Consider the following 72,089-nt stretch of genomic DNA (forward strand, 5'->3'; position numbering starts at 1 on the left):
TCTCTTTGTTATCGGAGGATATTTCCTTTGGCCCTATAGTCTTCAAAGGGATCCGAAATATCTGTTCTCAGATTTCACAGAAATAAGGCTATCAAAGAGATCTACGAAACACAGATGTACCTCTGTGAGATGAATTAACAGAACACTAAGCAATTTCTCAGAAAGCTTCTTTCCAGATTTCATCTGAGGATATTTCCTTTTTCACCATAGCCCTCTATGGGCTTCTAAATATCACTTTGCCAATTCCACAAGAACTGTCTTAGCGAAAAGCTTCTTGAGGGGAAAGCTGTAACTCTGTGAGATGATTTCATAGAACACAAAGAAGTTTCTCAGAAAGATTCTTTCTCTTTGTTATCGGAGGATATTTCCTTTGGCCCTATAGTCTTCAAAGGGATCCGAAATAGTTGTTCTCAGATTCCACAGAAATAAGGTTAGCAAAGAGATCCACGAAATACAGATGTAACTCTGTGAGTGGAAGTCACACATCACAGAGCAGCCTTTCAGAAAGCTTCTTTCCAGATTTCATCTGAGGATATTTCCTTTTTCACCGTAGCCCTCTAGGGGCTTCCAAATATCACTTTGCCAGTTCCCCAAGAACTGTCTTAGCGAAAGGCTTCTAGAGGGTCAAGCTGTAACTCTGTGAGATGATTTCATAGAACACAAAGAAGTTTCTCAGAAAGCTTCTTTCTCTTTGTTATCGGAGGATATTTCCTTTAGCCCTGCAGTCTTAAAGGGATCCGAAATATCTGTTCTCAGATTCCACCGAAATAAGGTTAGCAAAGAGATCTACGAAACACAGATGTAACACTGTGAGATGAATTAACAGAACATTAAGCTGTTTCTCAGAAAGCTTCTTTCCAGATTTCATCTGAGGATATTTCCTTTTTCACCGTAGCCCTCTATGGGCTTCCAAATGTCACTTTGCCAATTCCACAAGAACTGTCTTAGCGAAAGGCTTCTTGAGGGGAAAGCTGTAACTCTGTGAGATGATTTCAAAGAACACAAAGAAGTTTCTCAGAAAGCTTCTTTCTCTTTGTTATCGCAGGATATTTCCTTTGGCCCTATAGTCTTCAAAGGGATCCGAAATATCTGTTCTCAGATTCCACAGAAATAAGGCTAGCAAAGAGATCTACGAAATACTGGTGTAACTCTGTGAGATGAATTCACAGAACACTAAGCAGTTTCTCTGAAAGCTTCTTTCCAGATTTCATCTGAGGATATTTCTTTTTCACCATAGCCCTCTAAGGGCTTCCAAATATCACTTTGCCAATTCCACAATAACTGTCTTAGCGAAAGGCTTCTTGAGGGGAAAGCTGTAACTCTGTGAGATGATTTCACAGAACGCGAAGAAGTTTCTCAGAAAGCTTCTTTCTGTTTGTTATCGGAGGATATTTCCTTTGGCACTATAGTCTTCAAAGGGTTCCGAAATAGTTGTTCTCAGATTCCACAGAAATAAGGTTAGCAAAGAGATCCACGAAATACAGATGTAACTCTGTGAGTGGAAGTCACACATCACAGAGCAGTCTTTTATAAAGCTTCTTTCCAGATTTCATCTGAGGATATTTCCTTTTTCACCGTAGCCCTCTATGGGCTTCCAAATATCACTTTGCCAGTTCCCCAAGAACTGTCTTAGCGAAAGGCTTCTAGAGGGGAAAGCTGTAACTCTGTGAGATGATTTCATAGAACACAAAGAAGTTTCTCAGAAAGCTTCTTTCTCTTTGTTATCGGAGGATATTTCCTTTAGCCCTGCAGTCTTAAAGGGATCCGAAATATCTGTTCTCAGATTCCACCGAAATAAGGTTAGCAAAGAGATCTACGAAACACAGATGTAACACTGTGAGATGAATTAACAGAACATTAAGCTGTTTCTCAGAAAGCTTCTTTCCAGATTTCATCTGAGGATATTTCCTTTTTCACCATAGCCCTCTAAGGGCTTCCAAATATCACTTTGCCAATTCCACAATAACTGTCTTAGCGAAAGGCTTCTTGAGGGGAAAGCTGTAACTCTGTGAGTTGATTTCACAGAACACAAAGAAGTTTCTCAGAAAGCTTCTTTCTGTTTGTTATCGGAGGATATTTCCTTTGGCACTATAGTCTTCAAAGGGATCCGAAATGTCTGTTCTCAGATTCCACAGAAATAAGGCTAGCAAAGAGATCTGCAAAACACAGATGTAACTCTGTGAGATGAATTAACAGAATACTAAGCAGTTTCTCAGAAAGCTTCTTTCCAGATTTCATCTGAAGATATTTCCTTTTTCACCATAACCCTCTATGGGCTTCCAAATATTACTTTGCCAATTCCACAAGAACTGTCTTAGCGAAAGGCTTCTTGAAGGCAAAGCTGTAACTCTGTGAGATGATTTCACAGAACACAAAGAAGTTTCTCAGAAAGCTTCTTTCTCTTTGTTATCGGAGGATATTTCCTTTGGCCCTATAGTCTTCAAAAGGATCCGAAATATCTGTTCTCAGATTCCACAGAAAGAAGGCTAGCAAAGAGATCTACGAAACACAGAAGTAACTCTGTGACATGAATTAACAGAACACTAAGCAGTTTCTCAGAAAGCTTCTTTCCAGATTTCATCTCAGGATATTTCCTTTTTCACCATAGCCCTCTATGGGCTTCCAATATATCACTTTGCGATTTCCTCAAGAACTGTCTTAGCGAAAGGCTTCTTGAGGGGAAAGCTGTAACTCTGTGAGATGATTTCACAGAACACAAAGAAGTTTCTCAGAAAGCTTCTTTCTCTTTGTTATCGGAGGATATTTCCTTTGGCCCTATAGTCTTCAAAGGGATCCGAAATATCTGTTCTCAGATTCCACAGAAAAAAGGCTAGCAAAGAGATGTACGAAACATAGATGTAACGCTGTGAGATGAATTAACAGAACACTAAGCAGTTTCTCAGAAAGCTTCTTTCCAGATTTCATCTGAGGATATTTCCTTTTTCACCGTAGCCCTCTATGGGCTTCCAAATGTCACTTTGCCAATTCCACAAGAACTGTCTTAGCGAAAGGCTTCTTGAGGGGAAAGCTGTAACTCTGTGAGATGATTTCACAGAACACAAAGAAGTTTCTCAGAAAGCTTCTTTCTCTTTTTTATTGGAGGATATTTCCTTTAGCCCTGTAGTCTTCAAAGGGATCCGAAATATCTGTTCTCAGATTCCACGGAAATAAGGTTAGCAAAGAGACCTACGAAACACAGATGTAACTCTGTGAGATGAATTCACAGAACACTAAGCAGTTTCTCAGAAAACTTCTTTCCAGATTTAATCTGAGGATATTTCCTTTTTCACCATAGCCCTCTATGGGCTTCCAAATGTCACTGTGCCAAATCCACAAGAACTGTCTTAGTGAAAGGCTTCTTGAGGGGTAAGCTGTAACTCTGTGAGATGATTTCACAGAACACAAAGAAGTTTCTCAGAAAGCTTCTTTCTCTTTGTTATCGGAGGATATTTCCTTTGGCCCTATAGTCTTCAAAGGGATCCGAAATAGTTGTTCTCAGATTCCACAAAAATAAGGCTAGCAAAGAGATCCACGAAATACAGATGTAACTCTGTGAGTGGAAGTCACACATCACAGAGCAGTTTCTCAGAAAGCTTCTTTCCAGATTTCATGTGAGGATATTTCCCTTTTCACCATAGCCCTCTATGGGCTTCCAAATATCACTTTGCCAATTCCACAAGAACAGTCTTAGCGATAGGCTTCTTGAGGGGATAGCTGTAAATCTGTGAGATGATTTCACAGAACACAAAGAAGTTTCTCAGAAATCTTCTTTCTCTTTGTTATCGGAGGATATTTCCCTTGGCCATATAATATTCAAAGGGATCCGACATATCTGTTCTCAGATTCCACAGAAATAAGGCTAGCAAAGAGATCGGCGAAACACAGATGTAACTCTGTGAGATGAATTAACAGAATACTAAGCAGTTTCTCAGAAAGCTTCTTTCCAGATTTCATCTGAGGATATTTCCTTTTTCAGCATAACCCTCTATGGGCTTCCAAATATTTCTTTGCCAATTCCACAAGAACTGTCTTAGCGAAAGGCTTCTTGAAGGCAAAGCTGTAACTCTGTGAGATGATTTCACAGAACACAAAGAAGTTTCTCAGAAAGCTTCTTTCTCTTTGTTATCGGAGGATAATTCCTTTGGCCCTATAGTCTTCAAAGGGATCCGAAATAACTGTTCTCTGATTCCACAGAAAAAAGGCTAGCAAAGAGATCTACGAAACACAGATGTAACTCTGTGACATGAATTAACAGACACTAAGCAGTTTCTCAGAAAGCTTCTTTCCAGATTTCATCTCAGGATATTTCCTTTTTCACCATAGCCCTCTATGGGCTTCCAATATATCACTTTGCGATTTCCTCAAGAACTGTCTTAGCGAAAGGCTTCTTGAGGGGAAAGCTGTAACTCTGTGAGATGATTTCACAGAACACAAAGAAGTTTCTCAGAAAGCTTCTTTCTCTTTGTTATCGGAGGATATTTCCTTTGGCCCTGTCGTCTTCAAAGGGATCCGAAATATTTGTTCTCAGATTCCACAGAAATAATGCTAGCAAAGGGATCTACGAAACACAGATGTAACTCTGTGAGATGAATTCAAAGAACACTAAGCAGTTTCTCTGAAAGCTTCTTTCCTGATTTTATCTGAGGATATTTCCTTTTTCATCAAAGCCCTCTATGGGCTTCCAAATATCACTTTGCAAATTCCAAAAGAACTGTCTTAGCGAAAGGCTTCTTCAGCGGAAAGCTGTAACTCTGTGAGATGATTTCACAGAACACAAAGTAGTTTCTCAGAAAGCTTCTTTCTCTTTGTTATCGGAGGATATTTCCTTTGGCCCTATAGTCTTCAAAGGGATCCGAAATATCTGTTCTCAGATTCCACAGAAATAATGCTAGCAAAGAGATCTACGAAACAAAGATGTAACTCTGTGATATGAATTCACAGAACACTAAGAAGTTTCTCAGAAAGCTTCTTTCCAGATTTCATCTGAGGATATTTCCTTTTTCACCATAGCCCTCAATGGGCTTCCAAATATCACGTTGCCAATTCCAAAAGAACTGTCTTAGTGAAAGGCTTCTTGAGGGGAAAGCTGTAACTCTGTGAGATGATTTCACTGAACACAAAGAAGTTTCTCAGAAAGCTTCTTTCTCTTTGTTATCGGAGGATATTTCCTTTGGCCCTATAGTCTTCAAAGGGATCCGAAATATCTGTTCTCAGATTCCACAGAAATAAGGCTAGCAAAGAGATCCACGAAATACCGATGTAACTCTGTGAGATAAATTAACAGAACACTAAGCAGTTTCTCAGAAAGCTTCTTTCCAGATTTCATCTGAAGATATTTCCTTTGTCACCATAGACCTCTACGGGCTTCCAAATATCACTTTTCCAATTCCACAAGAACTGTCTTAGCGAAAGGCTTCTTGAGGGGAAAGCTGTAACTCTGTGAGATGATTTCACACAACACAAAGAAGTTTCTCAGAAAGCTTCTTTTTCTTTGTTATCGGAGGATATTTCCTTTGGCCCTATAGTCTTCAAAGGGATCCGAAATATCTGTTCTCAGATTCCACAGAAATAAGGCTAGCAAAGAGATCCACGAAATACAGATGTAACTCTGTGAGTGGAAGTCACACATTACAGGTCAGTTTCTCAGAAAGCTTCTTTCCAGATTTCATCTGAGGATATTTCCTTTTTCACCATAGCCCTCTATGGACTTCCAAATATCTCTTTGCCAATTCCACAAGAACTGTCTTAGCGTAAGGCTTCTTGAGGGGAAAGCTGTAACTCTGTGAGATGATTTCACAGAACACAAAGAAGTTTCTCAGAAATCTTCTTTCTCTTTGTTATCGGAGGATATTTCCTTTGGCCCTATAGTCTTCAAAGGGATCCGAAATATCTGTTCTCAGATTCCACAGAAATAAGGCTACCAAAGAGATCTACGAAACACAGATGTAACTCTGTGAGATGAATTAACAGAACACTAAGCAGTTTCTCAGAAACCTTCTTTCCAGATTTCATCTGAGGATATTTCCTTTTCACCATAGCCCTCTATGGGCTTCCAAATATCACTTTGCCAATTCCACTAGAACTGTCTTAGCGAAAGGCTGCTTGAGGAGAAAGCTGTAACTCTGTGAGATGATTTCACAGAACACAAAGAAGTTTCTCAGAAAGCTTCTTTCTCTTTGTTATCGGAGGATATTTCCTTTGGCCCTATAGTCTTCAAAGGGATCCGAAATAGTTGTTCTCAGATTCCACAGAAATAAGGTTGGCAAAGAGATCCACGAAATACAGATGTAACTCTGTGAGTGGAAGTCACACATCACAGAGCAGTCTTTCAGAAAGCTTCTTTCCAGATTTCATCTGAGGATATTTCCTTTTTCACCGTAGCCCTCTATGGGCTTCCAAATATCACTTTGCCAGTTCCCCAAGAACTGTCTTAGCGAAAGGCTTCTAGAGGGGAAAGCTGTAACTCTGTGAGATGATTTCACAGAACACAAAGAAATTTCTCAGAATGCTTCTTTCTCTTTGTTATCGGAGGATATTTCCTTTAGCCCTGCAGTCTTCAAAGGGATCCGAAATATCTGTTCTCAGATTCCACCGAAATAATGTTAGCAAAGAGATCTACGAAACACAGATGTAACACTGTGAGATGAATTCACAGAACACTAAGCAGTTTCTCAGAAAGCTTCTTTCAAGATTTCATCTGAGGATATTTCCTTTTTCACCGTAGACCTCTATGGGCTTCCAAATATCACTTTGCCAATTCCACAAGAACTGTCTTAGCGAAAGGCTTCTTGAGGGGAAAGCTGTAACTCTGTGAGATGATTTCACAGAACACAAAGAAGTTTCTCAGAAAGCTTCTTTCTCTTTGTTATCGCAGGATATTTCCTTTGGCCCTATAGTCTTAAAAGGGATCCGAAATATCTGTTCTCAGATTCCACAGAAATAAGGCTAGCAAAGAGATCTACGAAATACAGATGTAAGTCCGTGAGATGAATTCACAGAACACTAAGCAGTTTCTCAGAAAGCTTCTTTCAAGATTTCATCTGAGGATATTTCCTTTTTCACCATAGCCCACTATGGGCTTCCAAATATCACTTTGCCAATTCCACAAGAACTGTCTTAGGGAAAGGCTTCTTGAGGGGAAAGCTGTAACTCTGTGAGATGATTTCACAGAACACAAAGAAGTTTCTCAGAAAGCTTCTTTCTCTTTGTTATCGGAGGATATTTCCTTTGGCCCTATAGTCTTCAAAGGGATCCGAAATATCTGTTCTCAGATTCCACAGAAAGAAGGCTAGCAAAGAGATCCACGAAACACAGATGTATATCTGTGAGATGAATTAACAGAACACTATGCAGTTTCTCAGAAAGCTTCTTTCCAGATTTCATCTGAGGATATTTCCTTTTTCACCATAGCCCTCTATGGGCTTCCAAATATCACTTTGCCAACTCCACAAGAACTGTCTTAGTGAAAGGCTTCTAGAGGGTTAAGCTGTAACTCTGTGAGATGATTTCACAGAACACAAAGAAGTTTCTCAGAAAGCTTCTTTCTCTTTGTTATCGGAGGATATTTCCTTTGGCCCTATTGTCTTCAAAGGGATCCGAAATATCTGTTCTCAGATTCCACAGAAATAAGGCTAGCAAAGAGATCCACGAAATACAGATGTAACTCTGTGAGTGGAAGTCACACATCACAGAGCAGTTTCTCAGAAAGCTTCTTTCCAGATTTCATGTGAGGATATTTCCCTTTTCACCATAGCCCTCTATGGGCTTCCAAATATCACTTTGCCAATTCCACAAGAACTGTCTTAGCGATAGGCTTCTTGAGGGGATAGCTGTAAATCTGTGAGATGATTTCACAGAACACAAAGAAGTTTCTCAGAAATCTTCTTTCTCTTTGTTTTCGGAGGATATTTCCTTTGGCCATATAGTCTTCAAAGGGATCCGAAATATCTGTTCTCAGATTACACAGAAATAAGGCTAGCAAAGAGATCTACGAAACACAGATGTAACTCTGTGAGATGAATTAACGGAACACTAGGCAGTTTCTCAGAAAGATTCTTTCAAGATTTCATCGGAGGATATTTCCTTTTTCACCATAGACCTCTTTGGGCTTCCAAATATCACTTTGCCTATTCCACAAGAACTGTCTTAGCGAAAGGCTTCTTGAGCGGAAAGCTGTAACTCTGTGAGATGATTTCAGAGAACACAAAGAAGTTTCTCAGAAAGCTTCTTTCTCTTTGTTATCGGAGGATATTCCCTTTGGCCCTATAGTCTTCAAAGGGATCCGAAATATCTGTTTTCAGATTCCACAGAAATAAGGCTAGCAAAGAGATCTACGAAACACAGATGTAACTCTGTGAGATGAATTCACAGAACACTAAGCAGTTTCTCAGAAAGCTTCTTTCTAGATTTCATCTGAGGATATTTCCTTTTTCACCCTAGCCCTCTATGGGCTTCCAAATATCACTTTGCCAAATCCACAAGAACTGTCTTAGTGAAAGGCTTCATGAGGGGTAAGCTGTAACTCTGTGAGATGATTTCACAGAACACAAAGAAGTTTCTCAGAAAGCTTCTTTCTCTTTGTTATCGGAGGATATTTCCTTTGGCCCTATTGTCTTCAAAGGGATCCGAATTATCTGTTCTCAGATTCCACAGAAATAAGGCTAGCAAAGAGATCCACGAAATACAGATGTAACTCTGTGAGTTTACGTCACACATCACAGAGCAGTTTCTCAGAAAACTTCTTTCCTGATTTCATCTGAGGATATTTCCTTTTTCACCATAGCCCTCTATGGGCTTCCAAATATCACTTTGCCTGTTCCCCAAGAACTGTCTTAGCGAAAGGCTTCTAGAGGGGAAAGCTGTAACTCTGGGAGATGATTTCACAGAACACAAAGAAGTTTCTCAGAAAGCTTCTTTCTCTTTGTTATCGGAGGATATTTCCTTTGGCCCTATAGTCTTCAAAGGGATCCGAAATATCTTTTCTCAGATTCCACAGAAATAAGGCTAGCAAAGAGATCCACGAAACACAGATGTAACTCTGTGAGATGAATTAACAGAACACTAAGCAGTTTCTCAGAAAGCTTCTTTCCAGACTTCATCTGAGGATATTTCCTTTTTCACCATAGACCTCTATGGGCTTCCAAATATCACTTTGCCAAATCCACAAGAACTGTCTTAGTGAAAGGCTTCTTGAGGGGAAAGCTGTAACTCTGTGAGATGATTGCACAGAACACAAAGGAGTTTCTCAGAAAGCTTCTTTCTCTTTGTTATCGGAGGATATTTCCTTTGGCCTTATAGTCTTCTAAGGGATCCGAAATATCTGTTCTCAGATTACACAGAAATAAAGCTAGCAAAGGGATCTACGAAACACAGATGTAACTCTGTGAGATGAATTCACAGAACACTAAGCAGTTTCTCAGAAAGCTTCTTTCAAGATTTCATCTGAAGATATTTCCTTTTTCACCATAGCCCTCTATGGTCTTCCAAATATCACTTTGCCAATTCTACAAGAACTGTCTTAGCGAAAGGCTTCCTGAGGGGAAAGCTGTAACTCTGTGATATGATTTCACAGAACACAGAGAAGTTTCTCAGAAAGCTTCTTTCTCTTCGTTATCGGAGGATATTTCCTTTGGCCGTATAGTCTTCAAAGGGATCCGAAATATCTGTTCTCAGATTCCACAGAAATAAGGCTAGCAAAGCGATCCAAGAAATACACATATATCTCTGTGAGTGGAAGTCGCACATCACAGAGCAGTATCTCAGAAAGCTTCTTTCCAGAAGACATCTGAGGATATTTCCTTTTTCACCATAGCCCTCTATGGGCTACCAAATATCACTTTGCCAATTCCACAAGAACTGTCTTAGCGAAAGGCTTCTTGAGGGGAATGCTGTAACTCTGTGAGATGATTTCACAGAACACAAAGAAGTTTCTCAGAAAGCTTCTTTCTCTTTGTTATCGGAAGATATTTCCTTTGGCCCTATACTCTTCAAAGGGATCCGAAATAACTGTTCTCAGATTCCACAGAAATAAGGCTAGCAAAGAGATCCACGAAATACAGATATATCTCTGTGAGTGGAAGTCGCACATCACAGAGCAGTTTCTCAGAAAGCTTCTTTCCAGAATTCATCTGAGGATATTTCCTTTTTCACCATAGCCCTCTATGGGCTACCAAATATCACTTTGCCAATTCCACAATAACTCTCTTAGCGAAAGGCTTCTTGAGGGGAAAGCTGTAACTCTGTGAGATGATTTCACAGAACACAGAGAAGTTTCTCAGAAAGCTTCTTTCTCTTTGTTATCGGAGGATATTTCCTTTGGCCCTATAGTCTTCAAAGGATCCGAAATTTCTGTTCTCAGATTCCACAGAAAGAAGGCTAGCAAAGAGATCCACGAAATATAGATGTAACTCTGTGAGTGGAAGTCACACATCACAGAGCAGTTTCTCAGAAAGCTTCTTTCCAGATTTCATGTGAGGATATTTCCTTTTTCACCATAGCCCTCTATGGGCTTCCAAATATCACTTTGCCAAATCCACAAGAACTGTCTTAGTGAAAGGATTCTTGAGGGTTAAGCTGTAACTCTGTGAGATGATTTCACAGAACACAAAGAAGTTTCTCAGAAAGCTTCTTTCTCTTTGTTATCGGAGGATATTTCCTTTGGCCCTATTGTCTTCAAAGGGATCCGAAATATCTGTTCTCAGATTCCACAGAAATAAGGCTAGCAAAGAGATCCACGAAATATAGATGTAACTCTGTGAGTGGAAGTCACACATCACAGAGCAGTTTCTCAGAAAGCTTCTTTCCAGATTTCATGTGAGGATATTTCCCTTTTCACCATAGCCCTCTATGGGCTTCCAAATATCACTTTGCCAATTCCACAAGAACTGTCTTAGCGATAGGCTTCTTGAGGGGATAGCTGTAAATCTGTGAGATGATTTCACACAACACAAAGAAGTTTCTCAGAAATCTTCTTTCTCTTTGTTATCGGAGGATATTTCCTTTGGCCATATAGTCTTCAAAGGGATCCGAAATATCTGTTCTCAGATTACACAGAAATAAGGCTAGCAAAGAGATCTACGAAACACAGATGTAACTCTGTGAGATGAATTAACAGAACACTAGGCAGTTTCTCAGAAAGATTCTTTCAAGATTTCATCGGAGGATATTTCCTTTTTCACCATAGACCTCTTTGGGCTTCCAAATATCACTTTGCCTATTCCACAAGAACTGTCTTAGCGAAAGGCTTCTTGAGGGGAAAGCTGTAACTCTTTGAGATGATTTCACAGAACACAAGGAAGTTTCTCAGAAAGCTTCTTTCTCTTTGTTATCGGAGGATATTCCCTTTGGCCCTATAGTCTTCAAAGGGATCCGAAATATCTGTTTTCAGATTCTACAGAAATAAGGCTAGCAAAGAGATCTACGAAACACAGATGTAACTCTGTGAGATGAATTCACAGAACACTAAGCAGTTTCTCAGAAAGCTTCTTTCTAGATTTCATCTGAGGATATTTCCTTTTTCACCCTAGCCCTCTATGGGCTTCCAAATATCACTTTGCCAAATCCACAAGAACTGTCTTAGTGAAAGGCTTCATGAGGGGTAAGCTGTAACTCTGTGAGATGATTTCACAGAACACAAAGAAGTTTCTCAGAAAGCTTCTTTCTCTTTGTTATCTGAGGATATTTCCTTTGGCCCTATAGTCTTCAAAGGGATCCGAAATATCTGTTCTCAGATTCCAGAGAAATAAGGCTAGCAAAGGGATCCACGAAATACAGATGTAACGCTGTGACATGAATTAACAGAACACTAAGCAGTTTCTCAGAAATCTTCTTTCCAGATTTCATCTGAGGATATTTCCTTTTTCACCATAGCCCTCTAAGGACTTCCAAATATCTCTTTGCCAATTCCACAAGAACTGTCTTAGCAAAAGGCTTCTTGAGGGGAAAGCTGTAACTCTGTGAGATGATTTCACAGAACACAAAGAAGTTTCTCAGAAAGCTTCTTTCTCTTTGTTATCGGAGGATATTTCCTTTGGCCCTATAGTCTTCAAAGGGATCCGAAATAGATGTTCTCAGATTCCACAGGAATAAGGTTAGCAAAGAGATCCATGAAATACAGATGTAACTCTGTGAGTGGAAGTCACACATCACAGAGCAGTTTCTCAGAAAGCTTCTTTCCAGATTTCATCTGAGGATATTTCCTTTTTCACCGTAGCCCTCTATGGGCTTGCAAATATCACTTTGCCAGTTCCCCAAGAACTGTCATAGCGAAAGGCTTCTAGAGGGGAAAGCTGTAACTCTGTTAGATGATTTCACAGAACACAAAGAAGTTTCTCAGAAATCTTCTTTCTCTTTGTTATCCGAGGATATTTCCTTTAGCCCTGTAGTCTTCAAAGGGATCCGAAATATCTGTTCTCAGATTCCACCGAAATAAGGTTAGCAAAGAGATCTACGAAACACAGATGTAACTCTGTGAGATGAATTCACAGAACACTAAGCAGTTTCTCAGAAAGCTTCTTTCAAGATTTCATCTGAGGATATTTCCTTTTTCACCATAGCCCACTATGGGCTTCCAAATATCACTTTGCCAATTCCACAAGAACTGTCTTAGCGAAAGGCTTCTTGAGGGGAAAGCTGTAACTCTGTGAGATGATTTCACAGAACACAAAGAAGTTTCTCAGAAAGCTTCTTTCTCTTTGTTATCGGAGGATATTTCCTTTGGCCCTATAGTCTTCAAAGGGATCCGAAATATCTGTTCTCAGATTCCACAGAAAGAAGGCTAGCAAAGAGATCCACGAAACACAGATGTATATCTGTGAGATGAATTAACAGAACACTATGCAGTTTCTCAGAAAGCTTCTTTCCAGATTTCATCTCAGGATATTTCCTTTTTCACCATAGCCCTCTATGGGCTTCCAAATATCACTTTGCCAACTCCACAAGAACTGTCTTAGTGAAAGGCTTCTAGAGGGTTAAGCTGTAACTCTGTGAGATGATTTCACAGAACACAAAGAAGATTCTCAGAAAGCTTCTTTCTCTTTGTTATCGGAGGATATTTCCTTTGGCCCTATTGTCTTCAAAGGGATCCGAAATATCTGTTCTCAGATTCCACAGAAATAAGGCTAGCAAAGAGATCCACGAAATACAGATGTAACTCTGTGAGTGGAAGTCACACATCACAGAGCAGTTTCTCAGAAAACTTCTTTCCCGATTTCATCTGAGGATATTTCCTTTTTCACCATAGCCCTCTATGGTCTTCCAAATATCACTTTGCCAATTCTACAAGAACTGTCTTAGCGAAAGGCTTCTTGAGGGGAAAGCTGTAACTCTGTGAGATGATTTCACAGAACACAGAGAAGTTTCTCAGAAAGCTTCTTTCTCTTCGTTATCGGAGGATATTTCCTTTGGCCGTATAGTCTTCAAAGGGATCCGAAATATCTGTTCTCAGATTCCACAGAAATAAGGCTAGCAAAGCGATCCAAGAAATACACATATATCTCTGTGAGTGGAAGTCGCACATCACAGAGCAGTTTCTCAGAAAGCTTCTTTCCAGAAGACATCTGAGGATATTTCCTTTTTCACCATAGCCCTCTATGGGCTACCAAATATCACTTTGCCAATTCCACAAGAACTGTCTTAGCGAAAGGATTCTTGAGGGGAATGCTGTAACTCTGTGAGATGATTTCACAGAACACAAAGAAGTTTCTCAGAAAGCTTCTTTCTCTTTGTTATCGGAAGATATTTCCTTTGGCCCTATACTCTTCAAAGGGATCCGAAATAACTGTTCTCAGATTCCACAGAAATAAGGCTAGCAAAGAGATCCACGAAATACAGATATATCTCTGTGAGTGGAAGTCGCACATCACAGAGCAGTTTCTCAGAAAGCTTCTTTCCAGAATTCATCTGAGGATATTTCCTTTTTCACCATAGCCCTCTATGGGCTACCAAATATCACTTTGCCAATTCCACAATAACTCTCTTAGCGAAAGGCTTCTTGAGGGGAAAGCTGTAACTCTGTGAGATGATTTCACAGAACACAAAGAAGTTTCTCAGAAAGCTTCTTTCTCTTTGTTATCGGAGGATATTCCCTTTGGCCCTATAGTCTTCAAAGGTATCCGAAATATCTGTTTTCAGATTCCACAGAAATAAGGCTAGCAAAGAGATCTACGAAACACAGATGTAACTCTGTGAGATGAATTCACAGAACACTAAGCAGTTTCTCAGAAAGCTTCTTTCTAGATTTCATCTGAGGATATTTCCTTTTTCACCCTAGCCCTCTATGTGCTTCCAAATATCACTTTGCCAAATCCACAAGAACTGTCTTAGTGAAAGGCTTCATGAGGGGTAAGCTGTAACTCTGTGAGATGATTTCACAGAACACAAAGAAGTTTCTCAGAAAGCTTCTTTCTCTTTGTTATCGGAGGATATTTCCTTTGGCCCTATTGTCTTCAAAGGGATCCGAAATATCTGTTCTCAGATTCCAGAGAAATAAGGCTAGCAAAGGGATCCACGAAATACAGATGTAACGCTGTGACATGAATTAACAGAACACTAAGCAGTTTCTCAGAAAGCTTCTTTCCAGATTTCATCTGAGGATATTTCCTTTTTCACCATAGCCCTCTAAGGACTTCCAAATATCTCTTTGCCAATTCCACAAGAACTGTCTTAGCGAAAGGCTTCTTTAGGGGAAAGCTGTAACTCTGTGAGATGATTTCACAGAACACAAAGAAGTTTCTCAGAAAGCTTCTTTCTCTTTGTTATCGGAGGATATTACCTTTGGCCCTATAGTCTTCAAAGGGATCCGAAATATCTGTTCTCAGATTCCACAGAAATAAGGCTAGCAAAGAGATCCAAGAAATACAGATGTAACTCTGTGAGTGAAAGTCACACATCACAGAGCACTTTCTCAGAAAGCTTCTTTCCAGATTTCATGTGAGGATATTTCCTTTTTCACCATAGCCCTCTATGGGCTTCCAAATATCACCTTGCCAATTCCAGAAAAAATATCTTAGCGATAGGCTTCTTGAGGGGATAGCTGTAACTCTGTGAGATGATTACACAGAACACAAAGAAGTTTCTCAGAAAGCTTCTTTCTCTTTGTTATCGGAGGATATTTCCTTTGGCCCTATAGTCTTCAAAGGGATCCGAAATAGCTGTTCTCAGATTCCACAGAAGTAAGGTTAGCAAAGAGATCCACGAAATACAGATGTAACTCTGTGAGTGGAAGTCACACATCACAGAGCAGTTTCTCAGAAAACTTCTTTCCAGATTTCATCAGAGGATAATTCCTTTTTCACCATAGCCCTCTATGGGCTTCCAAATATCACTTTGCCTGTTCCCCAAGAACTGTCTTAGCGAAAGGCTTCTAGAGGGGAAAGCTGTAACTCTGGGAGATGATTTCACAGAACACAAAGAAGTTTCTCAGAAAGCTTCTTTCTCTTTGTTATCGGAGGATATTTCCTTTGGCCCTATAGCCTTCAAAGGGATCCGAAATATCTGTTCTCAGATTTCACAGAAATAAGGCTATCAAAGAGATCTACGAAACACAGATGTACCTCTGTGAGATGAATTAACAGAACACTAAGCAATTTCTCAGAAAGCTTCTTTCCAGATTTCATCTGAGGATATTTCCTTTTTCACCATAGCCCTCTATGGGCTTCTAAATATCACTTTGCCAATTCCACAAGAACTGTCTTAGCGAAAAGCTTCTTGAGGGGAAAGCTGTAACTCTGTGAGATGATTTCATAGAACACAAAGAAGTTTCTCAGAAAGATTCTTTCTCTTTGTTATCGGAGGATATTTCCTTTGGCCCTATAGTCTTCAAAGGGATCCGAAATAGTTGTTCTCAGATTCCACAGAAATAAGGTTAGCAAAGAGATCCACGAAATACAGATGTAACTCTGTGAGTGGAAGTCACACATCACAGAGCAGCCTTTCAGAAAGCTTCTTTCCAGATTTCATCTGAGGATATTTCCTTTTTCACCGTAGCCCTCTAGGGGCTTCCAAATATCACTTTGCCAGTTCCCCAAGAACTGTCTTAGCGAAAGGCTTCTAGAGGGTCAAGCTGTAACTCTGTGAGATGATTTCATAGAACACAAAGAAGTTTCTCAGAAAGCTTCTTTCTCTTTGTTATCGGAGGATATTTCCTTTAGCCCTGCAGTCTTAAAGGGATCCGAAATATCTGTTCTCAGATTCCACCGAAATAAGGTTAGCAAAGAGATCTACGAAACACAGATGTAACACTGTGAGATGAATTAACAGAACATTAAGCTGTTTCTCAGAAAGCTTCTTTCCAGATTTCATCTGAGGATATTTCCTTTTTCACCGTAGCCCTCTATGGGCTTCCAAATGTCACTTTGCCAATTCCACAAGAACTGTCTTAGCGAAAGGCTTCTTGAGGGGAAAGCTGTAACTCTGTGAGATGATTTCAAAGAACACAAAGAAGTTTCTCAGAAAGCTTCTTTCTCTTTGTTATCGGAGGATATTTCCTTTGGCCCTATAGTCTTCAAAGGGATCCGAAATATCTGTTCTCAGATTCCACAGAAATAAGGCTAGCAAAGAGATCTACGAAATACTGGTGTAACTCTGTGAGATGAATTCACAGAACACTAAGCAGTTTCTCTGAAAGCTTCTTTCCAGATTTCATCTGAGGATATTTCTTTTTCACCATAGCCCTCTAAGGGCTTCCAAATATCACTTTGCCAATTCCACAATAACTGTCTTAGCGAAAGGCTTCTTGAGGGGAAAGCTGTAACTCTGTGAGATGATTTCACAGAACGCAAAGAAGTTTCTCAGAAAGCTTCTTTCTGTTTGTTATCGGAGGATATTTCCTTTGGCACTATAGTCTTCAAAGGGTTCCGAAATAGTTGTTCTCAGATTCCACAGAAATAAGGTTAGCAAAGAGATCCACGAAATACAGATGTAACTCTGTGAGTGGAAGTCACACATCACAGAGCAGTCTTTTAGAAAGCTTCTTTCCAGATTTCATCTGAGGATATTTCCTTTTTCACCGTAGCCCTCTATGGGCTTCCAAATATCACTTTGCCAGTTCCCCAAGAACTGTCTTAGCGAAAGGCTTCTAGAGGGGAAAGCTGTAACTCTGTGAGATGATTTCATAGAACACAAAGAAGTTTCTCAGAAAGCTTCTTTCTCTTTGTTATCGGAGGATATTTCCTTTAGCCCTGCAGTCTTAAAGGGATCCGAAATATCTGTTCTCAGATTCCACCGAAATAAGGTTAGCAAAGAGATCTACGAAACACAGATGTAACACTGTGAGATGAATTAACAGAACATTAAGCTGTTTCTCAGAAAGCTTCTTTCCAGATTTCATCTGAGGATATTTCCTTTTTCACCGTAGCCCTCTATGGGCTTCCAAATGTCACTTTGCCAATTCCACAAGAACTGTCTTAGCGAAAGGCTTCTTGAGGGGAAAGCTGTAACTCTGTGAGATGATTTCAAAGAACACAAAGAAGTTTCTCAGAAATCTTCTTTCTCTTTGTTATCGCAGGATATTTCCTTTGGCCCTATAGTCTTCAAAGGGATCCGAAATATCTGTTCTCAGATTCCACAGAAATAAGGCTAGCAAAGAGATCTACGAAATACAGGTGTAACTCTGTGAGATGAATTCACAGAACACTAAGCAGTTTCTCTGAAAGCTTCTTTCCAGATTTCATCTGAGGATATTTCCTTTTTCACCATAGCCCTCTAAGGGCTTCCAAATATCACTTTGCCAATTCCACAATAACTGTCTTAGCGAAAGGCTTCTTGAGGGGAAAGCTGTAACTCTGTGAGATGATTTCACAGAACACAAAGAAGTTTCTCAGAAAGCTTCTTTCTGTTTGTTATCGGAGGATATTTCCTTTGGCACTATAGTCTTCAAAGGGATCCGAAATATCTGTTCTCAGATTCCACAGAAATAAGGCTAGCAAAGAGATCTGCAAAACACAGATGTAACTCTGTGAGATGAATTAACAGAATACTAAGCAGTTTCTCAGAAAGCTTCTTTCCAGATTTCATCTGAAGATATTTCCTTTTTCACCATAACCCTCTATGGGCTTCCAAATATTACTTTGCCAATTCCACAAGAACTGTCTTAGCGAAAGGCTTCTTGAAGGCAAAGCTGTAACTCTGTGAGATGATTTCACAGAACACAAAGAAGTTTCTCAGAAAGCTTCTTTCTCTTTGTTATCGGAGGATATTTCCTTTGGCCCTATAGTCTTCAAAAGGATCCGAAATATCTGTTCTCAGATTCCACAGAAAGAAGGCTAGCAAAGAGATCTACGAAACACAGATGTAACTCTGTGACATGAATTAACAGAACACTAAGCAGTTTCTCAGAAAGCTTCTTTCCAGATTTCATCTCAGGATATTTCCTTTTTCACCATAGCCCTCTATGGGCTTCCAATATATCACTTTGCGATTTCCTCAAGAACTGTCTTAGCGAAAGGCTTCTTGAGGGGAAAGCTGTAACTCTGTGAGATGATTTCACAGAACACAAAGAAGTTTCTCAGAAAGCTTCTTTCTCTTTGTTATCGGAGGATATTTCCTTTGGCCCTATAGTCTTCAAAGGGATCCGAAATATCTGTTCTCAGATTCCACAGAAAAAAGGCTAGCAAAGAGATGTACTAAACATAGATGTAACGCTGTGAGATGAATTAACAGAACACTAAGCAGTTTCTCAGAAAGCTTCTTTCCAGATTTCATCTGAGGATATTTCCTTTTTCACCGTAGCCCTCTATGGGCTTCCAAATGTCACTTTGCCAATTCCACAAGAACTGTCTTAGCGAAAGGCTTCTTGAGGGGAAAGCTGTAACTCTGTGAGATGATTTCACAGAACACAAAGAAGTTTCTCAGAAAGCTTCTTTCTCTTTTTTATTGGAGGATATTTCCTTTAGCCCTGTAGTCTTCAAAGGGATCCGAAATATCTGTTCTCAGATTCCACGGAAATAAGGTTAGTAAAGAGACCTACGAAACACAGATGTAACTCTGTGAGATGAATTCACAGAACACTAAGCAGTTTCTCAGAAAGCTTCTTTCAAGATTTCATCTGAGGATATTTCCTTTTTCACCATAGCCCTCTATGGGCTTCCAAATATCACTTTGCCAATTCCACAAGAACTGTCTTAGAGAAAGGCTTCTTGAGGGGAAAGCTGTAACTCTGTGAGATGATTTCACAGAACACAAAGAAGTTTCTCAGAAAGCTTCTTTCTCTTTGTTATCGGAGGATATTTCCTTTGGCCCTATAGTCTTCAAAGGGATCCGAATTATCTGTTCTCACATTCCACAGAAATAAGGCTAGCAAAGAGATACATGAAATACAGATGTAACTCTGTGAGTGGAAGTCACATATCACAGAGCAGTTTCTCAGAAAGCTTCTTTCCAGATTTCATGTGAGGATATTTCCTTTTTCACCATAGCCCTCTATGGGCTTCCAAATATCACCTTGCCAATTCCAGAAAAAATATCTTAGCGATAGGCTTCCTGAGGGGATAGCTGTAACTCTGTGAGATGATTTCACAGAACACAAAGAAGTTTCTCAGAAAGCTTCTTTCTCTTTGTTATCGGAGGATATTTCCTTTGGCCCTATAGTCTTCAAAGGAATCCGAAATAGCTGTTCTCAGATTCCACAGAAGTAAGGTTAGCAATGAGATCCACGAAATACAGATGTAACTCTGTGAGTGGAAGTCACACATCACAGAGCAGTTTCTCAGAAAACTTCTTTCCAGATTTCATCAGAGGATATTTCCTTTTTCACCATAGCCCTCTATGGGCTTCCAAATATCACTTTGCCTGTTCCCCAGGAACTGTCTTAGCGAAAGGCTTCTTGAGGGGAAAGCTGTAGCTCTGTGAGATGATTTCACAGAACACAAAGAAGTTTCTCAGAAAGCTTCTTTCTCTTTGTTATCGGAGGATATTTCCTTTGGCCCTATAGTCTTCAAAGGGATCCGAAATAGCTGTTCTCAGATTCCACAGAAAGAAGGCTAGCAAAGAGATCCACCAAACACAGATGTAACTCTGTGAGATGAATTAACAGAACACTAAGCAGTTTCTCAGAAAACTTCTTTCCAGATTTAATCTGAGGATATTTCCTTTTTCACCATAGCCCTCTATGGGCTTCCAAATGTCACTGTGCCAAATCCACAAGAACTGTCTTAGTGAAAGGCTTCTTGAGGGGTAAGCTGTAACTCTGTGAGATGATTTCACAGAACACAAAGAAGTTTCTCAGAAAGCTTCTTTCTCTTTGTTATCGGAGGATATTTCCTTTGGCCCTATAGTCTTCAAAGGGATCCGAAATAGTTGTTCTCAGATTCCACAAAAATAAGGTTAGCAAAGATATCCAAGAAATACAGATGTAACTCTGTGAGTGGAAGTCACACATCACAGAGCAGTTTCTCAGAAAGATTCTTTCCAGATTTCATCTGAGGATATTTCCTTTTTCACCGTAGCCCTCTATGGGCTTGCAAATATCACTTTGCCAGTTCCCCAAGAACTGTCTTAGCGAAAGGCTTCTAGAGGGGAAAGCTGTAACTCTGGGAGAAGATTTCACAGAACACAGAGAAGTTTCTGAGAAAGCTTCTTTCTCTTTGTTATCGGAGGATATTTCCTTTAGCCCTGTAGTCTTCAAAGGGATCCGAAATATCTGTTCTCAGATTCCACCGAAATAAGGTTAGCAAAGAGATCTACGAAACACAGATGTAACTCTGTGAGATGAATTCACAGAACACTAAGCAGTTTCTCAGAAAGCTTCTTTCCAGATTTCATCTGAGGATATTTCCTTTTTCACCATAGCCCTCTATGGGCTTCCAAATATCACTTTGCCAATTCCACAAGAACTGTCTTAGCGAAAGGCTTCTTGAGGGTAAAGCTGTAACTCTGTGAGATGATTTCACAGAACACAAAGAAGTTTCTCAGAAAGCTTCTTTCTCTTTGTTATCAGAGGATATTTCCTTTGGCCTTATAGTCTTCAAAGGGATCCAAAATATCTGTTCTCAGATTTCACAGAAAGAAGGCTAGCAGAGAGATCCACGAAACACAGATGTAACTCTGTGAGATGAATTAACAGAACACTAAGCAGTTTCTCAGAAAGCTTCTTTCCAGATTTCATCTGAGGATATTTCCTTTTTCACCATAGCCCTCTATGGGCTTCCAAATATCACTTTGCCAAATCCACAAGAACTGTCTTAGTGAAAGGCTTCTTGAGGGTTAAGCTGTAACTCTGTGAGATGATTTCACAGAACACAAAGAAGTTTCTCAGAAAGCTTCTTTCTCTTTGTTATCGGAGGATAATTCCTTTGGCCCTATTGTCTTCAAAGGGATCCGAAATATCTGTTCTCAGATTCCACAGAAATAAGGCTAGCAAAGAGATCCACGAAATACAGATGTAACTCTGTGAGTGGAAGTCACACATCACAGAGCAGTTTCTCAGAAAGCTTCTTTCCAGATTTCATGTGAGGATATTTCCCTTTTCACCATAGCCCTCTATGGGCTTCCAAATATCACTTTGCCAATTCCACAAGAACAGTCTTAGCGATAGGCTTCTTGAGGGGATAGCTGTAAATCTGTGAGATGATTTCACAGAACACAAAGAAGTTTCTCAGAAATCTTCTTTCTCTTTGTTATCGGAGGATATTTCCTTTGGCCATATAATATTCAAAGGGATCCGAAATATCTGTTCTCAGATTCCACAGAAATAAGGCTAGCAAAGAGATCGGCGAAACACAGATGTAACTCTGTGAGATGAATTAACAGAATACTAAGCAGTTTCTCAGAAAGCTTCTTTCCAGATTTCATCTGAGGATATTTCCTTTTTCAGCATAACCCTCTATGGGCTTCCAAATATTACTTTGCCAATTCCACAAGAACTGTCTTAGCGAAAGGCTTCTTGAAGGCAAAGCTGTAACTCTGTGAGATGATTTCACAGAACACAAAGAAGTTTCTCAGAAAGCTTCTTTCTCTTTGTTATCGGAGGATATTTCCTTTGGCCCTATAGTCTTCAAAGGGATCCGAAATATCTGTTCTCTGATTCCACAGAAAAAAGGCTAGCAAAGAGATCTACGAAACACAGATGTAACTCTGTGACATGAATTAACAGACACTTAGCAGTTTCTCAGAAACCTTCTTTCCAGATTTCATCTCAGGATATTTCCTTTTTCACCATAGCCCTCTATGGGCTTCCAATATATCACTTTGCGATTTCCTCAAGAACTGTCTTAGCGAAAGGCTTCTTGAGGGGAAAGCTGTAACTCTGTGAGATGATTTCACAGAACACAAAGAAGTTTCTCAGAAAGCTTCTTTCTCTTTGTTATCGGAGGATATTTCCTTTGGCCCTGTCGTCTTCAAAGGGATCCGAAATATTTGTTCTCAGATTCCACAGAAATAATGCTAGCAAAGGGATCTACGAAACACAGATGTAACTCTGTGAGATGAATTCAAAGAACACTAAGCAGTTTCTCAGAAAGCTTCTTTCCAGATTTCATCTGAGGATATTTCCTTTTTCACCATAGCCCTCTATGGACTTCCAAATATCTCTTTGCCAATTCCACAAGAACTGTCTTAGCGTAAGGCTTCTTGAGGGGAAAGCTGTAACTCTGTGAGATGATTTCACAGAACACAAAGAAGTTTCTCAGAAATCTTCTTTCTCTTTGTTATCGGAGGATATTTCCTTTGGCCCTATAGTCTTCAAAGGGATCCGAAATATCTGTTCTCAGATTCCACAGAAATAAGGCTACCAAAGAGATCTACGAAACACAGATGTAACTCTGTGAGATGAATTAACAGAACACTAAGCAGTTTCTCAGAAACCTTCTTTCCAGATTTCATCTGAGGATATTTCCTTTTCACCATAGCCCTCTATGGGCTTCCAAATATCACTTTGCCAATTCCAATAGAACTGTCTTAGCGAAAGGCTGCTTGAGGAGAAAGCTGTAACTCTGTGAGATGATTTCACAGAACACAAAGAAGTTTCTCAGAAAGCTTCTTTCTCTTTGTTATCGGAGGATATTTCCTTTGGCCCTATAGTCTTCAAAGGGATCCGAAATAGTTGTTCTCAGATTCCACAGAAATAAGGTTGGCAAAGAGATCCACGAAATACAGATGTAACTCTGTGAGTGGAAGTCACACATCACAGAGCAGTCTTTCAGAAAGCTTCTTTCCAGATTTCATCTGAGGATATTTCCTTTTTCACCGTAGCCCTCTATGGGCTTCCAAATATCACTTTGCCAGTTCCCCAAGAACTGTCTTAGCGAAAGGCTTCTAGAGGGGAAAGCTGTAACTCTGTGAGATGATTTCACAGAACACAAAGAAGTTTCTCAGAATGCTTCTTTCTCTTTGTTATCGGAGGATATTTCCTTTAGCCCTGCACTCTTCAAAGGGATCCGAAATATCTGTTCTCAGATTCCACCGAAATAATGTTAGCAAAGAGATCTACGAAACACAGATGTAACACTGTGAGATGAATTCACAGAACACTAAGCAGTTTCTCAGAAAGCTTCTTTCAAGATTTCATCTGAGGATATTTCCTTTTTCACCGTAGCCCTCTATGGGCTTCCAAATATCACTTTGCCAATTCCACAAGAACTGTCTTAGCGAAAGGCTTCTTGAGGGGAAAGCTGTAACTCTGTGAGATGATTTCACAGAACACAAAGAAGTTTCTCAGAAAGCTTCTTTCTCTTTGTTATCGCAGGATATTTCCTTTGGCCCTATAGTCTTAAAAGGGATCCGAAATATCTGTTCTCAGATTCCACAGAAATAAGGCTAGCAAAGAGATCTACGAAATACAGATGTAAGTCCGTGAGATGAATTCACAGAACACTAAGCAGTTTCTCTGAAAGCTTCTTTCCAGATTTCATCTGAGGATATTTCCTTTTTCACCATAGCCCTCTAGGGGCTTCCAAATATTACTTTTCCAATTCCACAAGAACTGTCTTAGCGAAAGGCTTCTTGAAGGCAAAGCTGTAACTCTGTGAGATGATTTCACAGAACACAAAGAAGTTTCTCAGAAAGCTTCTTTCTCTTTGTTATCGGAGCATATTTCCTTTGGCCCTATATTCTTCAAGGGGATCCGAAATATCTGTTCTCAGATTCCACAGAAAAAAGGCTAGCAAAGAGATCTACGAAACATAGATGTAACGCTGTGAGATGAATTAACAGAACACTAAGCAGTTTCTCAGAAAGCTTCTTTCCACATTTCATCTGAGGATATTTCCTTTTCACCATAGCCCTCTATGGGCTTCCAAATATCACTTTGCCAATTCCACAAGAATTGTCTTAGCGAAAGGCTTCATGAGGGGAAAGCTGTAACTCTGTGACATGATTTCACTGAACACAAAGAATTTTCTCAGAAAGCTTCTTTCTCTTTGTTATCGGAGGATATTTCCTTTGGCCCTACAGTCTTCAAAGGGATCCGAAATATCTGTTCTCAGATTCAACAGAAGGAATGCTAGCAAAGAAATCCACGAAATAGAGATATGACTCTGTGAGATGAATTAACAGAACACTAAGCAATTTCTCATAAAACTTCTTTCCAGATTTCATCTGAGGATATTTCCTTTGTCACCATAGCCCTCTATGGGCTTCCAAATATCCCTTTGCCAATTCCACAAGAACTCTCTTAGCGAAAGGCTTCTTGAGGGGAAAGCTGTAACTCTGTGAGATGATTTCACAAAACACAAAGAAGTTTCTCAGAAAGCTTCTTCTCTTTGTTATCGGAGGATATTTCCTTTGGCCCTATAGTCTTCAAAGGGATCCGAAATAGATGTTCTCAGATTCCACAGGAATAAGGTTAGCAAAGAGATCCATGAAATACAGATGTAACTCTGTGAGTGGAAGTCACACATCACAGAGCAGTTTCTCAGAAAGCTTCTTTCCAGATTTCATCTGAGGATATTTCCTTTTTCACCGTAGCCCTCTATGGGCTTGCAAATATCACTTTGCCAGTTCCCCAAGAACTGTCATAGCGAAAGGCTTCTAGAGGGGAAAGCTGTAACTCTGTTAGATGATTTCACAGAACACAAAGAAGTTTCTCAGAAAGCTTCTTTCTCTTTGTTATCCGAGGATATTTCCTTTAGCCCTGTAGTCTTCAAAGGGATCCGAAATATCTGTTCTCAGATTCCACCGAAATAAGGTTAGCAAAGAGATCTACGAAACACAGATGTAACTCTGTGAGATGAATTCACAGAACACTAAGCAGTTTCTCAGAAAGCTTCTTTCAAGATTTCATCTGAGGATATTTCCTTTTTCACCATAGCCCACTATGGGCTTCCAAATATCACCTTGCCAATTCCACAAGAACTGTCTTAGCGAAAGGCTTCTTGAGGGGAAAGCTGTAACTCTGTGAGATGATTTCACAGAACACAAAGAAGTTTCTCAGAAAGCTTCTTTCTCTTTGTTATCGGAGGATATTTCCTTTGGCCCTATAGTCTTCAAAGGGATCCGAAATATCTGTTCTCAGATTCCACAGAAAGAAGGCTAGCAAAGAGATCCACGAAACACAGATGTATATCTGTGAGATGAATTAACAGAACACTATGCAGTTTCTCAGAAAGCTTCTTTCCAGATTTCATCTGAGGATATTTCCTTTTTCACCATAGCCCTCTATGGGCTTCCAAATATCACTTTGCCAACTCCACAAGAACTGTCTTAGTGAAAGGCTTCTAGAGGGTTAAGCTGTAACTCTGTGAGATGATTTCACAGAACACAAAGAAGTTTCTCAGAAAGCTTCTTTCTCTTTGTTATCGGAGGATATTTCCTTTGGCCCTATTGTCTTCAAAGGGATCCGAAATATCTGTTCTCAGATTCCACAGAAATAAGGCTAGCAAAGAGATCCACGAAATACAGATGTAACTCTGTGAGTGGAAGTCACACATCACAGAGCAGTTTCTCAGAAAGCTTCTTTCCAGATTTCATGTGAGGATATTTCCCTTTTCACCATAGCCCTCTATGGGCTTCCAAATATCACTTTGCCAATTCCACAAGAACTGTCTTAGCGATAGGCTTCTTGAGGGGATAGCTGTAAATCTGTGAGATGATTTCACAGAACACAAAGAAGTTTCTCAGAAATCTTCTTTCTCTTTGTTTTCGGAGGATATTTCCTTTGGCCATATAGTCTTCAAAGGGATCCGAAATATCTGTTCTCAGATTACACAGAAATAAGGTTAGCAAAGAGATCTACGAAACACAGATGTAACTCTGTGAGATGAATTAACGGAACACTAGGCAGTTTCTCAGAAAGATTCTTTCAAGATTTCATCGGAGGATATTTCCTTTTTCACCATAGACCTCTTTGGGCTTCCAAATATCACTTTGCCTATTCCACAAGAACTGTCTTAGCGAAAGGCTTCTTGAGCGGAAAGCTGTAACTCTGTGAGATGATTTCACAGAACACAAAGAAGTTTCTCAGAAAGCTTCTTTCTCTTTGTTATCGGAGGATATTCCCTTTGGCCCTATAGTCTTCAAAGGGATCCGAAATATCTGTTTTCAGATTCCACAGAAATAAGGCTAGCAAAGAGATCTACGAAACACAGATGTAACTCTGTGAGATGAATTCACAGAACACTAAGCAGTTTCTCAGAAAGCTTCTTTCTAGATTTCATCTGAGGATATTTCCTTTTTCACCCTAGCCCTCTATGGGCTTCCAAATATCACTTTGCCAAATCCACAAGAACTGTCTTAGTGAAAGGCTTCATGAGGGGTAAGCTGTAACTCTGTGAGATGATTTCACAGAACACAAAGAAGTTTCTCAGAAAGCTTCTTTCTCTTTGTTATCGGAGGATATTTCCTTTGGCCCTATTGTCTTCAAAGGGATCCGAATTATCTGTTCTCAGATTCCACAGAAATAAGGCTACCAAAGAGATCTACGAAACACAGATGTAACTCTGTGAGATGAATTCACAGAACACTAAGCAGTTTCTCAGAAACCTTCTTTCCAGATTTCATCTGAGGATATTTCCTTTTCACCATAGCCCTCTATGGGCTTCCAAATATCACTTTGCCAATTCCACTAGAACTGTCTTAGCGAAAGGCTGCTTGAGGAGAAAGCTGTAACTCTGTGAGATGATTTCACAGAACACAAAGAAGTTTCTCAGAAAGCTTCTTTCTCTTTGTTATCGGAGGATATTTCCTTTGGCCCTATAGTCTTCAAAGGGATCCGAAATAGTTGTTCTCAGATTCCACAGAAATAAGGTTGGCAAAGAGATCCACGAAATACAGATGTAACTCTGTGAGTGGAAGTCACACATCACAGAGCAGTCTTTCAGAAAGCTTCTTTCCAGATTTCATCTGAGGATATTTCCTTTTTCACCGTAGCCCTCTATGGGCTTCCAAATATCACTTTGCCAGTTCCCCAAGAGCTGTCTTAGCGAAAGGCTTCTAGAGGGGAAAGCTGTAACTCTGTGAGATGATTTCACAGAACACAAAGAAGTTTCTCAGAAAGCTTCTTTCTCTTTGTTATCGGAGGATATTTCCTTTAGCCCTGCAGTCTTCAAAGGGATCCGAAATATCTGTTCTCAGATTCCACCGAAATAATGTTAGCAAAGAGATCTACGAAACACAGATGTAACACTGTGAGATGAATTCACAGAACACTAAGCAGTTTCTCAGAAAGCTTCTTTCAAGATTTCATCTGAGGATATTTCCTTTTTCACCGTAGCCCTCTATGGGCTTCCAAATATCACTTTGCCAATTCCACAAGAACTGTCTTAGCGAAAGGCTTCTTGAGGGGAAAGCTGTAACTCTGTGAGATGATTTCACAGAACACAAAGAAGTTTCTCAGAAAGCTTCTTTCTCTTTGTTATCGCAGGATATTTCCTTTGGCCCTATAGTCTTAAAAGGGATCCGAATATCTGTTCTCATATTCCACAGAAATAAGGCTAGCAAAGAGATCTACGAAATACAGATGTAAGTCCGTGAGATGAATTCACAGAACACTAAGCAGTTTCTCTGAAAGCTTCTTTCCAGATTTCATCTGAGGATATTTCCTTTTTCACCATAGCCCTCTAGGGGCTTCCAAATATTACTTTTCCAATTCCACAAGAACTGTCTTAGCGAAAGGCTTCTTGAAGGCAAAGCTGTAACTCTGTGAGATGATTTCACAGAACACAAAGAAGTTTCTCAGAAAGCTTCTTTCTCTTTGTTATCGGAGGATATTTCCTTTGGCCCTATATTCTTCAAGGGGATCCGAAATATCTGTTCTCAGATTCCACAGAAAAAAGGCTAGCAAAGAGATCTACGAAACATAGATGTAACGCTGTGAGATGAATTAACAGAACACTAAGCAGTTTCTCAGAAAGCTTCTTTCCAGATTTCATCTGAGGATATTTCCTTTTCACCATAGCCCTCTATGGGCTTCCAAATATCACTTTGCCAATTCCACAAGAATTGTCTTAGCGAAAGGCTTCATGAGGGGAAAGCTGTAACTCTGTGAGATGATTTCACTGAACACAAAGAATTTTCTCAGAAAGCTTCTTTCTCTTTGTTATCGGAGGATATTTCCTTTGGCCCTACAGTCTTCAAAGGGATCCGAAATATCTGTTCTCAGATTCAACAGAAGGAAGGCTAGCAAAGAAATCCACGAAATACAGATATGACTCTGTGAGATGAATTAACAGAACACTAAGCAATTTCTCATAAAACTTCTTTCCAGATTTCATCTGAGGATATTTCCTTTGTCACCATAGCCCTCTATGGGCTTCCAAATATCCCTTTGCCAATTCCACAAGAACTCTCTTAGCGAAAGGCTTCTTGAGGGGAAAGCTGTAACTCTGTGAGATGATTTCACAGAACACAAAGAAGTTTCTCAGAAAGCTTCTTTCTCTTTGTTATCGGAGGATATTTCCTTTGGCCCTATAGTCTTCAAAGGGATCCGAAATAGATGTTCTCAGATTCCACAGAAATAAGGTTAGCAAAGAGATCCATGAAATACAGATGTAACTCTGTGAGTGGAAGTCACACATCACAGAGCAGTTTCTCAGAAAGCTTCTTTCCAGATTTCATCTGAGGATATTTCCTTTTTCACCGTAGCCCTCTATGGGCTTGCAAATATCACTTTGCCAGTTCCCCAAGAACTGTCATAGCGAAAGGCTTCTAGAGGGGAAAGCTGTAACTCTGTTAGATGATTTCACAGAACACAAAGAAGTTTCTGAGAAAGCTTCTTTCTCTTTGTTATCCGAGGATATTTCCTTTAGCCCTGTAGTCTTCAAAGGGATCCGAAATATCTGTTCTCAGATTCCACCGAAATAAGGTTAGCAAAGAGATCTACGAAACACAGATGTAACTCTGTGAGATGAATTCACAGAACACTAAGCAGTTTCTCAGAAAGCTTCTTTCCAGATTTCATCTGAGGATATTTCCTTTTTCACCATAGCCCACTATGGGCTTCCAAATATCACTTTGCCAATTCCACAAGAACTGTCTTAGCGAAAGGCTTCTTGAGGGGAAAGCTGTAACTCTGTGAGATGATTTCACAGAACACAAAGAAGTTTCTCAGAAAGCTTCTTTCTCTTTGTTATCGGAGGATATTTCCTTTGGCCCTATAGTCCTCAAAGGGATCCGAAATATCTGTTCTCAGATTCCACAGAAAGAAGGCTAGCAAAGAGATCCACGAAACACAGATGTATATCTGTGAGATGAATTAACAGAACACTATGCAGTTTCTCAGAAAGCTTCTTTCCAGATTTCATCTGAGGATATTTCCTTTTTCACCATAGCCCTCTATGGGCTTCCAAATATCACTTTGCCAACTCCACAAGAACTGTCTTAGTGAAAGGCTTCTAGAGGGTTAAGCTGTAACTCTGTGAGATGATTTCACAGAACACAAAGAAGTTTCTCAGAAAGCTTCTTTCTCTTTGTTATCGGAGGATATTTCCTTTGGCCCTATTGTCTTCAAAGGGATCCGAAATATCTGTTCTCAGATTCCACAGAAATAAGGCTAGCAAAGAGATCCACGAAATACAGATGTAACTCTGTGAGTGGACGTCACACATCACAGAGCAGTTTCTCAGAAAGCTTCTTTCCAGATTTCATGTGAGGATATTTCCCTTTTCACCATAGCCCTCTATGGGCTTCCAAATATCACTTTGCCAATTCCACAAGAACTGTCTTAGTGATAGGCTTCTTGAGGGGATAGCTGTAAATCTGTGAGATGATTTCACAGAACACAAAGAAGTTTCTCAGAAATCTTCTTTCTCTTTGTTATCGGAGGATATTTCCTTTGGCCATATAGTCTTCAAAGGGATCCGAAATATCTGTTCTCAGATTACCCAGAAATAAGGCTAGCAAAGAGATCTACGAAACACAGATGTAACTCTGTGAGATGAATTAACAGAACACTAGGCAGTTTCTCAGAAAGATTCTTTCTAGATTTCATCGGAGGATATTTCCTTTTTCACCATAGACCTCTTTGGGCTTCCAAATATCACTTTGCCTATTCCACAAGAACTGTCTTAGCGAAAGGCTTCTTGAGGGGAAAGCTGTAACTCTGTGAGATGATTTCACAGAACACAAAGAAGTTTCTCAGAAAGCTTCTTTCTCTTTGTTATCGGAGGATATTCCCTTTGGCCCTATAGTCTTCAAAGGGATCCGAAATATCTGTTTTCAGATTCCACAGAAATAAGGCTAGCAAAGAGATCTACGAAACACAGATGTAACTCTGTGAGATGAATTCACAGAACACTAAGCAGTTTCTCAGAAAGCTTCTTTCTAGATTTCATCTGAGGATATTTCCTTTTTCACCCTAGCCCTCTATGGGCTTCCAAATATCACTTTGCCAAATCCACAAGAACTGTCTTAGTGAAAGGCTTCATGAGGGGTAAGCTGTAACTCTGTGAGATGATTTCACAGAACACAAAGAAGTTTCTCAGAAAGCTTCTTTCTCTTTGTTATCGGAGGATATTTCCTTTGGCCCTATTGTCTTCAAAGGGATCCGAATTATCTGTTCTCAGATTCCACAGAAATAAGGCTAGCAAAGAGATCCACGAAACACAGATGTAACTCTGTGAGATGAATTAACAGAACACTAAGCAGTTTCTCAGAAAGCTTCTTTCCAGACTTCATCTGAGGATATTTCCTTTTTCACCATAGACCTCTATGGGCTTCCAAATATCACTTTGCCAAATCCACAAGAACTGTCTTAGTGAAAGGCTTCTTGAGGGGAAAGCTGTAACTCTGTGAGATGATTTCACAGAACACAAAGAAGTTTCTCAGAAAGCTTCTTTCTCTTTGTTATCGGAGGATATTTCCTTTGGCCTTATAGTCTTCTAAGGGATCCGAAATATCTGTTCTCAGATTACACAGAAATAAGGCTAGCAAAGGGATCTACGAAACACAGATGTAACTCTGTGAGATGAATTCACAGAACACTAAGCAGTTTCTCAGAAAGCTTCTTTCAAGATTTCATCTGAGGATATTTCCTTTTTCACCATAGCCCTCTATGGTCTTCCAAATATCACTTTGCCAATTCTACAAGAACTGTCTTAGCGAAAGGCTTCTTGAGGGGAAAGCTGTAACTCTGTGAGATGATTTCACAGAACACAGAAAAGTTTCTCAGAAAGTTTCTTTCTCTTCGTTATCGGAGGATATTTCCTTTGGCCGTATAGTCTTCAAAGGGATCCGAAATATCTGTTCTCAGATTCCACAGAAATAAGGCTAGCAAAGCGATCCACGAAATACACATATATCTCTGTGAGTGGAAGTCGCACATCACAGAGCAGTTTCTCAGAAAGCTTCTTTCCAGAAGACATCTGAGGATATTTCCTTTTTCACCATAGCCCTCTATGGGCTACCAAATATCACTTTGCCAATTCCACAAGAACTGTCTTAGCGAAAGGCTTCTTGAGGGGAATGCTGTAACTCTGTGAGATGATTTCACAGAACACAAAGAAGTTTCTCAGAAAGCTTCTTTCTCTTTGTTATCGGAAGATATTTCCTTTGGCCCTATACTCTTCAAAGGGATCCGAAATAACTGTTCTCAGATTCCACAGAAATAAGGCTAGCAAAGAGATCCACGAAATACAGATATATCTCTGTGAGTGGAAGTCGCACATCACAGAGCAGTTTCTCAGAAAGCTTCTTTCCAGAATTCATCTGAGGATATTTCCTTTTTCACCATAGCCCTCTATGGGCTACCAAATATCACTTTGCCAATTCCACAATAACTCTCTTAGCGAAAGGCTTCTTGAGGGGAAAGCTGTAACTCTGTGAGATGATTTCACAGAACACAGAGAAGTTTCTCAGAAAGCTTCTTTCTCTTTGTTATCGGAGGATATTTCCTTTGGCCCTTTAGTCTTCAAAGGATCCGAAATTTCTGTTCTCAGATTCCACAGAAAGAAGGCTAGCAAAGAGATCCACAAAACACAGATGTAACTCTGTGAGATGAATTAACAGAACACTATGCAGTTTCTCAGAAAGCTTCTTTCCAGATTTCATCTGAGGATATTTCCTTTTTCACCATAGCCCTCTATGGGCTTCCAAATATCACTTTGCCAAATCCACAAGAACTGTCTTAGTGAAAGGCTTCTTGAGGGTTAAGCTGTAACTCTGTGAGATGATTTCACAGAACACAAAGAAGTTTCTCAGAAAGCTTCTTTCTCTTTGTTATCGGAGGATATTTCCTTTGGCCCTATAGTCTTCAAAGGGATCCGAAATAGTTGTTCTCAGATTCCACAGAAATAAGGTTGGCAAAGAGATCCACGAAATACAGATGTAACTCTGTGAGTGGAAGTCACACATCACAGAGCAGTCTTTCAGAAAGCTTCTTTCCAGATTTCATCTGAGGATATTTCCTTTTTCACCGTAGCCCTCTATGGGCTTCCAAATATCACTTTGCCAGTTCCCCAAGAGCTGTCTTAGCGAAAGGCTTCTAGAGGGGAAAGCTGTAACTCTGTGAGATGATTTCACAGAACACAAAGAAGTTTCTCAGAAAGCTTCTTTCTCTTTGTTATCGGAGGATATTTCCTTTAGCCCTGCAGTCTTCAAAGGGATCCGAAATATCTGTTCTCAGATTCCACCGAAATAATGTTAGCAAAGAGATCTACGAAACACAGATGTAACACTGTGAGATGAATTCACAGAACACTAAGCAGTTTCTCAGAAAGCTTCTTTCAAGATTTCATCTGAGGATATTTCCTTTTTCACCGTAGCCCTCTATGGGCTTCCAAATATCACTTTGCCAATTCCACAAGAACTGTCTTAGCGAAAGGCTTCTTGAGGGGAAAGCTGTAACTCTGTGAGATGATTTCACAGAACACAAAGAAGTTTCTCAGAAAGCTTCTTTCTCTTTGTTATCGCAGGATATTTCCTTTGGCCCTATAGTCTTAAAAGGGATCCGAATATCTGTTCTCATATTCCACAGAAATAAGGCTAGCAAAGAGATCTACGAAATACAGATGTAAGTCCGTGAGATGAATTCACAGAACACTAAGCAGTTTCTCTGAAAGCTTCTTTCCAGATTTCATCTGAGGATATTTCCTTTTTCACCATAGCCCTCTAGGGGCTTCCAAATATTACTTTTCCAATTCCACAAGAACTGTCTTAGCGAAAGGCTTCTTGAAGGCAAAGCTGTAACTCTGTGAGATGATTTCACAGAACACAAAGAAGTTTCTCAGAAAGCTTCTTTCTCTTTGTTATCGGAGGATATTTCCTTTGGCCCTATATTCTTCAAGGGGATCCGAAATATCTGTTCTCAGATTCCACAGAAAAAAGGCTAGCAAAGAGATCTACGAAACATAGATGTAACGCTGTGAGATGAATTAACAGAACACTAAGCAGTTTCTCAGAAAGCTTCTTTCCAGATTTCATCTGAGGATATTTCCTTTTCACCATAGCCCTCTATGGGCTTCCAAATATCACTTTGCCAATTCCACAAGAATTGTCTTAGCGAAAGGCTTCATGAGGGGAAAGCTGTAACTCTGTGAGATGATTTCACTGAACACAAAGAATTTTCTCAGAAAGCTTCTTTCTCTTTGTTATCGGAGGATATTTCCTTTGGCCCTACAGTCTTCAAAGGGATCCGAAATATCTGTTCTCAGATTCAACAGAAGGAAGGCTAGCAAAGAAATCCACGAAATACAGATATGACTCTGTGAGATGAATTAACAGAACACTAAGCAATTTCTCATAAAACTTCTTTCCAGATTTCATCTGAGGATATTTCCTTTGTCACCATAGCCCTCTATGGGCTTCCAAATATCCCTTTGCCAATTCCACAAGAACTCTCTTAGCGAAAGGCTTCTTGAGGGGAAAGCTGTAACTCTGTGAGATGATTTCACAGAACACAAAGAAGTTTCTCAGAAAGCTTCTTTCTCTTTGTTATCGGAGGATATTTCCTTTGGCCCTATAGTCTTCAAAGGGATCCGAAATAGATGTTCTCAGATTCCACAGAAATAAGGTTAGCAAAGAGATCCATGAAATACAGATGTAACTCTGTGAGTGGAAGTCACACATCACAGAGCAGTTTCTCAGAAAGCTTCTTTCCAGATTTCATCTGAGGATATTTCCTTTTTCACCGTAGCCCTCTATGGGCTTGCAAATATCACTTTGCCAGTTCCCCAAGAACTGTCATAGCGAAAGGCTTCTAGAGGGGAAAGCTGTAACTCTGTTAGATGATTTCACAGAACACAAAGAAGTTTCTGAGAAAGCTTCTTTCTCTTTGTTATCCGAGGATATTTCCTTTAGCCCTGTAGTCTTCAAAGGGATCCGAAATATCTGTTCTCAGATTCCACCGAAATAAGGTTAGCAAAGAGATCTACGAAACACAGATGTAACTCTGTGAGATGAATTCACAGAACACTAAGCAGTTTCTCAGAAAGCTTCTTTCCAGATTTCATCTGTGGATATTTCCTTTTTCACCATAGCCCACTATGGGCTTCCAAATATCACTTTGCCAATTCCACAAGAACTGTCTTAGCGAAAGGCTTCTTGAGGGGAAAGCTGTAACTCTGTGAGATGATTTCACAGAACACAAAGAAGTTTCTCAGAAAGCTTCTTTCTCTTTGTTATCGGAGGATATTTCCTTTGGCCCTATAGTCCTCAAAGGGATCCGAAATATCTGTTCTCAGATTCCACAGAAAGAAGGCTAGCAAAGAGATCCACGAAACACAGATGTATATCTGTGAGATGAATTAACAGAACACTATGCAGTTTCTCAGAAAGCTTCTTTCCAGATTTCATCTGAGGATATTTCCTTTTTCACCATAGCCCTCTATGGGCTTCCAAATATCACTTTGCCAACTCCACAAGAACTGTCTTAGTGAAAGGCTTCTAGAGGGTTAAGCTGTAACTCTGTGAGATGATTTCACAGAACACAAAGAAGTTTCTCAGAAAGCTTCTTTCTCTTTGTTATCGGAGGATATTTCCTTTGGCCCTATTGTCTTCAAAGGGATCCGAAATATCTGTTCTCAGATTCCACAGAAATAAGGCTAGCAAAGAGATCCACGAAATACAGATGTAACTCTGTGAGTGGACGTCACACATCACAGAGCAGTTTCTCAGAAAGCTTCTTTCCAGATTTCATGTGAGGATATTTCCCTTTTCACCATAGCCCTCTATGGGCTTCCAAATATCACTTTGCCAATTCCACAAGAACTGTCTTAGTGATAGGCTTCTTGAGGGGATAGCTGTAAATCTGTGAGATGATTTCACAGAACACAAAGAAGTTTCTCAGAAGTCTTCTTTCTCTTTGTTATCGGAGGATATTTCCTTTGGCCATATAGTCTTCAAAGGGATCCGAAATATCTGTTCTCAGATTACCCAGAAATAAGGCTAGCAAAGAGATCTACGAAACACAGATGTAACTCTGTGAGATGAATTAACAGAACACTAGGCAGTTTCTCAGAAAGATTCTTTCTAGATTTCATCGGAGGATATTTCCTTTTTCACCATAGACCTCTTTGGGCTTCCAAATATCACTTTGCCTATTCCACAAGAACTGTCTTAGCGAAAGGCTTCTTGAGGGGAAAGCTGTAACTCTGTGAGATGATTTCACAGAACACAAAGAAGTTTCTCAGAAAGCTTCTTTCTCTTTGTTATCGGAGGATATTCCCTTTGGCCCTATAGTCTTCAAAGGGATCCGAAATATCTGTTTTCAGATTACACAGAAATAAGGCTAGCAAAGAGATCTACGAAACACAGATGTAACTCTGTGAGATGAATTCACAGAACACTAAGCAGTTTCTCAGAAAGCTTCTTTCTAGATTTCATCTGAGGATATTTCCTTTTTCACCCTAGCCCTCTATGGGCTTCCAAATATCACTTTGCCAAATCCACAAGAACTGTCTTAGTGAAAGGCTTCATGAGGGGTAAGCTGTAACTCTGTGAGATGATTTCACAGAACACAAAGAAGTTTCTCAGAAAGCTTCTTTCTCTTTGTTATCGGAGGATATTTCCTTTGGCCCTATTGTCTTCAAAGGGATCCGAATTATCTGTTCTCAGATTCCACAGAAATAAGGCTAGCAAAGAGATCCACGAAACACAGATGTAACTCTGTGAGATGAATTAACAGAACACTAAGCAGTTTCTCAGAAAGCTTCTTTCCAGACTTCATCTGAGGATATTTCCTTTTTCACCATAGACCTCTATGGGCTTCCAAATATCACTTTGCCAAATCCACAAGAACTGTCTTAGTGAAAGGCTTCTTGAGGGGAAAGCTGTAACTCTGTGAGATGATTTCACAGAACACAAAGAAGTTTCTCAGAAAGCTTCTTTCTCTTTGTTATCGGAGGATATTTCCTTTGGCCTTATAGTCTTCTAAGGGATCCGAAATATCTGTTCTCAGATTACACAGAAATAAGGCTAGCAAAGGGATCTACGAAACACAGATGTAACTCTGTGAGATGAATTCACAGAACACTAAGCAGTTTCTCAGAAAGCTTCTTTCAAGATTTCATCTGAGGATATTTCCTTTTTCACCATAGCCCTCTATGGTCTTCCAAATATCACTTTGCCAATTCTACAAGAACTGTCTTAGCGAAAGGCTTCTTGAGGGGAAAGCTGTAACTCTGTGAGATGATTTCACAGAACACAGAAAAGTTTCTCAGAAAGTTTCTTTCTCTTCGTTATCGGAGGATATTTCCTTTGGCCGTATAGTCTTCAAAGGGATCCGAAATATCTGTTCTCAGATTCCACAGAAATAAGGCTAGCAAAGCGATCCACGAAATACACATATATCTCTGTGAGTGGAAGTCGCACATCACAGAGCAGTTTCTCAGAAAGCTTCTTTCCAGAAGACATCTGAGGATATTTCCTTTTTCACCATAGCCCTCTATGGGCTACCAAATATCACTTTGCCAATTCCACAAGAACTGTCTTAGCGAAAGGCTTCTTGAGGGGAATGCTGTAACTCTGTGAGATGATTTCACAGAACACAAAGAAGTTTCTCAGAAAGCTTCTTTCTCTTTGTTATCGGAAGATATTTCCTTTGGCCCTATACTCTTCAAAGGGATCCGAAATAACTGTTCTCAGATTCCACAGAAATAAGGCTAGCAAAGAGATCCACGAAATACAGATATATCTCTGTGAGTGGAAGTCGCACATCACAGAGCAGTTTCTCAGAAAGCTTCTTTCCAGAATTCATCTGAGGATATTTCCTTTTTCACCATAGCCCTCTATGGGCTACCAAATATCACTTTGCCAATTCCACAATAACTCTCTTAGCGAAAGGCTTCTTGAGGGGAAAGCTGTAACTCTGTGAGATGATTTCACAGAACACAGAGAAGTTTCTCAGAAAGCTTCTTTCTCTTTGTTATCGGAGGATATTTCCTTTGGCCCTTTAGTCTTCAAAGGATCCGAAATTTCTGTTCTCAGATTCCACAGAAAGAAGGCTAGCAAAGAGATCCACAAAACACAGATGTAACTCTGTGAGATGAATTAACAGAACACTATGCAGTTTCTCAGAAAGCTTCTTTCCAGATTTCATCTGAGGATATTTCCTTTTTCACCATAGCCCTCTATGGGCTTCCAAATATCACTTTGCCAAATCCACAAGAACTGTCTTAGTGAAAGGCTTCTTGAGGGTTAAGCTGTAACTCTGTGAGATGATTTCACAGAACACAAAGAAGTTTCTCAGAAAGCTTCTTTCTCTTTGTTATCGGAGGATATTTCCTTTGGCCCTATTGTCTTCAAAGGGATCCGAAATATCTGTTCTCAGATTCCACAGAAATAAGGCTAGCAAAGAGATCCACGAAATATAGATGTAACTCTGTGAGTGGAAGTCACACATCACAGAGCAGTTTCTCAGAAAGCTTCTTTCCAGATTTCATGTGAGGATATTTCCCTTTTCACCATAGCCCTCTATGGGCTTCCAAATATCACTTTGCCAATTCCACAAGAACTGTCTTAGCGATAGGCTTCTTGAGGGGATAGCTGTAAATCTGTGAGATGATTTCACACAACACAAAGAAGTTTCTCAGAAATCTTCTTTCTCTTTGTTATCGGAGGATATTTCCTTTGGCCATATAGTCTTCAAAGGGATCCGAAATATCTGTTCTCAGATTACACAGAAATAAGGCTAGCAAAGAGATCTACGAAACACAGATGTAACTCTGTGAGATGAATTAACAGAACACTAGGCAGTTTCTCAGAAAGATTCTTTCAAGATTTCATCGGAGGATATTTCCTTTTTCACCATAGACCTCTTTTGGCTTCCAAATATCACTTTGCCTATTCCACAAGAACTGTCTTAGCGAAAGGCTTCTTGAGGGGAAAGCTGTAACTCTGTGAGATGATTTCACAGAACACAAAGAAGTTTCTCAGAAAGCTTCTTTCTCTTTGTTATCGGAGGATATTCCCTTTGGCCCTATAGTCTTCAAAGGGATCCGAAATATCTGTTTTCAGATTCCACAGAAATAAGGCTAGCAAAGAGATCCACGAAATACAGATGTAACTCTGTGAGTGGAAGTCACACATCACAGAACAGTTTCTCAGAAAGCTTCTTTCCAGATTTCATGTGAGGATATTTCCTTTTCACCATAGCCCTCTATGGGCTTCCAAATATCACTGTGCCAATTCCACAAGAAATGTCTTAGCGATAGGCTTCTTGAGGGGATAGCTGTAACTCTGTGAGATGATTTCACAGAACACAAAGAAGTTTCTCAGAAAGCTTCTTTCTCTTTGTTATCGGAGGATATTTCCTTTGGCCCTATAGTCTTCAAAGGGATCCGAAATATCTGTTCTCAGATTCCACAGAAATAAGGCTAGCAAAGAGATCTACGAAACACAGATGTAACTCTGTGAGATGAATTAACAGAACACTAAGCAGTTTCTCAGAAAGCTTCTTTCCAGACTTCATCTGAGGATATTTCCTTTTTCACCATAGACCTCTATGGGCTTCCAAATATCACTTTGCCAAATCCACAAGAACTGTCTTAGTGAAAGGCTTCTTGAGGGGAAAGCTGTAACTCTGTGAGATGATTGCACAGAACACAAAGGAGTTTCTCAGAAAGCTTCTTTCTCTTTGTTATCGGAGGATATTTCCTTTGGCCTTATAGTCTTCTAAGGGATCCGAAATATCTGTTCTCAGATTACACAGAAATAAGGCTAGCAAAGGGATCTACGAAACACAGATGTAACTCTGTGAGATGAATTCACAGAACACTAAGCAGTTTCTCAGAAAGCTTCTTTCAAGATTTCATCTGAGGATATTTCCTTTTTCACCATAGCCCTCTATGGTCTTCCAAATATCACTTTGCCAATTCTACAAGAACTGTCTTAGCGAAAGGCTTCCTGAGGGGAAAGCTGTAACTCTGTGAGATGATTTCACAGAACACAGAGAAGTTTCTCAGAAAGCTTCTTTCTCTTCGTTATCGGAGGATATTTCCTTTGGCCGTATAGTCTTCAAAGGGATCCGAAATATCTGTTCTCAGATTCCACAGAAATAAGGCTAGCAAAGCGATCCAAGAAATACACATATATCTCTGTGAGTGGATGTCGCACATCACAGAGCAGTTTCTCAGAAAGCTTCTTTCCAGAAGACATCTGAGGATATTTCCTTTTTCACCATAGCCCTCTATGGGCTACCAAATATCACTTTGCCAATTCCACAAGAACTGTCTTAGCGAAAGGCTTCTTGAGGGGAATGCTGTAACTCTGTGAGATGATTTCACAGAACACAAAGAAGTTTCTCAGAAAGCTTCTTTCTCTTTGTTATCGGAAGATATTTCCTTTGGCCCTATACTCTTCAAAGGGATCCGAAATAACTGTTCTCAGATTCCACAGAAATAAGGCTAGCAAAGAGATCCACGAAATACAGATATATCTCTGTGAGTGGAAGTCGCACATCACAGAGCAGTTTCTCAGAAAGCTTCTTTCCAGAATTCATCTGAGGATATTTCCTTTTTCACCATAGCCCTCTATGGGCTACCAAATATCACTTTGCCAATTCCACAATAACTCTCTTAGCGAAAGGCTTCTTGAGGGGAAAGCTGTAACTCTGTGAGTTGATTTCACAGAACACAGAGAAGTTTCTCAGAAAGCTTCTTTCTCTTTGTTATCGGAGGATATTTCCTTTGGCCCTATAGTCTTCAAAGGATCCGAAATTTCTGTTCTCAGATTCCACAGAAAGAAGGCTAGCAAAGAGATCCACGAAATATAGATGTAACTCTGTGAGTGGAAGTCACACATCACAGAGCAGTTTCTCAGAAAGCTTCTTTCCAGATTTCATGTGAGGATATTTCCTTTTTCACCATAGCCCTCTATGGGCTTCCAAATATCACTTTGCCAAATCCACAAGAACTGTCTTAGTGAAAGGATTCTTGAGGGTTAAGCTGTAACTCTGTGAGATGATTTCACAGAACACAAAGAAGTTTCTCAGAAAGCTTCTTTCTCTTTGTTATCGGAGGATATTTCCTTTGGCCCTATTGTCTTCAAAGGGATCCGAAATATCTGTTCTCAGATTCCACAGAAATAAGGCTAGCAAAGTGATCCACGAAATATAGATGTAACTCTGTGAGTGGAAGTCACACATCACAGAGGAGTTTCTCAGAAAGCTTCTTTCCAGATTTCATGTGAGGATATTTCCCTTTTCACCATAGCCCTCTATGGGCTTCCAAATATCACTTTGCCAATTCCACAAGAACTGTCTTAGCGATAGGCTTCTTGAGGGGATAGCTGTAAATCTGTGAGATGATTTCACACAACACAAAGAACTTTCTCAGAAATCTTCTTTCTCTTTGTTATCGGAGGATATTTCCTTTGGCCATATAGTCTTCAAAGGGATCCGAAATATCTGTTCTCAGATTACACAGAAATAAGGCTAGCAAAGAGATCTACGAAACACAGATGTAACTCTGTGAGATGAATTAACAGAACACTAGGCAGTTTCTCAGAAAGATTCTTTCAAGATTTCATCGGAGGATATTTCCTTTTTCACCATAGACCTCTTTGGGCTTCCAAATATCACTTTGCCTATTCCACAAGAACTGTCTTAGCGAAAGGCTTCTTGAGGGGAAAGCTGTAACTCTGTGAGATGATTTCACAGAACACAAGGAAGTTTCTCAGAAAGCTTCTTTCTCTTTGTTATCGGAGGATATTCCCTTTGGCCCTATAGTCTTCAAAGGGATCCGAAATATCTGTTTTCAGATTCTACAGAAATATGGCTAGCAAAGAGATCTACGAAACACAGATGTAACTCTGTGAGATGAATTCACAGAACACTAAGCAGTTTCTCAGAAAGCTTCTTTCTAGATTTCATCTGAGGATATTTCCTTTTTCACCCTAGCCCTCTATGGGCTTCCAAATATCACTTTGCCAAATCCACAAGAACTGTCTTAGTGAAAGGCTTCATGAGGGGTAAGCTGTAACTCTGTGAGATGATTTCACAGAACACAAAGAAGTTTCTCAGAAAGCTTCTTTCTCTTTGTTATCGGAGGATATTTCCTTTGGCCCTATAGTCTTCAAAGGGATCCGAAATATCTGTTCTCAGATTCCAGAGAAATAAGGCTAGCAAAGGGATCCACGAAATACAGATGTAACGCTGTGACATGAATTAACAGAACACTAAGCAGTTTCTCAGAAAGCTTCTTTCCAGATTTCATCTGAGGATATTTCCTTTTTCACCATAGTCCTCTAAGGACTTCCAAATATCTCTTTGCCAATTCCACAAGAACTCTCTTAGCAAAAGGCTTCTTGAGGGGAAAGCTGTAACTCTGTGAGATGATTTCACAGAACACAAAGAAGTTTCTCAGAAAGGTTCTTTCTCTTTGTTATCGGAGGATATTTCCTTTGGCCCTATAGTCTTCAAAGGGATCCGAAATAGATGTTCTCAGATTCCACAGGAATAAGGTTAGCAAAGAGATCCATGAAATACAGATGTAACTCTGTGAGTGGAAGTCACACATCGCAGAGGAGTTTCTCAGAAAGCTTCTTTCCAGATTTCATCTGAGGATATTTCCTTTTTCACCGTAGCCCTCTATGGGCTTGCAAATATCACTTTGCCAGTTCCCCAAGAACTGTCATAGCGAAAGGCTTCTAGAGGGGAAAGCTGTAACTCTGTTAGATGATTTCACAGAACACAAAGAAGTTTCTCAGAAATCTTCTTTCTCTTTGTTATCCGAGGATATTTCCTTTAGCCCTGTAGTCTTCAAAGGGATCCGAAATATCTGTTCTCAGATTCCACCGAAATAAGGTTAGCAAAGAGATCTACGAAACACAGATGTAACTCTGTGAGATGAATTCACAGAACACTAAGCAGTTTCTCAGAAAGCTTCTTTCAAGATTTCATCTGAGGATATTTCCTTTTTCACCATAGCCCACTATGGGCTTCCAAATATCACTTTGCCAATTCCACAAGAACTGTCTTAGCGAAAGGCTTCTTGAGGGGAAAGCTGTAACTCTGTGAGATGATTTCACAGAACACAAAGAAGTTTCTCAGAAAGCTTCTTTCTCTTTGTTATCGGAGGATATTTCCTTTGACCCTATAGTCTTCAAAGGGATCCGAAATATCTGTTCTCAGATTCCACAGAAAGAAGGCTAGCAAAGAGATCCACGAAACACAGATGTATATCTGTGAGATGAATTAACAGAACACTATGCAGTTTCTCAGAAAGCTTCTTTCCAGATTTCATCTGAGGATATTTCCTTTTTCACCATAGCCCTCTATGGGCTTCCAAATATCACTTTGCCAACTCCACAAGAACTGTCTTAGTGAAAGGCTTCTAGAGGGTTAAGCTGTAACTCTGTGAGATGATTTCACAGAACACAAAGAAGTTTCTCAGAAAGCTTCTTTCTCTTTGTTATCGGAGGATATTTCCTTTGGCCCTATTGTCTTCAAAGGGATCCGAAATATCTGTTCTCAGATTCCACAGAAATAAGGCTAGCAAAGAGATCCACGAAATACAGATGTAACTCTGTGAGTGGAAGTCACACATCACAGAGCAGTTTCTCAGAAAGCTTCTTTCCAGATTTCATGTGAGGATATTTCCCTTTTCAACATAGCCCTCTATGGGCTTCCAAATATCACTTTGCCAATTCCACAAGAACTGTCTTAGCGATAGGCTTCTTGAGGGGATAGCTGTAAATCTGTGAGATGATTTCACAGAACACAAAGAAGTTTCTCAGAAATCTTCTTTCTCTTTGTTATCGGAGGATATTTCCTTTGGCCATATAGTCTTCAAAGGGATCCGAAATATCTGTTCTCAGATTACACAGAAATAAGGCTAGCAAAGAGATCTACGAAACACAGATGTAACTCTGTGAGATGAATTAACGGAACACTAGGCAGTTTCTCAGAAAGATTCTTTCAAGATTTCATCGGAGGATATTTCCTTTTTCACCATAGACCTCTTTGGGCTTCCAAATATCACTTTGCCTATTCCACAAGAACTGTCTTAGCGAAAGGCTTCTTGAGTGGAAAGCTGTAACTCTGTGAGATGATTTCACAGAACACAAAGAAGTTTCTCAGAAAGCTTCTTTCTCTTTGTTATCGGAGGATATTCCCTTTGGCCCTATAATCTTCAAAGGGATCCGAAATATCTGTTTTCAGATTCCACAGAAATAAGGCTAGCAAAGAGATCTACGAAACACAGATGTAACTCTGTGAGATGAATTCACAGAACACTAAGCAGTTTCTCAGAAAGCTTCTTTCTAGATTTCATCTGAGGATATTTCCTTTTTCACCCTAGCCCTCTATGGGCTTCCAAATATCACTTTGCCAAATCCACAAGAACTGTCTTAGTGAAAGGCTTCATGAGGGGTAAGCTGTAACTCTGTGAGATGATTTCACAGAACACAAAGAAGTTTCTCAGAAAGCTTCTTTCTCTTTGTTATCGGAGGATATTTCCTTTGGCCCTATTGTCTTCAAAGGGATCCGAATTATCTGTTCTCAGATTCCACAGAAATAAGGCTAGCAAAGAGATCCACGAAATACAGATGTAACTCTGTGAGTGGAAGTCACACATCACAGAGCAGTTTCTCAGAAAACTTCTTTCCCGATTTCATCTGAGGATATTTCCTTTTTCACCATAGCCCTCTATGGGCTTCCAAATATCACTTTGCCTGTTCCCCAAGAACTGTCTTAGCGAAAGGCTTCTAGAGGGGAAAGCTGTAACTCTGTGAGATGATTGCACAGAACACAAAGGAGTTTCTCAGAAAGCTTCTTTCTCTTTGTTATCGGAGGATATTTCCTTTGGCCTTATAGTCTTCAAAGGGATCCGAAATATCTGTTCTCAGATTACACAGAAATAAGGCTAGCAAAGGGATCTACGAAACACAGATGTAACTCTGTGAGATGAATTCACAGAACACTAAGCAGTTTCTCAGAAAGCTTCTTTCAAGATTTCATCTGAGGATATTTCCTTTTTCACCATAGCCCTCTATGGTCTTCCAAATATCACTTTGCCAATTCTACAAGAACTGTCTTAGCGAAAGGCTTCTTGAGGGGAAAGCTGTAACTCTGTGAGATGATTTCACAGAACACAGAGAAGTTTCTCAGAAAGCTTCTTTCTCTTCGTTATCGGAGGATATTTCCTTTGGCCGTATAGTCTTCAAAGGGATCCGAAATATCTGTTCTCAGATTCCACAGAAATAAGGCTAGCAAAGCGATCCAAGAAATACACATATATCTCTGTGAGTGGAAGTCGCACATCACAGAGCAGTTTCTCAGAAAGCTTCTTTCCAGAAGACATCTGAGGATATTTCCTTTTTCACCATAGCCCTCTATGGGCTACCAAATATCACTTTGCCAATTCCACAAGAACTGTCTTAGCGAAAGGCTTCTTGAGGGGAATGCTGTAACTCTGTGAGATGATTTCACAGAACACAAAGAAGTTTCTCAGAAAGCTTCTTTCTCTTTGTTATCGGAAGATATTTCCTTTGGCCCTATACTCTTCAAAGGGATCCGAAATAACTGTTCTCAGATTCCACAGAAATAAGGCTAGCAAAGAGATCCACGAAATACAGATATATCTCTGTGAGTGGAAGTCGCACATCACAGAGCAGTTTCTCAGAAAGCTTCTTTCCAGAATTCATCTGAGGATATTTCCTTTTTCACCATAGCCCTCTATGGGCTACCAAATATCACTTTGCCAATTCCACAATAACTCTCTTAGCGAAAGGCTTCTTGAGGGGAAAGCTGTAACTCTGTGAGATGATTTCACAGAACACAAAGAAGTTTCTCAGAAAGCTTCTTTCTCTTTGTTATCGGAGGATATTCCCTTTGGCCCTATAGTCTTCAAAGGTATCCGAAATATCTGTTTTCAGATTCCACAGAAATAAGGCTAGCAAAGAGATCTACGAAACACAGATGTAACTCTGTGAGATGAATTCACAGAACACTAAGCAGTTTCTCAGAAAGCTTCTTTCTAGATTTCATCTGAGGATATTTCCTTTTTCACCCTAGCCCTCTATGGGCTTCCAAATATCACTTTGCCAAATCCACAAGAACTGTCTTAGTGAAAGGCTTCATGAGGGGTAAGCTGTAACTCTGTGAGATGATTTCACAGAACACAAAGAAGTTTCTCAGAAAGCTTCTTTCTCTTTGTTATCGGAGGATATTTCCTTTGGCCCTATTGTCTTCAAAGGGATCCGAAATATCTGTTCTCAGATTCCAGAGAAATAAGGCTAGCAAAGGGATCCACGAAATACAGATGTAACGCTGTGACATGAATTAACAGAACACTAAGCAGTTTCTCAGAAAGCTTCTTTCCAGATTTCATCTGAGGATATTTCCTTTTTCACCATAGCCCTCTAAGGACTTCCAAATATCTCTTTGCCAATTCCACAAGAACTGTCTTAGCGAAAGGCTTCTTGAGGGGAAAGCTGTAACTCTGTGAGATGATTTCACAGAACACAAAGAAGTTTCTCAGAAATCTTCTTTCTCTTTGTTATCGGAGGATATTTCCTTTGGCCCTATAGTCTTCAAAGGGATCCGAAATATCTGTTCTCAGATTCCACAGAAATAAGGCTACCAAAGAGATCTACGAAACACAGATGTAACTCTGTGAGATGAATTCACAGAACACTAAGCAGTTTCTCAGAAACCTTCTTTCCAGATTTCATCTGAGGATATTTCCTTTTCACCATAGCCCTCTATGGGCTTCCAAATATCACTTTGCCAATTCCACTAGAACTGTCTTAGCGAAAGGCTGCTTGAGGAGAAAGCTGTAACTCTGTGAGATGATTTCACAGAACACAAAGAAGTTTCTCAGAAAGCTTCTTTCTCTTTGTTATCGGAGGATATTTCCTTTGGCCCTATAGTCTTCAAAGGGATCCGAAATAGTTGTTCTCAGATTCCACAGAAATAAGGTTGGCAAAGAGATCCACGAAATACAGATGTAACTCTGTGAGTGGAAGTCACACATCACAGAGCAGTCTTTCAGAAAGCTTCTTTCCAGATTTCATCTGAGGATATTTCCTTTTTCACCGTAGCCCTCTATGGGCTTCCAAATATCACTTTGCCAGTTCCCCAAGAGCTGTCTTAGCGAAAGGCTTCTAGAGGGGAAAGCTGTAACTCTGTGAGATGATTTCACAGAACACAAAGAAGTTTCTCAGAAAGCTTCTTTCTCTTTGTTATCGGAGGATATTTCCTTTAGCCCTGCAGTCTTCAAAGGGATCCGAAATATCTGTTCTCAGATTCCACCGAAATAATGTTAGCAAAGAGATCTACGAAACACAGATGTAACACTGTGAGGTGAATTCACAGAACACTAAGCAGTTTCTCAGAAAGCTTCTTTCAAGATTTCATCTGAGGATATTTCCTTTTTCACCGTAGCCCTCTATGGGCTTCCAAATATCACTTTGCCAATTCCACAAGAACTGTCTTAGCGAAAGGCTTCTTGAGGGGAAAGCTGTAACTCTGTGAGATGATTTCACAGAACACAAAGAAGTTTCTCAGAAAGCTTCTTTCTCTTTGTTATCGCAGGATATTTCCTTTGGCCCTATAGTCTTAAAAGGGATCCGAATATCTGTTCTCATATTCCACAGAAATAAGGCTAGCAAAGAGATCTACGAAATACAGATGTAAGTCCGTGAGATGAATTCACAGAACACTAAGCAGTTTCTCTGAAAGCTTCTTTCCAGATTTCATCTGAGGATATTTCCTTTTTCACCATAGCCCTCTAGGGGCTTCCAAATATTACTTTTCCAATTCCACAAGAACTGTCTTAGCGAAAGGCTTCTTGAAGGCAAAGCTGTAACTCTGTGAGATGATTTCACAGAACACAAAGAAGTTTCTCAGAAAGCTTCTTTCTCTTTGTTATCGGAGGATATTTCCTTTGGCCCTATATTCTTCAAGGGGATCCGAAATATCTGTTCTCAGATTCCACAGAAAAAAGGCTAGCAAAGAGATCTACGAAACATAGATGTAACGCTGTGAGATGAATTAACAGAACACTAAGCAGTTTCTCAGAAAGCTTCTTTCCAGATTTCATCTGAGGATATTTCCTTTTCACCATAGCCCTCTATGGGCTTCCAAATATCACTTTGCCAATTCCACAAGAATTGTCTTAGCGAAAGGCTTCATGAGGGGAAAGCTGTAACTCTGTGAGATGATTTCACTGAACACAAAGAATTTTCTCAGAAAGCTTCTTTCTCTTTGTTATCGGAGGATATTTCCTTTGGCCCTACAGTCTTCAAAGGGATCCGAAATATCTGTTCTCAGATTCAACAGAAGGAAGTCTAGCAAAGAAATCCACGAAATACAGATATGACTCTGTGAGATGAATTAACAGAACACTAAGCAATTTCTCATAAAACTTCTTTCCAGATTTCATCTGAGGATATTTCCTTTGTCACCATAGCCCTCTATGGGCTTCCAAATATCCCTTTGCCAATTCCACAAGAACTGTCTTAGCGAAAGGCTTCTTGAGGGGAAAGCTGTAACTCTGTGAGATGATTTCACAGAACACAAAGAAGTTTCTCAGAAAGCTTCTTTCTCTTTGTTATCGGAGGATATTTCCTTTGGCCCTATAGTCTTCAAAGGGATCCGAAATAGATGTTCTCAGATTCCACAGAAATAAGGTTAGCAAAGAGATCCATGAAATACAGATGTAACTCTGTGAGTGGAAGTCACACATCACAGAGCAGTTTCTCAGAAAGCTTCTTTCCAGATTTCATCTGAGGATATTTCCTTTTTCACCGTAGCCCTCTATGGGCTTGCAAATATCACTTTGCCAGTTCCCCAAGAACTGTCATAGCGAAAGGCTTCTAGAGGGGAAAGCTGTAACTCTGTTAGATGATTTCACAGAACACAAAGAAGTTTCTCAGAAAGCTTCTTTCTCTTTGTTATCCGAGGATATTTCCTTTAGCCCTGTAGTCTTCAAAGGGATCCGAAATATCTGTTCTCAGATTCCACCGAAATAAGGTTAGCAAAGAGATCTACGAAACACAGATGTAACTCTGTGAGATGAATTCACAGAACACTAAGCAGTTTCTCAGAAAGCTTCTTTCCAGATTTCATCTGAGGATATTTCCTTTTTCACCATAGCCCACTATGGGCTTCCAAATATCACTTTGCCAATTCCACAAGAACTGTCTTAGCGAAAGGCTTCTTGAGGGGAAAGCTGTAACTCTGTGAGATGATTTCACAGAACACAAAGAAGTTTCTCAGAAAGCTTCTTTCTCTTTGTTATCGGAGGATATTTCCTTTGGCCCTATAGTCCTCAAAGGGATCCGAAATATCTGTTCTCAGATTCCACAGAAAGAAGGCTAGCAAAGAGATCCACGAAACACAGATGTATATCTGTGAGATGAATTAACAGAACACTATGCAGTTTCTCAGAAAGCTTCTTTCCAGATTTCATCTGAGGATATTTCCTTTTTCACCATAGCCCTCTATGGGCTTCCAAATATCACTTTGCCAACTCCACAAGAACTGTCTTAGTGAAAGGCTTCTAGAGGGTTAAGCTGTAACTCTGTGAGATGATTTCACAGAACACAAAGAAGTTTCTCAGAAAGCTTCTTTCTCTTTGTTATCGGAGGATATTTCCTTTGGCCCTATTGTCTTCAAAGGGATCCGAAATATCTGTTCTCAGATTCCACAGAAATAAGGCTAGCAAAGAGATCCACGAAATACAGATGTAACTCTGTGAGTGGACGTCACACATCACAGAGCAGTTTCTCAGAAAGCTTCTTTCCAGATTTCATGTGAGGATATTTCCCTTTTCACCATAGCCCTCTATGGGCTTCCAAATATCACTTTGCCAATTCCACAAGAACTGTCTTAGTGATAGGCTTCTTGAGGGGATAGCTGTAAATCTGTGAGATGATTTCACAGAACACAAAGAAGTTTCTCAGAAATCTTCTTTCTCTTTGTTATCGGAGGATATTTCCTTTGGCCATATATTCTTCAAAGGGATCCGAAATATCTGTTCTCAGATTACCCAGAAATAAGGCTAGCAAAGAGATCTACGAAACACAGATGTAACTCTGTGAGATGAATTAACAGAACACTAGGCAGTTTCTCAGAAAGATTCTTTCTAGATTTCATCGGAGGATATTTCCTTTTTCACCATAGACCTCTTTGGGCTTCCAAATATCACTTTGCCTATTCCACAAGAACTGTCTTAGCGAAAGGCTTCTTGAGGGGAAAGCTGTAACTCTGTGAGATGATTTCACAGAACACAAAGAAGTTTCTCAGAAAGCTTCTTTCTCTTTGTTATCGGAGGATATTCCCTTTGGCCCTATAGTCTTCAAAGGGATCCGAAATATCTGTTTTCAGATTCCACAGAAATAAGGCTAGCAAAGAGATCTACGAAACACAGATGTAACTCTGTGAGATGAATTCACAGAACACTAAGCAGTTTCTCAGAAAGCTTCTTTCTAGATTTCATCTGAGGATATTTCCTTTTTCACCCTAGCCCTCTATGGGCTTCCAAATATCACTTTGCCAAATCCACAAGAACTGTCTTAGTGAAAGGCTTCATGAGGGGTAAGCTGTAACTCTGTGAGATGATTTCACAGAACACAAAGAAGTTTCTCAGAAAGCTTCTTTCTCTTTGTTATCGGAGGATATTTCCTTTGGCCCTATTGTCTTCAAAGGGATCCGAATTATCTGTTCTCAGATTCCACAGAAATAAGGCTAGCAAAGAGATCCACGAAACACAGATGTAACTCTGTGAGATGAATTAACAGAACACTAAGCAGTTTCTCAGAAAGCTTCTTTCCAGACTTCATCTGAGGATATTTCCTTTTTCACCATAGACCTCTATGGGCTTCCAAATATCACTTTGCCAAATCCACAAGAACTGTCTTAGTGAAAGGCTTCTTGAGGGGAAAGCTGTAACTCTGTGAGATGATTTCACAGAACACAAAGAAGTTTCTCAGAAAGCTTCTTTCTCTTTGTTATCGGAGGATATTTCCTTTGGCCTTATAGTCTTCTAAGGGATCCGAAATATCTGTTCTCAGATTACACAGAAATAAGGCTAGCAAAGGGATCTACGAAACACAGATGTAACTCTGTGAGATGAATTCACAGAACACTAAGCAGTTTCTCAGAAAGCTTCTTTCAAGATTTCATCTGAGGATATTTCCTTTTTCACCATAGCCCTCTATGGTCTTCCAAATATCACTTTGCCAATTCTACAAGAACTGTCTTAGCGAAAGGCTTCTTGAGGGGAAAGCTGTAACTCTGTGAGATGATTTCCCAGAACACAAAGAAGTTTCTCAGAAAGTTTCTTTCTCTTCGTTATCGGAGGATATTTCCTTTGGCCGTATAGTCTTCAAAGGGATCCGAAATATCTGTTCTCAGATTCCACAGAAATAAGGCTAGCAAAGCGATCCACGAAATACACATATATCTCTGTGAGTGGAAGTCGCACATCACAGAGCAGTTTCTCAGAAAGCTTCTTTCCAGAAGACATCTGAGGATATTTCCTTTTTCACCATAGCCCTCTATGGGCTACCAAATATCACTTTGCCAATTCCACAAGAACTGTCTTAGCGAAAGGCTTCTTGAGGGGAATGCTGTAACTCTGTGAGATGATTTCACAGAACACAAAGAAGTTTCTCAGAAAGCTTCTTTCTCTTTGTTATCGGAAGATATTTCTTTTGGCCCTATACTCTTCAAAGGGATCCGAAATAACTGTTCTCAGATTCCACAGAAATAAGGCTAGCAAAGAGATCCACGAAATACAGATATATCTCTGTGAGTGGAAGTCGCACATCACAGAGCAGTTTCTCAGAAAGCTTCTTTCCAGAATTCATCTGAGGATATTTCCTTTTTCACCATAGCCCTCTATGGGCTACCAAATATCACTTTGCCAATTCCACAATAACTCTCTTAGCGAAAGGCTTCTTGAGGGGAAAGCTGTAACTCTGTGAGATGATTTCACAGAACACAGAGAAGTTTCTCAGAAAGCTTCTTTCTCTTTGTTATCGGAGGATATTTCCTTTGGCCCTTTAGTCTTCAAAGGATCCGAAATTTCTGTTCTCAGATTCCACAGAAAGAAGGCTAGCAAAGAGATCCACAAAACACAGATGTAACTCTGTGAGATGAATTAACAGAACACTATGCAGTTTCTCAGAAAGCTTCTTTCCAGATTTCATCTGAGGATATTTCCTTTTTCACCATAGCCCTCTATGGGCTTCCAAATATCACTTTGCCAAATCCACAAGAACTGTCTTAGTGAAAGGCTTCTTGAGGGTTAAGCTGTAACTCTGTGAGATGATTTCACAGAACACAAAGAAGTTTCTCAGAAAGCTTCTTTCTCTTTGTTATCGGAGGATATTTCCTTTGGCCCTATTGTCTTCAAAGGGATCCGAAATATCTGTTCTCAGATTCCACAGAAATAAGGCTAGCAAAGAGATCCACGAAATATAGATGTAACTCTGTGAGTGGAAGTCACGCATCACAGAGTAGTTTCTCAGAAAGCTTCTTTCCAGATTTCATGTGAGGATATTTCCCTTTTCACCATAGCCCTCTATGGGCTTCCAAATATCACTTTGCCAATTCCACAAGAACTGTCTTAGCGATAGGCTTCTTGAGGGGATAGCTGTAAATCTGTGAGATGATTTCACACAACACAAAGAAGTTTCTCAGAAATCTTCTTTCTCTTTGTTATCGGAGGATATTTCCTTTGGCCATATAGTCTTCAAAGGGATCCGAAATATCTGTTCTCAGATTACACAGAAATAAGGCTAGCAAAGAGATCTACGAAACACAGATGTAACTCTGTGAGATGAATTAACAGAACACTAGGCAGTTTCTCAGAAAGATTCTTTCAAGATTTCATCGGAGGATATTTCCTTTTTCACCATAGACCTCTTTTGGCTTCCAAATATCACTTTGCCTATTCCACAAGAACTGTCTTAGCGAAAGGCTTCTTGAGGGGAAAGCTGTAACTCTGTGAGATGATTTCACAGAACACAAAGAAGTTTCTCAGAAAGCTTCTTTCTCTTTGTTATCGGAGGATATTCCCTTTGGCCCTATAGTCTTCAAAGGGATCCGAAATATCTGTTTTCAGATTCCACAGAAATAAGGCTAGCAAAGAGATCCACGAAATACAGATGTAACTCTGTGAGTGGAAGTCACACATCACAGAACAGTTTCTCAGAAAGCTTCTTTCCAGATTTCATGTGAGGATATTTCCTTTTCACCATAGCCCTCTATGGGCTTCCAAATATCACTGTGCCAATTCCACAAGAAATGTCTTAGCGATAGGCTTCTTGAGGGGATAGCTGTAACTCTGTGAGATGATTTCACAGAACACAAAGAAGTTTCTCAGAAAGCTTCTTTCTCTTTGTTATCGGAGGATATTTCCTTTGGCCCCATAGTCTTCAAAGGGATCCGAAATAGCTGTTCTCAGATTCCACAGAAATAAGGCTAGCAAAGAGATCCACGAAACACAGATGTAACTCTGTGAGATGAATTAACAGAACACTAAGCAGTTTCTCAGAAAGCTTCTTTCCAGACTTCATCTGAGGATATTTCCTTTTTCACCATAGACCTCTATGGGCTTCCAAATATCACTTTGCCAATTCCACAAGAACTGTCTTAGTGAAAGGCTTCTTGAGGGGAAAGCTGTAACTCTGTGAGATGATTTCACAGAACACAAAGAAGTTTCTCAGAAAGTTTCTTTCTCTTTGTTATCGGAGGATATTTCCTTTGGCCTTATAGTCTTCTAAGGGATCCGAAATATCTGTTCTCAGATTACACAGAAATAAGGCTAGCAAAGGGATCTACGAAACACAGATGTAACTCTGTGAGATGAATTCACAGAACACTAAGCAGTTTCTCAGAAAGGTTCTTTCAAGATTTCATCTGAGGATATTTCCTTTTTCACCATATCCCTCTATGGTCTTCCAAATATCACTTTGCCAATTCTACAAGAACTGTCTTAGCGAAAGGCTTCTTGAGGGGAAAGCTGTAACTCTGTGAGATGATTTCACAGAACACAGAGAAGTTTCTCATAAAGCTTCTTTCTCTTCGTTATCGGAGGATATTTCCTTTGGCCCTATAGATTTCAAAGGGATCCGAAATATCTGTTCTCAGATTCCACAGAAATAAGGCTAGCAAAGCGATCCAGGAAATACTCATATATCTCTGTGAGTGGAAGTCGCACATCACAGAGCAGTTTCTCAGAAAGTTTCTTTCCAGAAGACATCTGAGGATATTTCCTTTTTCACCATAGCCCTCTATGGGCTACCAAATATCACTTTGCCAATTCCACAAGAACTGTCTTAGCGAAAGGCTTCTTGAGGGGAATGCTGTAACTCTGTGAGATGATTTCACAGAACACAAAGAGGTTTCTAAGAAAGCTTTTTTCTCTTTGTTATCGGAAGATATTTCCTTTGGCCCTATACTCTTCAAAGGGATCCGAAATAACTGTTCTCAGATTCCACAGAAATAAGGCTAGCAAAGAGATCCACGAAATACAGATATATCTCTTTGAGTGGAAGTCGCACATCACAGAGCAGTTTCTCAGAAAGCTTCTTTCCAGAATTCATCTGAGGATATTTCCTTTTTCACCATAGCCCTCTATGGGCTTCCAAATATCACTTTGCCAATTCCACAAGAACTGTCTTAGCGAAAGGCTTCTTGAGGGGAAAGCTGTAACTCTGTGAGATGATTTCACAGAACACAAAGAAGTTTCTCAGAAAGCTTCTTTCTCTTTGCTTTCGGAGGATATTTCCTTTGGCCCTATAGTCTTCAAAGGGGTCCGAAATATCTCTTCTCAGATTCCACAGAAATAAGGCTAGCAAAGAGATACACGAAACACAGATATAACTCTGTGAGATGAATTAACAGAACACTAAGCGCTTTCTCAGAAAGCTTCTTTCAAGATTTCATCTGAGGATATTTCCTTTTTCACCATAGCCCTCTATGGTCTTCCAAATATCACTTTGCCAATTCTACAAGAACTGTCTTAGCGAAAGGCTTCTTGAGGGGAAAGCTGTAACTCTGTGAGATGATTTCACAGAACACAGAGAAGTTTCTCAGAAAGCTTCTTTCGCTTTGTTATCGGAGGATATTTACTTTGGCCCTATAGTCTTCAAAAGTAACCGAATTATCTGTTCTCAGATTCCACAGAAATAAGGCCAGCAATGAGATTCACGAAATACAGATGTAACTCTGTGAGATGAATTAACAGAACAGTAAGCAGTTTCTCAGAAAGCTTCTTTCCAGTTTTCATCTGAGGATATTTCCTTTGTCACCATAGCCCTCGATGGGCTTCCAAATATCACTTTTCCACTTGCACAAGAACTGTGTTAGCAAAAGTCTTCTTGAGGGGAAAGCTGTAACTCTGTGAGATGATTTCACAGAACACAAAGAAGTTTCTCAGAAATCTTCCTTCTCTCCTTTATCGGAGCATATTTCCTTTGGCCCTATAGTCTTCAATGGGATCTGAAATATCTGTTCTCAGATTCCACAGAAATAAGGCTAGCAAAGAGATCCACTAAACACAGATATAACTCTCTGAGATGAATTAACAGAACACTAAGCAGTTTCTCAGAAAGCTTCTTTCCAGATTTCATCTGAGGATATTTCCTTTTTCACCATAGCCCTCTATGGGCTTCCAAATATCACTTTGCCAATTCCACAAGAACTGTCTTAGTGAAGGACTTCTTGAGTGGAAAGCTGTAACTCTGTGAGATGATTTCACAGAACACAAAGAAGTTTCTCAGAAAGCTTCTTTCTCTTTGTTATCAGAGGATATTTCCTTAGGCCCTGTAGTTTTCCAAGGGATCCGAAATATCTGTTCTCAGATTCCAAAGAAATAAGAGTAGCTAAGAGATCCACGAAACACAGGTATAACACTGTGAGCTGAATCAACAGAACACTAAGCAGTTTCTCAGAAAGCCGCTTTCCAGATTTCATCTGAGGATATTTCCTTTTTCACCATAGACCTCTATGGGCTTCCAAATATCACTTTGCCAATTCCACCAGAACTGTCTTAGCGAAAGGCTTCTTGAGGGGAAAGCTGTAACTCTGTGAGATGATGTCACAGAACACAAACAAGTTTCTCAGAAAGCTTCTTTCTCTTTGTTATCTGAGGATATTTCCTTTGGCCATATAGTCTTCAAAGGGATCCGAAATATCTGTTCTCAGATTCCACAGAAATAAGGCTAGCAAAGAGATCCACGAAATACAGATGCAACTCTGTGAGATGAATTAACAGAACACTTAGCAGTTTCTCAGAAAGCTTCTTTCCAGATTTCATCTGAGGATATTTCCTTTTTCACCGTATCCCTCTATGGGCTACTAAATATCACTTTGCCAATTCCACAAGAACTGTCTTAGCGAAAGTCTTCTTAAGGAGAAAGCTGTAACTCGGTGAGATGATTTCACAGAACACAAAGAGGTTTCTCAGAAAGCTTCTTTCTCTTTGTTATCGGAGGATATTTCCTTTGACCCTATAGTCTTCAAAGGGATCCGAAATAGCTGTTCTCAGATTCCACAGAAATAAGGTTAGCAAAGAGATCCACGAAATACAGATGTAACTCTGTGAGTGGAAGTCACACATCACAGAGCAGTTTCTCAGAAAGCTACTTTCCAGATTTCATCTGAGGATATTTCCTTTTTCACTGTAGCCCTCTATGGGCTTGCAAATATCACTTTGCCAGTTCCCCAAGAACTGTCTTAGCGAAAGGCTTCTAGAGGGGAAAACTGTAACTTTGTGAGATGATTTCACAGAACACAAAGAAGTTTCTCAGAAAGCTTCTTTCTCTTTGTTATCGGAGGATATTTCCTTTAGCCCTGTAGTCTTCAAAGGGATCCGAAATATCTGTTCTCAGATTCCACCGAAATAAGGTTAGCAAAGAGATCTACGAAACACATATGTAACTCTGTGAGATGAATTCACAGAACACTAAGGAGTTTCTCAGAAAGCTTCTTTCAAGATTTCATCTGAGGATATTTCCTTTTTCACTATAGCCCTCTATGGGCTTCCAAATATCACTTTGCCAATTCCACAAGAACTGTCTTAGCGAAAGGCTTCTTGAGGGGAAAGCTGTAACTCTGTGAGATGATTTCACAGAACACAAAGAAGTTTCTCAGAAAGCTTCTTTCTCTTTGTTATCGGAGGATATTTCCTTTGGCCCTATAGTCTTCAAAGGGATCCGAAATATCTGTTCTCAGATTCCACAGAAAGATGGCTAGCAAAGAGATCCACGAAACACAGATGTAACTCTGTGAGATGAATTCACAGAACACTAAGCAGTTTCTCAGAAAACTTCTTTCCAGATTTCATCTGAGGATATTTCCTTTTTCACCAGAGCCCTCTATGGGCTTCCAAATATCACTTTGCCGAATCCACAAGAACTATCTTAGTGAAAGGCTTCTTGAGGGTTAAGCTGTAACTCTGTGAGATGATTTCACAGAACACAAAGAAGTTTCTCAGAAAGCTTCTTTCTCTTTGTTATCGAAGGATATTTCCTTTGGCCCTATTGTCTTCAAAGGGATCCGAAATACCTGTTCTCAGATTCCACAGAAATAAGGCTAGCAAAGAGATCCACGAAATACAGATGTAACTCTGTGAGTGGAAGTCACACATCACAGAGTAGTTTCTCAGAAAGCTTCTTTCCAGATTTCATCTGAGGATATTTCCCTTTTCACCATAGCCCTCTATGGGCTTCCAAATATCACTTTGCCAATTCCACAAGAACTGTCTTAACGATAGGCTACTTGAGGGGATAGCTGTAAATCTGTGAGATGATTTCACAGAACACAAAGAAGTTTCTCAGAAATCTTCTTTCTCTTTGTTATCGGAGGATATTTCCTTTGGCCATATAGTCTTCAAAGGGATCCGAAATATCTGTTCTCAGATTACACAGAAATAAGGCCAGCAAAGAGATCTACGAAACACAGATGTAACTCTGTGAGATGAATTAACAGAACACTAGGCAGTTTCTCAGAAACATTCTTTCAAGATTTCATCGGAGGATATTTCCTTTTTCACCATAGACCTCTTTGGGCTTCCAAATATCACTTTGCCTATTCCACAAGAACTGTCTTAGCGAAAGGCTTCTTGAGGGGAAAGCTGTAACTCTGTGAGATGATTTCACAGAACACAAAGAAGTTTCTCAGAAAGCTTCTTTCTCTTTGTTATCGGAGGATATTTCCTTTGGCCCTATAGTCTTCAAAGGGATCCGAAATATCTGTTCTCAGATTCCACAGAAATAAGGCTAGCAAAGAGATCTACGAAACACAGATGTAACTCTGTGAGATGAATTCACAGAACACTAAGCAGTTTCTCAGAAAGCCTCTTTCCAGATTTCATCTGAGGATATTTCCTTTTTCACCCTAGCCCTCTATGGGCTTCCAAATATCACTTTGCCAAATCCACAAGAACTGTCTTAGTGAAAGGCTTCTTGAGGGGAAAGCTGTAACTCTGTGAGATGATTTCACAGAACACAAAGAAGTTTCTCAGAAAGTTTCTTTCTCTTTGTTATCGGAGGATATTTCCTTTGGCCTTATAGTCTTCTAAGGGATCCGAAATATCTGTTCTCAGATTACACAGAAATAAGGCTAGCAAAGGGATCTACGAAACACAGATGTAACTCTGTGAGATGAATTCACAGAACACTAAGCAGTTTCTCAGAAAGGTTCTTTCAAGATTTCATCTGAGGATATTTCCTTTTTCACCATAGCCCTCTATGGTCTTCCAAATATCACTTTGCCAATTCTACAAGAACTGTCTTAGCGAAAGGCTTCTTGAGGGGAAAGCTGTAACTCTGTGAGATGATTTCACAGAACACAGAGAAGTTTCTCATAAAGCTTCTTTCTCTTCGTTATCGGAGGATATTTCCTTTGGCCCTATAGATTTCAAAGGGATCCGAAATATCTGTTCTCAGATTCCACAGAAATAAGGCTAGCAAAGCGATCCACGAAATACTCATATATCTCTGTGAGTGGAAGTCGCACATCACAGAGCAGTTTCTCAGAAAGTTTCTTTCCAGAAGACATCTGAGGATATTTCCTTTTTCACCATAGCCCTCTATGGGCTACCAAATATCACTTTGCCAATTCCACAAGAACTGTCTTAGCGAAAGGCTTCTTGAGGGGAATGCTGTAACTCTGTGAGATGATTTCACAGAACACAAAGAGGTTTCTAAGAAAGCTTTTTTCTCTTTGTTATCGGAAGATATTTCCTTTGGCCCTATACTCTTCAAAGGGATCCGAAATAACTGTTCTCAGATTCCACAGAAATAAGGCTAGCAAAGAGATCCACGAAATACAGATATATCTCTTTGAGTGGAAGTCGCACATCACAGAGCAGTTTCTCAGAAAGCTTCTTTCCAGAATTCATCTGAGGATATTTCCTTTTTCACCATAGCCCTCTATGGGCTTCCAAATATCACTTTGCCAATTCCACAAGAACTGTCTTAGCGAAAGGCTTCTTGAGGGGAAACCTGTAACTCTGTGAGATGATTTCACAGAACACAAAGAAGTTTCTCAGAAAGCTTCTTTCTCTTTGCTTTCGGAGGATATTTCCTTTGGCCCTATAGTCTTCAAAGGGGTCCGAAATATCTCTTCTCAGATTCCACAGAAATAAGGCTAGCAAAGAGATACACGAAACACAGATATAACTCTGTGAGATGAATTAACAGAACACTAAGCGCTTTCTCAGAAAGCTTCTTTCAAGATTTCATCTGAGGATATTTCCTTTTTCACCATAGCCCTCTATGGTCTTCCAAATATCACTTTGCCAATTCTACAAGAACTGTCTTAGCGAAAGGCTTCTTGAGGGGAAAGCTGTAACTCTGTGAGATGATTTCACAGAACACAGAGAAGTTTCTCAGAAAGCTTCTTTCGCTTTGTTATCGGAGGATATTTACTTTGGCCCTATAGCCTTCAAAAGTAACCGAATTATCTGTTCTCAGATTCCACAGAAATAAGGCCAGCAATGAGATTCACAAAATACAGATGTAACTCTGTGAGATGAATTAACAGAACAGTAAGCAGTTTCTCAGAAAGCTTCTTTCCAGTTTTCATCTGAGGATATTTCCTTTGTCACCATAGCCCTCGATGGGCTTCCAAATATCACTTTTCCACTTGCACAAGAACTGTGTTAGCAAAAGTCTTCTTGAGGGGAAAGCTGTAACTCTGTGAGATGATTTCACAGAACACAAAGAAGTTTCTCAGAAATCTTCCTTCTCTCCTTTATCGGAGCATATTTCCTTTGGCCCTATAGTCTTCAATGGGATCTGAAATATCTCTTCTCAGATTCCACAGAAATAAGGCTAGCAAAGAGATCCACTAAACACAGATATAACTCTCTGAGATGAATTAACAGAACACTAAGCAGTTTCTCAGAAAGCTTCTTTCCAGATTTCATCTGAGGATATTTCCTTTTTCACCATAGCCCTCTATGGGCTTCCAAATATCACTTTGCCAATTCCACAAGAACTGTCTTAGTGAAGGACTTCTTGAGTGGAAAGCTGTAACTCTGTGAGATGATTTCACAGAACACAAAGAAGTTTCTCAGAAAGCTTCTTTCTCTTTGTTATCGGAGGATATTTCCTTTGGCCTTATAGTCTTCTAAGGGATCCGAAATATCTGTTCTCAGATTACACAGAAATAAGGCTAGCAAAGGGATCTACGAAACACAGATGTAACTCTGTGAGATGAATTCACAGAACACTAAGCAGTTTCTCAGAAAGCTTCTTTCAAGATTTCATCTGAGGATATTTCCTTTTTCACCATAGCCCTCTATGGTCTTCCAAATATCACTTTGCCAATTCTACAAGAACTGTCTTAGCGAAAGGCTTCTTGAGGGGAAAGCTGTAACTCTGTGAGATGATTTCACAGAACACAGAAAAGTTTCTCAGAAAGTTTCTTTCTCTTCGTTATCGGAGGATATTTCCTTTGGCCGTATAGTCTTCAAAGGGATCCGAAATATCTGTTCTCAGATTCCACAGAAATAAGGCTAGCAAAGCGATCCACGAAATACACATATATCTCTGTGAGTGGAAGTCGCGCATCACAGAGCAGTTTCTCAGAAAGCTTCTTTCCAGAAGACATCTGAGGATATTTCCTTTTTCACCATAGCCCTCTATGGGCTACCAAATATCACTTTGCCAATTCCACAAGAACTGTCTTAGCGAAAGGCTTCTTGAGGGGAATGCTGTAACTCTGTGAGATGATTTCACAGAACACAAAGAAGTTTCTCAGAAAGCTTCTTTCTCTTTGTTATCGGAAGATATTTCCTTTGGCCCTATACTCTTCAAAGGGATCCGAAATAACTGTTCTCAGATTCCACAGAAATAAGGCTAGCAAAGAGATCCACGAAATACAGATATATCTCTGTGAGTGGAAGTCGCACATCACAGAGCAGTTTCTCAGAAAGCTTCTTTCCAGAATTCATCTGAGGATATTTCCTTTTTCACCATAGCCCTCTATGGGCTACCAAATATCACTTTGCCAATTCCACAATAACTCTCTTAGCGAAAGGCTTCTTGAGGGGAAAGCTGTAACTCTGTGAGATGATTTCACAGAACACAGAGAAGTTTCTCAGAAAGCTTCTTTCTCTTTGTTATCGGAGGATATTTCCTTTGGCCCTTTAGTCTTCAAAGGATCCGAAATTTCTGTTCTCAGATTCCACAGAAAGAAGGCTAGCAAAGAGATCCACAAAACACAGATGTAACTCTGTGAGATGAATTAACAGAACACTATGCAGTTTCTCAGAAAGCTTCTTTCCAGATTTCATCTGAGGATATTTCCTTTTTCACCATAGCCCTCTATGGGCTTCCAAATATCACTTTGCCAAATCCACAAGAACTGTCTTAGTGAAAGGCTTCTTGAGGGTTAAGCTGTAACTCTGTGAGATGATTTCACAGAACACAAAGAAGTTTCTCAGAAAGCTTCTTTCTCTTTGTTATCGGAGGATATTTCCTTTGGCCCTATTGTCTTCAAAGGGATCCGAAATATCTGTTCTCAGATTACACAGAAATAAGGCTAGCAAAGAGATCTACGAAACACAGATGTAACTCTGTGAGATGAATTAACAGAACACTAGGCAGTTTCTCAGAAAGATTCTTTCAAGATTTCATCGGAGGATATTTCCTTTTTCACCATAGACCTCTTTTGGCTTCCAAATATCACTTTGCCTATTCCACAAGAACTGTCTTAGCGAAAGGCTTCTTGAGGGGAAAGCTGTAACTCTGTGAGATGATTTCACAGAACACAAAGAAGTTTCTCAGAAAGCTTCTTTCTCTTTGTTATCGGAGGATATTCCCTTTGGCCCTATAGTCTTCAAAGGGATCCGAAATATCTGTTTTCAGATTCCACAGAAATAAGGCTAGCAAAGAGATCCACGAAATACAGATGTAACTCTGTGAGTGGAAGTCACACATCACAGAACAGTTTCTCAGAAAGCTTCTTTCCAGATTTCATGTGAGGATATTTCCTTTTCACCATAGCCCTCTATGGGCTTCCAAATATCACTGTGCCAATTCCACAAGAAATGTCTTAGCGATAGGCTTCTTGAGGGGATAGCTGTAACTCTGTGAGATGATTTCACAGAACACAAAGAAGTTTCTCAGAAAGCTTCTTTCTCTTTGTTATCGGAGGATATTTCCTTTGGCCCCATAGTCTTCAAAGGGATCCGAAATAGCTGTTCTCAGATTCCACAGAAATAAGGCTAGCAAAGAGATCCACGAAACACAGATGTAACTCTGTGAGATGAATTAACAGAACACTAAGCAGTTTCTCAGAAAGCTTCTTTCCAGACTTCATCTGAGGATATTTCCTTTTTCACCATAGACCTCTATGGGCTTCCAAATATCACTTTGCAAATTCCACAAGAACTGTCTTAGTGAAAGGCTTCTTGAGGGGAAAGCTGTAACTCTGTGAGATGATTTCACAGAACACAAAGAAGTTTCTCAGAAAGTTTCTTTCTCTTTGTTATCGGAGGATATTTCCTTTGGCCTTATAGTCTTCTAAGGGATCCGAAATATCTGTTCTCAGATTACACAGAAATAAGGCTAGCAAAGGGATCTACGAAACACAGATGTAACTCTGTGAGATGAATTCACAGAACACTAAGCAGTTTCTCAGAAAGGTTCTTTCAAGATTTCATCTGAGGATATTTCCTTTTTCACCATATCCCTCTATGGTCTTCCAAATATCACTTTGCCAATTCTACAAGAACTGTCTTAGCGAAAGGCTTCTTGAGGGGAAAGCTGTAACTCTGTGAGATGATTTCACAGAACACAGAGAAGTTTCTCATAAAGCTTCTTTCTCTTCGTTATCGGAGGATATTTCCTTTGGCCCTATAGATTTCAAAGGGATCCGAAATATCTGTTCTCAGATTCCACAGAAATAAGGCTAGCAAAGCGATCCAGGAAATACTCATATATCTCTGTGAGTGGAAGTCGCACATCACAGAGCAGTTTCTCAGAAAGTTTCTTTCCAGAAGACATCTGAGGATATTTCCTTTTTCACCATAGCCCTCTATGGGCTACCAAATATAACTTTGCCAATTCCACAAGAACTGTCTTAGCGAAAGGCTTCTTGAGGGGAATGCTGTAACTCTGTGAGATGATTTCACAGAACACAAAGAGGTTTCTAAGAAAGCTTTTTTCTCTTTGTTATCGGAAGATATTTCCTTTGGCCCTATACTCTTCAAAGGGATCCGAAATAACTGTTCTCAGATTCCACAGAAATAAGGCTAGCAAAGAGATCCACGAAATACAGATATATCTCTTTGAGTGGAAGTCGCACATCACAGAGCAGTTTCTCAGAAAGCTTCTTTCCAGAATTCATCTGAGGATATTTCCTTTTTCACCATAGCCCTCTATGGGCTTCCAAATATCACTTTGCCAATTCCACAAGAACTGTCTTAGCGAAAGGCTTCTTGAGGGGAAAGCTGTAACTCTGTGAGATGATTTCACAGAACACAAAGAAGTTTCTCAGAAAGCTTCTTTCTCTTTGCTTTCGGAGGATATTTCCTTTGGCCCTATAGTCTTCAAAGGGGTCCGAAATATCTCTTCTCAGATTCCACAGAAATAAGGCTAGCAAAGAGATACACGAAACACAGATATAACTCTGTGAGATGAATTAACAGAACACTAAGCGCTTTCTCAGAAAGCTTCTTTCAAGATTTCATCTGAGGATATTTCCTTTTTCACCAAAGCCCTCTATGGTCTTCCAAATATCACTTTACCAATTCTACAAGAACTGTCTTAGCGAAAGGCTTCTTGAGGGGAAAGCTGTAACTCTGTGAGATGATTTCACAGAACACAGAGAAGTTTCTCAGAAAGCTTCTTTCGCTTTGTTATCGGAGGATATTTACTTTGGCCCTATAGTCTTCAAAAGTAACCGAATTATCTGTTCTCAGATTCCACAGAAATAAGGCCAGCAATGAGATTCACGAAATACAGATGTAACTCTGTGAGATGAATTAACAGAACAGTAAGCAGTTTCTCAGAAAGCTTCTTTCCAGTTTTCATCTGAGGATATTTCCTTTGTCACCATAGCCCTCGATGGGCTTCCAAATATCACTTTTCCACTTGCACAAGAACTGTGTTAGCAAAAGTCTTCTTGAGGGGAAAGCTGTAACTCTGTGAGATGATTTCACAGAACACAAAGAAGTTTCTCAGAAATCTTCCTTCTCTCCTTTATCGGAGCATATTTCCTTTGGCCCTATAGTCTTCAATGGGATCTGAAATATCTCTTCTCAGATTCCACAGAAATAAGGCTAGCAAAGAGATCCACTAAACACAGATATAACTCTCTGAGATGAATTAACAGAACACTAAGCAGTTTCTCAGAAAGCTTCTTTCCAGATTTCATCTGAGGATATTTCCTTTTTCACCATAGCCCTCTATGGGCTTCCAAATATCACTTTGCCAATTCCACAAGAACTGTCTTAGTGAAGGACTTCTTGAGTGGAAAGCTGTAACTCTGTGAGATGATTTCACAGAACACAAAGAAGTTTCTCAGAAAGCTTCTTTCTCTTTGTTATCAGAGGATATTTCCTTAGGCCCTGTAGTTTTCCAAGGGATCCGAAATATCTGTTCTCAGATTCCAAAGAAATAAGAGTAGCTAAGAGATCCACGAAACACAGGTATAACACTGTGAGCTGAATCAACAGAACACTAAGCAGTTTCTCAGAAAGCCGCTTTCCAGATTTCATCTGAGGATATTTCCTTTTTCACCATAGACCTCTATGGGCTTCCAAATATCACTTTGCCAATTCCACCAGAACTGTCTTAGCGAAAGGCTTCTTGAGGGGAAAGCTGTAACTCTGTGAGATGATGTCACAGAACACAAAGAAGTTTCTCAGAAAGCTTCTTTCTCTTTGTTATCTGAGGATATTTCCTTTGGCCATATAGTCTTCAAAGGGATCCGAAATATCTGTTCTCAGATTCCACAGAAATAAGGCTAGCAAAGAGATCCACGAAATACAGATGCAACTCTGTGAGATGAATTAACAGAACACTTAGCAGTTTCTCAGAAAGCTTCTTTCCAGATTTCATCTGAGGATATTTCCTTTTTCACCGTATCCCTCTATGGGCTACTAAATATCACTTTGCCAATTCCACAAGAACTGTCTTAGCGAAAGTCTTCTTAAGGAGAAAGCTGTAACTCGGTGAGATGATTTCACAGAACACAAAGAGGTTTCTCAGAAAGCTTCTTTCTCTTTGTTATCGGAGGATATTTCCTTTGACCCTATAGTCTTCAAAGGGATCCGAAATATCTGTTCTCAGACTCCACAGAAATAAGGCTAGCAAAGAGATCTACGAAACACAGATGTAACTCTGTGAGATGAATTCACAGAACACTAAGCAGTTTCTCAGAAAGCTTCTTTCTAGATTTCATCTGAGGATATTTCCTTTTTCACCCTAGCCCTCTATGGGCTTCCAAATATCACTTTGCCAAATCCACAAGAACTGTCTTAGTGAAAGGCTTCATGAGGGGTAAGCTGTAACTCTGTGAGATGATTTCACAGAACACAAAGAAGTTTCTCAGAAAGCTTCTTTCTCTTTGTTATCGGAGGATATTTCCTTTGGCCCTATAGATTTCAAAGGGATCCGAAATATCTGTTCTCAGATTCCACAGAAATAAGGCTAGCAAAGCGATCCACGAAATACTCATATATCTCTGTGAGTGGAAGTCGCACATCACAGAGCAGTTTCTCAGAAAGTTTCTTTCCAGAAGACATCTGAGGATATTTCCTTTTTCACCATAGCCCTCTATGGGCTACCAAATATCACTTTGCCAATTCCACAAGAACTGTCTTAGCGAAAGGCTTCTTGAGGGGAATGCTGTAACTCTGTGAGATGATTTCACAGAACACAAAGAAGTTTCTAAGAAAGCTTCTTTCTCTTTGTTATCGGAAGATATTTCCTTTGGCCCTATACTCTTCAAAGGGATCCGAAATAACTGTTCTCAGATTCCACAGAAATAAGGCTAGCAAAGAGATCCACGAAATACAGATATATCTCTGTGAGTGGAAGTCGCACATCGCAGAGCAGTTTCTCAGAAAGCTTCTTTCCAGAATTCATCTGAGGATATTTCCTTTTTCACCATAGCCCTCTATGGGCTTCCAAATATCACTTTGCCAATTCCACAAGAACTGTCTTAGCGAAAGGCTTCTTGAGGGGAAAGCTGTAACTCTGTGAGATGATTTCACAGAACACAAAGAAGTTTCTCAGAAAGCTTCTTTCTCTTTGTTTTCGGAGGATATTTCCTTTGGCCCTATAGTCTTCAAAGGGGTCCGAAATATCTCTTCTCAGATTCCACAGAAATAAGGCTAGCAAAGAGATACACGAAACACAGATATAACTCTGTGAGATGAATTAACAGAACACTAAGCGCTTTCTCAGAAAGCTTCTTTCAAGATTTCATCTGAGGATATTTCCTTTTTCACCATAGCCCTCTATGGTCTTCCAAATATCACTTTGCCAATTCTACAAGAACTGTCTTAGCGAAAGGCTTCTTGAGGGGAAAGCTGTAACTCTGTGAGATGATTTCACAGAACACAGAGAAGTTTCTCAGAAAGCTTCTTTCGCTTTGTTATCGGAGGATATTTACTTTGGCCCTATAGTCTTCAAAAGTAACCGAATTATCTGTTCTCAGATTCCACAGAAATGAGGCCAGCAATGAGATTCACGAAATACAGATGTAACTCTGTGAGATGAATTAACAGAACAGTAAGCAGTTTCTCAGAAAGCTTCTTTCCAGTTTTCATCTGAGGATATTTCCTTTGTCACCATAGCCCTCGATGGGCTTCCAAATATCACTTTACCACTTGCACAAGAACTGTGTTAGCAAAAGGCTTCTTGAGGGGAAAGCTGTAACTCTGTGAGATGATTTCACAGAACACAAAGAAGTTTCTCAGAAATCTTCCTTCTCTCCTTTATCGGAGCATATTTCCTTTGGCCCTATAGTCTTCAATGGGATCTGAAATATCTCTTCTCAGATTCCACAGAAATAAGGCTAGCAAAGAGATCCACTAAACACAGATATAACTCTCTGAGATGAATTAACAGAACACTAAGCAGTTTCTCAGAAAGCTTCTTTCCAGATTTCATCTGAGGATATTTCCTTTTTCACCATAGCCCTCTATGGGCTTCCAAATATCACTTTGCCAATTCCACAAGAACTGTCTTAGTGAAGGATTTCTTGAGTGGAAAGCTGTAACTCTGTGAGATGATTTCACAGAACACAAAGAAGTTTCTCAGAAAGCTTCTTTCTCTTTGTTATCAGAGGATATTTCCTTAGGCCCTGTAGTTTTCCAAGGGATCAGAAATATCTGTTCTCAGATTCCAAAGAAATAAGAGTAGCTAAGAGATCCACGAAACACAGGTATAACACTGTGAGATGAATCAACAGAACACTAAGCAGTTTCTCAGAAAGCCGCTTTCCAGATTTCATCTGAGGATATTTCCTTTTTCACCATAGACCTCTATGGGCTTCCAAATATCACTTTGCCAATTCCACCAGAACTGTCTTAGCGAAAGTCTTCTTGAGGGGAAAGCTGTAACTCTGTGAGATGATGTCACAGAACACAAAGAAGTTTCTCAGAAAGCTTCTTTCTCTTTGTTATCTGAGGATATTTCCTTTGGCCATATAGTCTTCAAAGGGATCCGAAATATCTGTTCTCAGATTCCACAGAAATAAGGCTAGCGAAGAGATCCACGAAATACAGATGAAACTCTGTGAGATGAATTAACAGAACACTAAGCAGTTTCTCAGAAAGCTTCTTTCCAGATTTCTTCTGGGGATATTTCCTTTTTCAACGTAGACCTCTCTGGGCTTCCAAATATCACTTTGCCAATTCCACAAGGACTGTCTTAGCGAAAGGCTTCTTGAGAGGAAAGCTGTTACTCTGTGAGATGATTTCACAGAACGCAAAGAAGTTTCTCAGAAAGCTTCTTTCTCTTTGTTATCAGAGGATATTTCCTTTGGCCCTATACTCTTCAAAGGGATCCGAAATATCTGTTCTCAGATTCTACAGAAATAATGCTAGCAAAGAGATCTACAAAATACAGATGTAACACTGTGAGTGGAAGTCACACATCACAGAGCAGTTTCTCAGAAACTTCTTTCCAGATTTCATCTAAGGATATTTCCTTTTTCAACATAGCCCTCTATGGGCTTTCAATTATCACTTTGCCAATTCCACAAGAACTGTCTTAGCGAAATGCTTCTTGAGGGGAAAGCTGTAACTCTGTGAGATGATTTCACAGAACACAAAGAAGTTTCTCATAAAGCTTCTTTCTCTTTGTTATCTGAGGAAATTTCCTTTGGCCGTATAGTCTTCAAAGGGATCCGAAATATCTGTTCTCAGATTCCACAGAAATAAGGCTAGCAAAGAGATCCACGAAATACAGATGCAACTCTGTGAGATGAATTAACAGAACACTAAGCAGTTTCTCAGAAAGCTTCTTTCCAGATTTCATCTGAGGATATTTCCTTTTTCACCGTATCCCTCTATGGGCTACTAAATATCACTTTGCCAATTCCACAAGAACTGTCTTAGCGAAAGTCTTCTTAAGGAGAAAGCTGTAACTCGGTGAGATGATTTCACAGAACACAAAGAGGTTTCTCAGAAAGCTTCTTTCTCTTTGTTATCGGAGGATATTTCCTTTGACCCTATAGTCTTCAAAGGGATCCGAAATAGCTGTTCTCAGATTCCACAGAAATAAGGTTAGCAAAGAGATCCACGAAATACAGATGTAACTCTGTGAGTGGAAGTCACACATCACAGAGCAGTTTCTCAGAAAGCTACTTTCCAGATTTCATCTGAGGATATTTCCTTTTTCACTGTAGCCCTCTATGGGCTTGCAAATATCACTTTGCCAATTCCCCAAGAACTGTCTTAGCGAAAGGCTTCTAGAGGGGAAAACTGTAACTTTGTGAGATGATTTCACAGAACACAAAGAAGTTTCTCAGAAAGCTTCTTTCTCTTTGTTATCGGAGGATATTTCCTTTAGCCCTGTAGTCTTCAAAGGGATCCGAAATATCTGTTCTCAGATTCCACCGAAATAAGGTTAGCAAAGAGATCAACGAAACACATATGTAACTCTGTGAGATGAATTCACAGAACACTAAGCAGTTTCTCAGAAAGCTTCTTTCAAGATTTCATCTGAGGATATTTCCTTTTTCACTATAGCCCTCTATGGGCTTCCAAATATCACTTTGCCAATTCCACAAGAACTGTGTTAGCGAAAGGCTTCTTGAGGGGAAAGCTGTAACTCTGTGAGATGATTTCACAGAACACAAAGAAGTTTCTCAGAAAGCTTCTTTCTCTTTGTTATCGGAGGATATTTCCTTTGGCCCTATAGTCTTCAAAGGGATCCGAAATATCTGTTCTCAGATTCCACAGAAAGAAGGCTAGCAAAGAGATCCACGAAACACAGATGTAACTCTGTGAGATGAATTCACAGAACACTAAGCAGTTTCTCAGAAAACTTCTTTCCAGATTTCATCTGAGGATATTTCCTTTTTCACCATAGCCCTCTATGGGCTTCCAAATATCACTTTGCCGAATCCACAAGAACTATCTTAGTGAAAGGATTCTTGAGGGTTAAGCTGTAACTCTGTGAGATGATTTCACAGAACACAAAGAAGTTTCTCAGAAAGCTTCTTTTTCTTTGTTATCGGAGGATATTTCCTTTGGCCCTATTGTCTTCAAAGGGATCCGAAATATCTGTTCTCAGATTCCACAGAAATAAGGCTAGCAAAGAGATCCACGAAATACAGATGTAACTCTGTGAGTGGAAGTCACACATCACAGAGCAGTTTCTCAGAAAGCTTCTTTCCAGATTTCATCTGAGGATATTTCCCTTTTCACCATAGCCCTCTATGGGCTTCCAAATATCACTTTGCCAATTCCACAAGAACTGTCTTAACGATAGGCTACTTGAGGGGATAGCTGTAAATCTGTGAGATGATTTCACAGAACACAAAGAAGTTTCTCAGAAATCTTCTTTCTCTTTGTTATCGGAGGATATTTCCTTTGGCCATATAGTCTTCAAAGGGATCCGAAATATCTGTTCTCAGATTACACAGAAATAAGGCCAGCAAAGAGATCTACGAAACACAGATGTAACTCTGTGAGATGAATTAACAGAACACTAGGCAGTTTCTCAGAAACATTCTTTCAAGATTTCATCGGAGGATATTTCCTTTTTCACCATAGACCTCTTTGGGCTTCCAAATATCACTTTGCCTATTCCACAAGAACTGTCTTAGCGAAAGGCTTCTTGAGGGGAAAGCTGTAACTCTGTGAGATGATTTCACAGAACACAAAGAAGTTTCTCAGAAAGCTTCTTTCTCTTTGTTATCGGAGGATATTTCCTTTGGCCCTATAGTCTTCAAAGGGATCCGAAATATCTGTTCTCAGATTCCACAGAAATAAGGCTAGCAAAGAGATCTACGAAACACAGATGTAACTCTGTGAGATGAATTCACAGAACACTAAGCAGTTTCTCAGAAAGCCTCTTTCCAGATTTCATCTGAGGATATTTCCTTTTTCACCCTAGCCCTCTATGGGCTTCCAAATATCACTTTGCCAAATCCACAAGAACTGTCTTAGTGAAAGGCTTCATGAGGGGTAAGCTGTAACTCTGTGAGATGATTTCACAGAACACGAAGAAGTTTCTCAGAAAGCTTCTTTCTCTTTGTTATCGGAGGATATTTCCTTTGGCCCTATTGTCTTCAAAGGGATTCGAATTATCTGTTCTCAGATTCCACAGAAATAAGGCTAGCAAAGAGATCCACGAAATACAGATATAACTCTGTGAGTGGAAGTCACACATCACAGAGCAGTTTCCCAGAAAGCTTCTTTCCAGATTTCATGTGAGGATATTTCCTTTTCACCATAGCCCTCTATGGGCTTCCAAATATCACTTTGCCAATTCCACAAGAAATGTCTTAGCGATAGGCTTCTTGAGGGGAAAGCTGTAACTCTGTGAGATGATTTCACAGAACACAAAGAAGTTTCTCAGAAAGCTTCTTTCTCTTTGTTATCGGAGGATATTTCCTTTGGACCTATAGTTTTCAAAGGGATCCGAAATATCTGTTCTCAGATTCCACAGAAATAAGGCTAGCAAAGCGATCCACGAAATACAGATATATCTCTGTGAGTGGAAGTCGCACATCACAGAGCAGTTTCTCAGAAAGCTTCTTTCCGGAAGACATCTGAGGATATTTCCTTTTTCACCATAGCCCTCCATGGGCTTCCAAATATCACTTTGCCAATTCCACAAGAACTGTCTTAGCGAAAGGTTTCTTGAGGGGAAAGCTGTAACTGTGTGAGATTATTTCACAGAACACAAAGAAGTTTCTCAGAAAGCTTCTTTCTCTTTGTTATCAGAGGATATTTCCTTAGGCCCTGTAGTTTTCCAAGGGATCCGAAATATCTGTTCTCAGATTCCAAAGAAATAAGCGAAGCAAAGAGATCCACGAAACACAGGTATAACACTGTGAGCTGAATTAACAGAACACTAAGCAGTTTCTCAGAAAGCCGCTTTCCAGATTTCATCTGAGGATATTCCCTTTTTCACCGTAGACCTCTCTGGGCTTCCAAATATCACTTTGCCAATTCCACAAGAACTGTCTTAGCGAAAGGCTTCTTTAGAGGAAAGCTGTTACTCTGTGAGATGATTTCACAGAACACAAAGAAGTTTCTCAGAAAGCTTCTTTCTCTTTGTTATCGGACTATATTTCCTTTGGCCCTATACTCTTCAAAGGGATCCGAAATATCTGTTCTCAGATTCTACAGAAATAA

This window comes from Macaca nemestrina, chromosome 10 (assembly GCF_043159975.1).
Source record: "Macaca nemestrina isolate mMacNem1 chromosome 10, mMacNem.hap1, whole genome shotgun sequence".
NCBI lineage: Eukaryota > Metazoa > Chordata > Mammalia > Primates > Cercopithecidae > Macaca > Macaca nemestrina.